At 41.4% G+C, this 72,089-nt stretch overlaps 1 pseudogene; it reads right to left on the bottom strand.

Annotated features, from left to right (window-relative positions):
* Positions 1 to 11,770: 11,770 nt before the first annotated feature.
* LOC101427961 (lysosomal acid lipase/cholesteryl ester hydrolase-like) lies at positions 11,771 to 59,272 on the bottom strand (annotated as a pseudogene).
* Between the last annotated feature and the right edge of the window lie 12,817 nt (positions 59,273 to 72,089).

Here is a 72,089-nt window from a genome sequence, read left to right as displayed (position 1 = left end):
AAAGACTCAAACATGACTGCATTTTGAAACAAGAAAAAACTTTTAAAAGCGTCGTACCTTCTGTATTTCGGATCTTTCCTGCTCTACGCAGCCTTAATTGCAGCTCCAAGCAGCTACGAGCTGCGAAACTCGCCTTCCGCAGAAGGATCGGGGTCCCCCGGCCACCCGTGGGGCAATCAGTGCAGGAAATGGAACAGGACCACCGGCTGATCCGTCTCAGCATCTCCAGTGGTCCCCGTGGCTCTCAGACTCACCATGGGTCCCGCAGCCCCAGCCGGAGAGTCCACCCTCCGCCGCGCCCCCGGGGCGCACAGGAGCAGCTGCGGGAATCCCAAGGCACAGCGGCCCGGAAAGTTAAAAAAATAAAAATAAATAAATAAATAAAATAAGTTTAAAAATTTTAATTAGATTTAACACACAGAGCCGGTGCTGGTCTGGGTAAAAAGCCACTGCATTTCAGGCTGGCGTGTAAGCAATGAAATCAGTAAACCGCCCACTTTGTTCCTCCAGAGAATGATGCGGGCGGTCCTGACGCTTCCCAGGAGGCTGGTGAAGGAGCAGATGATGTCGCGCTACCCTGACCTTCCCGTGGCAGGCTTCGCGGCGCCACCCTGCCCCGTGCCCTCCAGCCCCTTCCCCAAAACCTCGACCCAGAGAACCGGCTGCGGGACCGCCCTCATTCTCTCTCTTTTACGCCCTGGAGCTGGGGTCATCTGAACCGACACTGAGCACACCGAGGTCAGTATGGGAGACGCCCGGATCAGCATAAATGAGCCCCGCGTTTGACCCCGTGGCTGACATGGGACACAGGGGACGTTTAGAGAATAGAGGCTTGGGACAAAAACTCTGGAGCCAGCGACCACTCCTAGTCTCAGCTTTGCCTCTTCTATCTTGTGGTTGTGGCCAGCTCTTCACTCCTTCCAACCTCTGGTTTTCTTATCCCTCCAAATGGGAGTAGCAGTAGAAGCCATTTCATGAGGCTGCCGTGAGCATTAAATGGGAAAAATAATATAGCAAAGCCAGCAGGTAATGTCTGCCTATTAGGTGCCAGGCACTAGCTAAGAGCTTTACCTGAATCGATTTCATTTACTCCTCTGGAGAGCTAGATTGCCCACCCTGCCAAGGAGTAGGTATTATTCTTATCGCTGAGTTTACAAAAGTGAAATTATAGTGCCTGGCACCTGGTAAATACACAAAATAGGATACATAATTTAAATTTGTACTCCACAGTTTACATAAAAATAACTGAGGAAATTTGTAGTTAAACTCAATATTATGTAAAAAGAAATAGTCATACTTTATGAGGAAATAATAATTACAACAAAGATACATAGGCCTAGAAACATATTATAGGGTTCATAACATAAGTTATAATATGTAGGGTACATAAATATATACATATTAACACACACATAGGCCAAGTCATGAATCAGAACTTCTCAATTGGTATGTGGGCACCACTGGTAGAATACACAGATATTCCTTAGATGCCAATTCCCCACAGTCCTGAGACAGTAGTCTCTGGAACTACAGTGGCCCCATTTTTTTTCCTTAAACCCCAGGAACCAGGAATATTATCATATTCTGCTTTGCCTGATGAGAAAATGGTTCAGAAGTAACTCTGAGCTTCTTGACAGTCAATTCAAAAAAAGAAAGAGGAAGGATTTTTCTAATGCTGATAACTAGATGGTAGTAAAAAATACAGGTGCAATTCAGGCCTCTGACCTCCCAACTCTTTCTTTTCTTCCAGTTAGACAACCTGTCCTTTCTAGGCTATATTCTTCATATACTGTTTCCACTTCACTTGTAAAAGTGGTAACCCAGGAATTTATTTTTCCTGTAGAGATGGACCAGTCCTTGAGCTGTGTGTGACTCAGTCTTGTAGCAAAGAGGGACTAGGGAACTCATTTTTCAGGATTACAAAGGAATTCTGCTCATAAATTATCTAATTTGTCCTCAAAGGAAATTAGGTCAACCCACAAATTGACTTTCAGCACAGGCCATCCTTTACTTATGGTTGCAGTTTCCATGCTTGGATGCTTTTGATGTCTTACAGATTTTTTACATGGGTGGATAGAGGCATAACTTGGGCTTAGATCTTAGGTTTGCTGACAGGACTGTCTCCATGAGCCCCACCACTAACCAAACCATTCTTTACATTCTTTGGGCTTCCATCCTCTATCCCTAAGCCTGTTAGGATAATCTCTAGGAGCTAATTACATAAAGCCCTCTGTGCAGCAAGACCTAGAAGGCATGGCTTCAACTTTTTTCCAGGTTCTCACCTCCTACCTTGCAGGATGCTGAAGAACTGAACCAGCTTCTCAGCCTTCCCTGCACAGGCAGACCACCAGGAGAGAAGTTTGTGTCCCATATACAAATACTATCATTGCAGGGAAATGGATCCATTAAAATCTGTCAGTCATCCTCTCTACATCATGGAGGTTGCTGAAAAAGTAGGTAAAATATGTAGGGCGACCAAAATAAAATCAATTTCTATCTAGTATTGACTCAATTGATGTCAGTTTTTAGAATTGGCAAATTTGCATCTTTAAACAGCTTTTATTTCCACAAATTATATTTGACATCTTACTAGATGTTTAGGTCACTGGATGTGTATCTTCTTCTTTTTTCTTCTTTATTTTCTTTCAAATGTTACATTCAAAAAATATGAGGTTCCCATATATCCCCCCCCCCCACGCCACCCCTCCCACATCAACAAACTCTTCCATCATTGTGGCACATCCACTGTACCCTGTGAATACATTCTGGAGAACCCTGCCGAACATGGACAGTGGTCCACGTTGTAGTCCACACTCTCCCCAGTCCACCCAGTGGGCCACGACAGGACACACAATGTCCAACATCCATCCCTGTAGCACCACCTAGGATAACTCCAAATCCTGAAAATGCCCCCACACCATATTTCTTCGTCCCTCTCCTGACCATCAGCAGCCACCATGGCCACCCTCTCCACATTACTACTACAATTTCTTCCCTTACTAATCACAATAGTTCCCCAGCATAACACTAGTAAGTCCATTATAATTCATTCTCTATGCCTCCTTCTTGTGGACCTGGGATGGCTATGTCCAGTCCCCCTCTACATCAAGAGGGGGTTTAGATTCCACATAGATGATGGATGCAATTCTCTTGCTTATAGCTGTAGGCACTCTTGGTTCCCTGGTGTAGTGGTTGACCCTCTTCACCTCCCTGTCAGCTAGCCAGGGTAAGTCCAAGAAACCAGAGGGTAGGAGCTGCAAGTCTGCTGAGGACCAGGGCCTGGCCGTCACATGGACAGTTCAGAGATTCAGGTCTCCTGAGTATACACCAACCCAAATATCAACCACAGGTCTGGTGAAAGTGACAGAAGAGGCATGTGTAGAAAGGTTATATCTGAGTCCAACTCCATCACACTCAGGAACACAAAATCCAAAGTACAGCCAACTGACATGGCCCTGAACTCCAGAGCCATCTGCCTTGACCATAGAGCCTGTGGGTTGCTGCAACCCTCAGGAGAACCAGCACCTGGGTTTCCATCTACCTTGACTGTCTCTGGTACCCTGCTGAGGCATGCATAAGCATCACCCCTGATGACCTCCCTTTTTAGAGACTCTAAGCCATATAAACTCAATTGTCCTTTCCATTTCCCCCTTTTTACCCAAAGTCAAAATGCAGTTTTTAACACCTGATATTACATGTAGGCTGAGATATTCTGCCGGTCGGAGTTGACCTCTTTGTTCATGGTCTTTTTGTATTTACATCATCAGGTGGTGCTTGGTAGTAATCCCTTGGTGCCAGGAAGGCTCATCCCTGGAAGGCATGTCCCAATGCTGGGGGGAAGACAATGCATCTATATGCTGAGTTTGACTTAGAGAGTGGACAGATTTGAGCAATATGGAGGCTCTCAGGAGGTAACTCTTTGGTACACCACAGCTATAGGCCTAGTTCAAATTTCAGGCACACAGTCTCATAATCAGACCCATCAGTATCAAGGGCTCATCATTGGACCATCCATCTTTATTGGTCTTTGCCATTTCACTTCAGGGATTGTTTTTGTTCCATTGGGGAATGTAAGAGGGCTCCCCTGGTCAGGAATTCAGCACTCTCTCATCTGTCGTTTCCAACTGAAACCACTATGAAAATACCCAAACCTTTCTATATACCCTGTATACATGCTCTGGAGAACTCCCTCCCAACCATGTGACCTCTACCAATGACACCCTACACAAGTGCTCCTCCCCTGCCATAGTTGAATATCTCTGTAATCCAAAACTTCTTCAAAAAGGAAGCCCAATATATTGCCAGGTTCCATTAATAGAAAAATGGAATATAGTGATGGGTTTAAAGGTTAGATATAGAATACATAGAAATTTAGAAAAATTAAATAAAGGAAAAATAAATTGGGGTATCAAAGAAATGAAAAAATGAAAAAGCTTTGTTTTTGACATTTTGCCTTTCATCACTGCTACAGGTGTTGCCCTGTTTGTACAGTGGCAAGGCAATTTCTTCCATTTCTTCCTCAGGGTCTACCTCCTTTCATTTTTTTTTTCCTGATTATTAAGTTTCTCTTGACATAAGTTTTAGGTCACAGTAATTCACATATACAACATATGGTACCCCCACATATCAAATATCAAATCCTTTGTCTCTTCCCCAACAGTGATCTTTTTACATGTTCATATTATATTTGCTGCAGCTAATGTACAGATATTGAAACGATAGCTTTCAAACATGGTTCCATTTGGGTTTACATTATGGTTTATATTTTAGACTATACAATTTTCTAAATTTTTAGTTATATTATGTTTTACATTATGGTTTACATTTTAGCCTATAGACTTTTATACATTTTTTGTGTAAATTAACTGACCTATATCCATCATGGCATGATCTTGTGGAACACTTCCATTGCCCCACAGTTACCCTGATTCCATGTATCCAATACCTCTTTCCCCCTCCCCTCAGGGCCCACCATGACAATCAATCTTCATTCCTTGAGGGACCATATTCAGAGATACTTGCAAAAATTTCGAGGGCTTGACATACTTGACTGCCCTAACCCATTGGGAGCCACTGATTCTCTCAAGAGGTACAGTTCCCTCTGTTTGAGAACATCAGTCTTCCCAGGATGTGGTTATACCTTCATTCTCATTGTATGGGTCTCCACCCAATGATATAATCCACCATGACAAAATGAGCACTCACACACTCCCTAGAAGCTTGCCCTGTTTCAGATGCCCCTGCCTTAAGCATCCCAAACAGGCAACCTTCCATATTACATTCTCTAAAGAGATCTCCCATGATCAAATGTTGCCCTCACCCTCTCCCTAATTTCTTGGGCAATCTGACTCATCCTCCCATCCCAAGTGCTCCTAAAGCTCATGCAGCACCACCCAAAGTTATCCCTATGCCCCCATTTTATCCCTTCCCTGTACAAACACTTACCTCCAGCTTATCATAGATTTCACCCAAGTAGCTGTCAGCTCACAACTATCCTCTACCCTCCAAATATCTTAAAGTTTATCATCCAGTCTCTAGCTCTCTGAGATAGCGTGGTTTACTTATTTCATATCAGAGAGGTCATGTAGTATTTGTCCTTTAATGCCTGGGTTGCTTCACTGAACATAAGGTTTTCAAGATTAATCATGTTATCACACGTGTTTGTACTGTATTTATTCTTAGAGCTGAGTAGGATTCCATTGTATGTATATACCACATTTTATTTATCCATTCATCTGTTGATGGGCATTTGGGTTGATTCCAACTTTTGGCAATAGTGAATAGTGCTGCTATGAACATTGGTGTGCATATATCAGTTTTTTTCCTTGTTTTCAGATCTTCTGTGTATATACCCAGCAGTGGAATTGCTCTGTCATATGGCAAATCTATAGCTAGTTTTTTGAGAAACCACCAAACTGTCCTCCAGAATGGTTGGATCCTTCTGCATTCTCACCAGCAGTGGATGAGTGTTCCCATTCCTCCACATCCTCTCCAACAATTGTAGACTTCTGATTTTTTGATAGCTGCCAGTCTCATGGGAGTAAGATGGTATCTCATTGTTGTTTTGATTTGGATTTCCCTAATAGCTAGGGATTTTGAGCATTTTTTCATGTGTTTTTTAGCCATTTGAATATCATCTTTGGAGAAGTGTCTGTTCAAATCTTCTCCCCATTTTTTAAATGGGCTGTTTGTCCTTTTATTTTCAAGATATAGGAGTTCTTTATATATGCAAGATACGTCTCCTATCAGATATATGGTTGCCAAATATTTTCTTACATTGTGTAGGATCTCTTTTCACTTTCCTGACAAACTCCTTTGAGGTGCAAACTCCTTTAATTTTGAGGAAGTTCCATTTATCTATTTGTTCTTTTGCTGCTTGTGCTTTTAGTGTGAAGTTCATGACGCCATTTCCAATTACAAGGTCCTGTAGATGCTTCTCTACTTTGCTTTCCAAGGTTTTTATGGTCTTGGGTCTTATATTTGAGTCTTTGATCCATCTTGAGTTGATTTTTGTATAAGGTGTAAGTTGGTAATCCTTTTTCATTCTTTTACATATGGATATCCAGTTCTCCAGGCACCATATGTTGAAGAGGCCATTCTCTCCCAGTTGAGAGGATTTAGTGGCCTTGTCAAGGACCATATGGCTGTTGGATGTGTCTTCTATGCCTTTCTCATACTGTACCCAGCATTATGTCTTGCCCATGAGTCTTCAAAGATATTTATGGGCTCAATTGATATTGTGAAAAAGATTATGTTAAAAGATGCTGGCAGAAGTGAAAGTGGCTCAAGTGATTGTGCTTCCATCTAACACATGGGAGGACCCAGGTCGATCCCAGGGGCCTCCTGGTAAAAGGCATGCCATGTGGTGAGCCAGTGTCCACGTGGTGAGCCAAATGCACTCGCTGTGAGGCACACATGAATGAAAAGATAGACAAAGGGGAGAGCCAAAGGGAGAGGCAACAGAACCAGGAACTGAGGTGGTACAAATGACAGGAAACTCTCTCCACAGTGGAGGTCCCCAGGATCAAATCCCAGTGAATCCTAGAGGAGAAAACAAGAAGAGAAGAGAAAAAGAAAAAAAGACACAGACAGTCACACAGCAAATGGACACAGACAGGAAAAACAGCAGGGTGGGGGAGAGAGTGAAGGAAAAGAAAAGATGCTGGCTCTAAATCAAACCTGGAAAATACAAGGTATTTTTTTCTGGAGCACCAATTGATGCAGTTGGAGCTATTCACCTACAGGGAGGTTCCCCACAGGAGGAAGTGTTTACTCACTTCTGATCTGATAGAGTGTCAGTCACATTATTTCTTACATATTCCAGCTGATCATGACTTCTTGTATATTGTTTTTATCTTAGTACAGAATTTCTGACAGGATTGGAGGACAGGAATCCTTTCTTTACTAGCTATCTACAAGGATCAAATCACTCATGTGCAATACAGTAATTAAGACTGTGCATATTTAATACAATCTCAAATTCATAAAATACCAATTCTCAAAAGACTTTGGATGCCACGCTTCCATTTTTAAAAAAAGTATTTGGCAAAGCCCATTACCAACGATGTGAACTCTTTTTAAAAAAATGACCTCTGTGGTTTATTTATTTTTCTTTCAAAAAAAAGAGGGTGAGACCCTTTTGGCCTCTGTCAAACCTAATGATGCCCGGATATCAGAGAGTAATGTTTATTATGATATGTTACACTTAAGTCTCACAGACAGTGGGGTCATCTCAAAGATCAAAATCAAATCCCTCCTTTTGAAGATGAAGACTTAGCTCAGGAAAGTCAAGATTAACAGTCAAAGAGAGAATAGAATCAGGTCAGGTCCATGACATCTCCACAGAAATTTGGGGTTGGAAGCTGCATTTAGCTGGCACTTTACAAAGGACTTGGCAAACTTTATTCCTTTCAAAAGCAGCAGGGGATGCTGATGAAGAATACGGGGTGTTAGCTCCCCTAAGAGACTCCTTGATGCCCCTATTGCCCCTAAAGTACTGAGGTACATTTGGTTTAAACACTTTTATATTTTTGACCCATCTATGATAGGCTTCTGCTGAAATTGTTGCAACCACTACCAACCTCTTTAAAACATTTATACCATAAAAAATCATCCCCAAATAAAATGCATACCACTGCTGTCAAGCAGAGATAAGTATACTCATCTCACCTCCAAAGATAGTGTTGCAAAGATCACAGCCTTAGGAAAAGGCTTTCAAAACTCTGAAAGCACACTGTAAAAGAGTGAAGTATTATTTTAGTACTACTGAAGCCATCTGGTAGAGAAAGAGTCTCACTTGCTTAATTTGGAATGGAACATGGAATCTAGAGCTTAGCACATTACAATACATTCTCTGAATGAATGTCTGACAAGCCTTCTTTAAAAATCAGAATAATTACTCCCTGATGCTTCCTTTCAGGAGTCACAAGAGACCAGGGTTACTTTCATTTTTTAAAATCTCTCCATATATTAAAAAATACATTTCCAAAAGTTAAAAATACAGTATATTGTAAATGCTTACATTGAATAAATTAACACCTTTAATCTCCACAAACACAAAATAACCTTATTTGGAGATCATTTCAACAATCTAAATTTTAGGACTTCTTTAAGTTTGAGGTCTGAGTTAATGCCTTCTTCATTCCCCACCCACCTATCCAAGCCTGTGGTGCTGACCATTTGTTCACCTTCCAGGCAAAATTTTATTTTCAAAAGTCACATTTGGGAGAGAGCTATTCTTTGGGAAATTTTTTCAGATGTTATCCATTAGACAAGAATTAGAACCCTAGATAGACATGACCACTGTCGCAGGTGACCATATCAGTCATCAAACTACCAACTGGCTCCTAAAGCACCCAGTTCCTTCCCTGAGGAAAGCCTCCCTAAGAAATGAAGTCACAGGTGCTGGGGAAGGTTTGCGAGCTGAACCAAGCCTTCCCTCTTGTGACAACAGGAAAAATGACTTTTTCTTCTCAATTGTGACATTTGGTGTCTCTTCTTTTCCCCATGTCTTAGAGAAAAATTCCAAGTTGACAGAATAACTAGTCCTTTCCTAGCTCTGAGGATCTGTGGGGGAACATCGAGTTTTGTTCAACAGAATACACATCAAAGCGAGTTGAAGACAGAGTCAGAGCCCCTACCAACCTGTCCCAGGACTTCTTTAGGCAAAAGATCCACCCTTGCATCACACTCTCAGTCATTAAGTTCACTTAACTAGGCCAAGGAAGCCAGGGTCATAAGGATACAAATGTACTATGCAACTGTGACACAGGTAAGCAGCCTCTAGAAAAGCCAAATGTGCCACCTGGACCAACTAGTAAGAACCCATGTGCAACATCCCCACCTTTAGACTGGTCCACCTACTGAAGGAATCCCCAGAGAAAAGTATGGAAAAGAGATAAAGAGCAAAACAGGTAAGTGGACAGCAGCACCTACTCATTCTTCAGCTTATGGTCTGGTGTGTGGGAGCTTTACTGACCACAAAAGATACCCACTCACTGTCTCTTCCTCCCCAGCCCTAAGAACCTGCATGTGCCTGGCCAAACCACTTTGTCTTGGTTCAAGCAAAAAGAAGAGCGAGCTGGGGATATATGGCCAGTGGGAGAGGGGAACACCCTCCTGCAGATGCACACCCTTTGCTTCTAGTACAATTTTACTCCTTCCTCTGGGCCTAACAAAAATCACTGATACCACTTCACTCCTTACACTTTTCCAGCTGTTACTTGAGCACCTAATGTTCCTTAGCTACATGAAGAAGTCCACTCATTCTTTGTACATTTGGTCTATCTACATATACCTAGTGAGACTCACTATATTCCAGGCCCTGGGTTAGATCCTGGGTAGACAGAGATGAGTAAGATATAGCCCATTCCCTCAAACTCTCACCCTAGTGGGAGACATCTTACTGGGGCTCCAAGTCTATCTTCCAGGGGCCCTATCAGGGGACCTACCTCTCCTGACCTTGCTTGTTGTGGCAGTTTGGTATTGCTTATAAATTCCAAAAATAAATACTGGATGGTGTTTGTAAACTGTCTGTAACTCTGGGAATATCAGATTGTATTACATTCAGAGGTTTCACTTTCTGTTATTAAATCAAGATTAGGACTTTTATTTGACCACACCATCAGGGCATGTATGAACGAGTCCCCACCCCCTTGGTCGGGACAAACAGACTCTCACATGGAAGGAAATACATGGAGAAAGAGAACACAGAAGCAGATATGCAGGAAGAGAGAATGCTCCATAGACATGGCCCTGGGAAGTGAGATGAGCCTGATAGCCTACAGCTGACCTTGTGGACTAAAGAGAGCAGCTGAGCCTGGAAAGAAATGAGTCACAGGAAGAGTGATGAGCCTTAGGACAGCCTACAGCTGAGATTGGAAGAAGCTGGGACCATGGAGCTGTAAGAGGCAAGAGGAAGTCTCAACCCTAGCAGACATCATCCACCACATTACATTTACAGATGGCAACAGACTTTGGGGGAGAAAGTACCTCTTAATGGCATCTTGAGTTGGACTCTTTAGGGCCTCATAACTCTAAGTGTCTACCCCAAATAAATACCCTTTTTAAAAGCTGTCAGATTTCTGGTATTTTGCATCAGCACCCGTTTAGCTGACTACTACAGTTGCCTCATCTCTACAATGGAGGAGGAGTTGGACATACAGTCCTCAAATCCACAGTCCTGCCTGCAGCCCATGGGCTACCTGCATAGAGTTTGAGGGCTGCCAAGTCTCCACCCACAGTCTCACTAACGTGGGGCCCACAGGATAACTTACGAAGCTAGTGTTTCCAAACATCTCTAACCTTCCTTACCCTTGAGACTGCGGTCTCCTCTCCAAAAGGGAGGAACAGATGTTCATGAGCAGTAGCAGCAAGATTTATAATGAGTAAGGACTGGGGAAAGATGAGAAAGAAAGATTTAAGTCCAGCCAAAGGAAAACAGAAAAATAAAAGGTGATTAAATCATGGACAAACCACATACACACAATTCTTCAGGCCTGAGGCTCACTGAGTTTTATTGAAACCTTTAAATAAGACACTTAAATGTTATAAAGTAGTAGTATTCTGCTTCCATATATTAACCAATACTAAATACTGTTATGAAAGCTAAAGTAACTATCACAAAAACTTCTGTTCACCTGAGAGTATTGTAAGGAAAAATTGCACGAAAAGTATGTGAATATGGGCTTCCTGACATAGGGATGCAATTCAGGGGTAGAAATATGAACACACAGAAAATGACAAAAAGAAGACAAGTCCCTGAGTCTTGGTGTAAAAACATTCATGGGCACATGTTTTGTGTGTGTAAAATTAAACTTGGACGCTGTTATCAAGGGCAGGACAGGGTTTTTCTACACCATGACATCATTACTGAGACACAGCAGCTGTTTAAAAGAAAACCAGGTGATAACCAGTGATAAAGTCTCTCTATGGGATTTAGTGCAATTAGTTTTCAGAGATTTCAGCAAATTATTTTGCTTGGCCTGAGCCATTTATCCATTTACTAACTCACAGCTATAGCAGATAAGTTTGATAAATAAAATTCATCATGGGATATTTGTAACTGGCACAGCTGGGATTTCACTGGATTTAGCTCTGTACCTACTGAATAAGCATGAAAAAAGTATCACTTAGGTGCATAAATACAAATCCTTAGATGGGAAAGCAAGGAGATGAAAGCTAGATACTTTTACATTGAGAATTTCTCAAGTTACTTATTAATGAATATCAGTTTGAAAAGGCAAATATGTGTTAATTTGCCTTGGGCAGAAGTAAAAAACTAATACAGTGCATTTTATATTGGAAGGATAAACAGAATGATTATAAGTATCTTTTCACAAAGACTTAAAGAAACAACACTATAGTTGAGACATTAATTCCTTAATCAGCTGGTAATTTTAAACAAAAATAGCTAGTGAGTTTCTCATCCTCTTTGGAGAAAATTGGGCATCTTCAAAGTCTCACAATTACCTTGGATATAAAAAGAAAAAAGACCTGGGAAAGAACTCTACATCTTTTAAGTCTGGCTTTCATATTTCCTTATGATATGAATAATTTCATTATACAACCTCCAAGGGGCATCCAAGCCCCAGATAAAGTCGAGATGCTCCCATTCAGGAATAATCTTGTGGTACACCAAGCGGGTGATTAGGGTCAGTAAGACTTTGACATTATTGATGTCTGCAAGCACGTCATGTCCCCCGTTCCAGACTGCAGTCGGCACCAGCATGTCTTTCACGTTGTTAATGGGAGGGTAACTCTACAATTTAAAAAAAGAAACAGGGAACTTGTTTCTTTTTTTAATTTTCAAAATCACAAAGAATAGTCTTCATTAAACATGTAGTCACTTTGATGTGAGTAGAAGAGAATAACTTTTGAAAATCACTATCAGGTTACCTTTTCAATTACCATTACCAGAACAACCAAAAAACCAAACTCACAGTGAAGGATAAAGACTGCTAGTTATTGAGATGCTATCATATGCCACATGGGGCACCGTGACAGAGGCCATGTCCCCTGTGAGAGGCACAGCTCTCCCCACCTACCAGATGGCAGTTAGAGGAACAAAGGACTTGGGATGGTGCTTTGCAGGCATAGCCTTCCATGTTCTCCCTCAGGGATGGAAGGCGGGCTGTAAAAATTCTCTAAACATCAGGTTCCTCATCTGTACATCAGAGATAATCACACCAATTGTCCAGGAGGCAGGGGAAATGCGCCATACACTCAGCACTCAAAAATGGTGCTTTTACCTGTGTGTGGAAAAGGAGGCCTTGGCAATGTAATGTGACCAAGGCCCCAGAGCCAGCAGGTCAGAACCCTAGGATGGTCTGACTGCTAAGTCCGTGTCTGTAGTATGATGAAATGACATGTCACAGTGGAGATTATTTAGTGCCCATGACAGGGCAAGAAGGAGAGGCCCATCCCACAACACCCACCACAGGGCTTGTGTTAGTTTAGAATTGAATGAGGAAACACAAACGCATTCCTGTCTAACTCTCCCAAATACTTCCCATAGTAATGACCCCCATCAGAATCCTAGTACCCTGGCTGGCTTCCTTGATGAGTTTTCAGGGTCCATTTTATTCTTTAGACTTTGAAGACTTTACCTTTTTTAATGGAAATAATTCTTGGCACTGCTTCCCCAGCCAAGTTTTGAAACTTTTGGGATTTAATAGCCTGAAAAGAAGGCAGTTTGGGGAAAAGTTATCTGATACAGAAGTTTGAGATAAACTCATAGGTTGCTGGATTTAGTCACAGACTCAGAAATTACTTTATATAGACTACTCTTTATTTCCAAACTGTAATTTAAAATTAAATAACTTTTTTTCACTTTCCTTTACCACATGACTCAATTTTTCATAGTATAATTGTACAGTAGCTATAAGAGGGCACAGAAAAGCTACAAACATATGTTTGAATTATACTAGACCAATACTTGCTTCCATTGGATGACCTTTAGATGATGTTTTCTGCTTAAATTTGAATCAAACTTTTTCTGAGAATAACTCTTTTACTTGGGAAAGAAAATATTTATTGAAACAAAACCACCATGTGTTCTATATCCCCATCCAACTTGTCTAGTAATGCTCTTTCTTTATTTGTCAATAATTAACACTTTTTCTTTTTTGTGTACCAGAGCCGGTGTAATCACCAAATTGTACTGCAGGTCAGTACAACTTGCACCTGGTTAGGGAGATGAAAGTCATGGGTTAATATCTTATTTACAATTTTAACGTATGCATATTTACAAGAGTCCAATATAAAACTATTAACAGTCACTTTTTTATTTTTTAATTTCTTTCTCTCCCCTTCCCCCGCCCCACCTCCAGTTGTCTGCTCTCTGTGTCCATTCACTGTGTGTTCTTCTGTGACTGATCCTATCCTTATCAGTGGCACCAGGAAAGTGTGTTTCTTTTCATTGCATCATCTTGTTGTGTCAGCTCTCTGTGTGCACGGTGCCATTCCTGGACAGGCTGCACTTGCCTTCACACTGGGCGGCTCTCCTTACGGGGCACACTCCTTGCACGTGGGGCTCCCCTATGCAGCGGACACACCTGTGTGGCACCACACTCCTTGCACGCATCAGCACTGCACATGGGCCAGCTCCACACGGGTCAAGGAGGCCTGGGGTTTGACGCACAGACCTCCCATGTAGTAGGCAGACACCCTATCCATTGGGCCAAGTCTGCTTCCCAAAGTCACTTATTTTTAAAATTTGGAATAATGCAAAGCCATACTTCCCCTAGACCCCAAAGTTAAAAATATGTCTAGAATTAAATCCATAACTGGCATTCCTAATGAACTGGAAACTATGTGTAAGTTTTGACCACATGATGGTGCCACATTAACTGGTACAAAGAGATAGCCAACCATGCTTTTGATGTGTGTGAAGTTTCAGTCCTTATTGATTGCATGCAAATCTACTGTTTGATATAATAAAAGGTAGTGTCATTAGATACCACAGAGGATTGCTATAGGAAAAATTTTAGCATCTGCTTTTGTCATTTCAAATGACAGATATTAAATATATGTGGCACATTTAACAATCAGAACAAAATATGGATTTACAGCACCTCTTAGGACACCTGTTCCCTGTCCACTCATCAGTGAAAATATCTCAATGTGAGCTGCTCTGCTGCTGTACTCAGATGTGAATTTGCCACTTGGTCAAATCTGTATTACAGCATTTATATAAAGTTGAGTATGAATATAATGGCAAGACTTGCCTATCACTCAGGCTAAATTTCTAAGCTTGAAATTTGTACTGAGTCACCTTAGTACTTCAAAAACTATTCACTGGAAAAGGCACCTCAGAAGGAGGGAAGTATGGAAAAGTTTGTTTATAGTAACAAAAACACGAAAATAAGCTAAAGTTTTTAATAGATATTTGGTTATTTGCATTATGTTACAACAATATACCCAAAGAGTATGCTATGCCACAATAATAAATATAAATATAAGACAGAAACAGAAAACTGTTTCTAAAGAATATTTATTAATAATATTAAGTGGGAAATAGAAATTGAAACACAATAGGTACTATGGTTACACTTATGTAACAACATATGGCTGAAGACCAGGTGGAAATAATTGTAATATTAGGTTACACAGTTTTAAAGTGACATTTATAATGTTATTAACTCTCAATTGCTAATAAAAATGTAAATAGTTCTTCTTTATAATACAATATGTATTGAAGTCTTAAAAACAGTTCAACAGTCTGACTAAGTCTCCTTCTTCAACTGTATCCTAAGAAAAACAAACTGTGTGATGTATAAAGACATATCTATAAATCAATATAACACAATATATTCCCAGGATAGTTCGATATTGCAAAGAGACTATAATGAGGAAGAGATGGTGGGAGTAGTGAGGAGCAGAAGGGGGTGAGGGAGAAAGAAGAGGAAGACAGGGAGAAAAAAATGCATGCAATGGAAAACTTCCTCTGCATTAGGAATACTTTTGAAATTTAGTTTGACCTGGACATTCTCACCCCCAGTGTCCATTCTTGCCTTCCTGCTTTCAGTACTAGAACCACTCAGGCGTTCACTGAATACCTGGCCACCCAGGTAGAAAGCACACCTCCCAGCCCCCCTCACAACTAGGCATGGCCATCTGGCTCACTTCTGAGCTACCTCCTAAACATCAAGCCCCTAGCCCTTCCTCACTCCCCACTTCCTGTGGGCTGGAACAGACATGGAGATGACCCAGCTTCACCCAGGCAGAGGAGGACAGCACCCAGGGGTGGCAGAGCTACAGGGTGGAGTACACTAGTCCCTGCATGACTTCGCAGCACACACCCACACCCCTCCACCAGCAGCCTAGACCACGGATCTCTGTATTATGAGAAAGAAAGAAATTGCTTCAGTGGCTGTATTTTTGGGTCTCTGATACAGCAACTCAGCCTGTATCTAACGAATACAATGCTATTTTATTAAATAAGAAGGAATGTTACAGAAAGTGCATGTCCTATGATCCTACTTTAGTAATGGGAATGATTATACCAAACAATTGTAAGATTATACCAAAATACTACTAGTGCCTACCCTTGGGTGGTACACACACATGTGGTTTTTCTTCTTTGCACTCACAAACTTTCTAAAATGTGTGCAAACTTTATATTAAATTCCTTTTTACAATGTTTTAAGGAATATCTTACCAAGAATTTTTTTTAAAAGTTAGGTTGCAAACAAGGGAGTACATTGTCAGCTGGGGCACTTATTAAAAATGCAGATCCCAAGGATACACTCCCTAGGAATTCTGATTTTGAACAGATCTTGAGGAGGGCCCAAGAATCCATATTTTTACTAGCACCCTAATATTTCTGAACAACAATAAGATGTACTAGAACCAACCTTCACACAGGAATGAGCACCTGGGCTTCAGACAGGGCTTGCAAGTGGGCCAGAGAGAGAAACAAGAGTCTCAGCTCTGGGGCTCTTTGGAATTTGTCAGGCTCTAACGAGAATAATATTTGTAAGCTAAATTTAACAGACAAGTAAAGATCTAGGTTTTGGAAATGAAAAATGGAATTTTAATTAATTAAGCAAAAAGCAAACTTCTGAATGTACTGTGAATAAAATGGCCTTTGAGGGTACCTCCCAACTCATACCACCGGAACCTCCAAAATCCACACCTGACTTGGGGCTTTCAGCTGCCAACACCCAGGCCCCACCCACCTTCAGCAGCCGATCCCAGCAGGCACTGGGGCTGCCTCCTGGAGCAGCCTGACCAAGGAGTCCCAGACATGCGGGGTGGCAGCCTCTGGCCAACAGCCCAGAGGAGGCGGGATCAAGGAAAGGGTCCTGTGAAGTCACTCTGTCAAGCAGCTATTTTCCTGACAAAGTGATGACACAGAAGGCACAAGGGTCAAGGGCAAGACTGCCTTCTGCAGGGAGTCTGGGCTTTGGAAATGGTTATGAAAAACTCCAAAATAAGTAGAGCCTAAAGTCACAAGGTCATGACTGGGCAAGAGAGCTGTGCTTGGGAACTCAGCCTGCAACCTGACTCCAGTCAGCTGCCACAGAAAAGGGGCTGGAAAAAGAGCAGGGCTCATGATAGGCTAGTGGGTGGTCATGGGTACTTTGCCAAGGACCTGAGAATTGGGCACTTGCCAAGGCCACTGAGCTAGAGCATAGCCCAGGCTGTGCCTTCAGTCAGTTGAGTCACTCTCCATGCATCCTTAGGAGTGCACTAACTGCTGAGGTGACAGAATTTCACCCTTTCTGGCAAAATGTCCTCTATGGTAGAGAGGGAAAAAGACTCAGAAAAGGTAGAGGGAAAAAGATAAGGATAAAAAAGAAGAAAGAAAATATCGCAACTACCAAAAGAAAAAAAAAAAGGTGGTAGGCCTAGAAAGAAAACAAGTGACAAAAATTGTCTTAACAAAATTACTGTTTTTTCATTAATAAAATAGTTCTTGCCTAAATTAAAATAGTTTATTTTTCCTCACAGAATAAAATGAAGGATGTAAAACTTAAATGACTATTAAGAAAAGTTAAATGTTTCTGGGAATGCTAACTAAAATTTAATAAATTTTTTCAAAAAAGTGTGTTTTGTCCTAATATAGGATGGCTAATTTTCATAAACTCTTGGGAATTAAATGCATGTAGCAAGTTGTAGAAAGTATTGTGGTGACTTTAAGAGAATGTGTTCTGTGAAGGTAAAATTTGTCTTAAAGTAATATAATTATAGGCTACATGGTTATAAATAATTATAAAAAGTTGAATGAAGCATTATTTAAATTAAGGCATTTAAATGGCTAATTCCACAAAGTCACTATTAAACAAAAACTGGATTGATAATAATAATAAAAGGTAATTTTATAACAGGAGGGCTTGTCGGCAGCCAGCCTCCCCTGCCAACTTGCTTCTGGGAAACTGTTTTCGGTATTGCATGCTACTAAGTTTAAAGTGAAGAAAAGTTTAATGTTGATGGTAATTATATGTTATAAGAAGTTTGCCTGGTAACTTATGTATGTGGGAGGTATGGAATGTGTTCTTAGTTTTAAGGAAATGGAAGAGGATTTTGTGCTGAGATAAAATGATTGATTACTGGGAACAGTAGAGTGTGGGACAAAACTTGAATGAATACTGAAAGTGTAGAAGGTTTGTGGAAAAGAAATTTTTATGATTAAAGTTAAATAAAATTTGATGGGCCTATCTATACAGTTTTAAAAGCTTTAGTATCAAATATTATGTATCAAAGTTAAAAATTTTGTTCTTTCTCAAAATCTCTCAAGTCATTCGTCTGTTTTGGTAAAAGTTTCCTGAATAATCAGTATACAAAGAAAGTCCGTTTCATCAAAATAGCTTCTTGTGCTTTAACCTCATCATTTCCTCAATGTTTGAAGAAGAAAAGGTCTTATCTCTTTTAAAGGAACATAATGTTCAAACCTGCTTTCTCAAAATTAAATCCTGAAAAGTAGCTTTTTATTTCAAAGTAATTGCAAGAGATTTGTTGTTTGACCTTGAAAGAAAAATTAAATAGTTGAGTTCATTTAATATGTTATAAGTTGAGTGGAATGTGTTTAAAAGCATTATAAAATTAACAGCTTTTTTTCTTTAATCCTCTGTTAGTTAAAGTTGAATGAGTAAAAGGTTCAAATGAATACTTAAGAGTGTATAAATTTACCAATATTTCAGCATAATATTAAACAGAAGTACAGTGTGGTTAATTATGGTTTTAATTATTATAAAAAAGCATGCATCACAGAAACAACCTCTTATCATAAATTAAAATAACAACACTGTTATATGCAGCAGTCCAAATATTGCTAGTTTGTTGCAAAAAGTTAATGTCCAGCTGTGTCACTATCACTTTGTTTTAAAACTTGCTAAGACTTTCTTTAGTGTCTTCTTAGACAAGTCAAGCCAGCCTGCACTCCTCTATCTGTGAAAAACCCAACAATGGACTTTTGCAGTGCTTTTTGGGGCTATGTGCTAGCCCAACCATCTCTCCTGGCATGGTAATAAAAATCTGGCTGTGTAGAAAAATTCTGTGGCTAAAACCCTACTGATAACATTACTAACCAGTAATCATTTTTTCAAAATTAAAAAAAAAAAAAAATCAGAGAGAGTAGTATCTTAAGAGCCTGAACTAAGCACACAATTAGAACAGGCTGCAAAGTCCCTGCTGCTCTATCAAATTCTTAAGTGTTGTTTGGTTGGGTAAAAGAAAACTATACTTTCTGCTGTAATTGATAAAGTATAATATTTTCTCATGTTAATAGAATTTATAATATTATTAAAATACTAAAAATCTTTCATCCCTCATTTAGCTCAAATATTAAAACCACTGTATGTATTAATTGGGAAAAAAATCCTTCATGGAAGTAGGAAAACCTCCAGCAACTGCTTTAAATAATAAAAGGAAAATAAATTGTGGACATTAACTTAGCCTATGAATTAGATGTAGCAACCACCAATATTTGCTCTGGGTGGAGTTTGTGGCAAAGGCAAAATTCTAAACAAATACCCCTTGGGTTTTAATCACAATTCTGGAAAGAGGCCAAAAGTACAATATAAAAAAGCAATTGTGTGCGGCATAGGAGGTCCTGCTAAAAGTGAAAGATTTAACCCAATAGTGTCTGGTCACTCTGAAGACTGCCATCCCTATCCAGGGGTGAATTGCAAATACTAAAAGCAAGACAGAAATGATGGACTGTTGTAAATCACCCTGAGATCTATGAAAAAACATCCAGGATACCTGCTAGTAGTAATAGGTGACTGTCTGTCATGTCCCTGCCCACCCCACTAACATCCCTTTTAGGACTGTTGACACAGATGCCTTTGTGAAGATCCAGGGCCCTACCACTAAAACCTGAGAAAAAGCAAAGTGGTTCCACTGAAAAAACAAACATCGTAAGTACCAAACCTTGTGGTGCCTAGCCCAGCAGTTCTGGCTGCCTGTTACTTGCCAACAGCTCACAAACATCCCCCATAACTTCCTTCATGCTTACTCCAATGACTGTAACATCAGATCCCTTCTGATCTTGAGAGGAATGAGCCCCAGATGCACAATTCAAATCCTCTGGGGAGTAATACAACAAAATCCACCCAAACTGTATTCATTACTTTACAAAAACAAAAAGGGGGAAAAGTGGAAATATGGCTGGAAGTTAAAATACTTCATTGAAACCTCTACCAATTGCTGTCATGCATCACATTAACTTTACAAATCCCGGAACTGTGAACTTGCAGCTTGTGTCTGCCTATGGACTTTGGACCTTCATGACCTCTCTTTATGCTATTGTGGCAGAAATTGTTAACATTACAAAGGAAAATGGATACTGTCCCCTTGGGCTAATGTTACTCATAGTCATAAACTGCAAAAGAATTTGGGGAAGATATTTCTTGGAAATGCCCCACTTACAAATGGTTGGGAAATATAAGTAAAATAACACAGTATTTAACCCTTAATCAAACATATCATTTTAAAGCCTGTGTTAGAGATCCATTTGTTTTCAAAACTGGTAAGGTAACTATTAAGAATGACTCATTGTTTTATAAAAATGGTGCCTTGTATACATGTCTACCAGAAAGTATGTTGCAGGATGGAGAAACAATAGTGATGGCCAGAAGAAGAAAAGGCATCTGGATACCTGTGAGAATGATGCAGATTTGATAGTCATCTCCTGAAAGTCAGTTATTGCTACATATGGTACAAGAATTCTTGAAACGGACTAAACACTTTATTGGACTGTTTATTATAAGCATTTTCAGAATAATTGGAATCATTATAGCTGCTGCTACCACTATGGTAGCTTTACATGAAAGTATAAACAACAATAAGTGCATGATTGGCCTAAAAATGCTAGTGATTTGTGGCATAGCCAAGAGCACATTAATGAACAGTTAAATAATTGGGTTAATGATTTAGAATCACCTGTTTTGCATACTGGAAATCAATTGTATAATTTAAACTTGTTAAGGGAATTGAAATGTGATTGGAATGAAAGCAACTTTTATATTACTCTTCTTGCCTATAATTCATCCGATATAGAATAGAAAAAAACTAAGAATCATTTGCTAGGCCTTAAAAGTAATATCTCTCTGGAAATAATTGAATTACAAAGAAAAATATTAGAAATGTGTCAAAATCAAATTCAGTTAGCCAATAATAATAATATTTTTCTCAGATATGATTTCATATATTACAAAATTTAACCCAGTCAATTGGTGGAAATCACAGCATTTCCTGCCAGCTTTAGGAATAGGGCTAATCATATTTGTTCTGTTGCTCATGATTTTCACCTGTGCTGGACAGAGTTTTCAAAGAAAATTGCAAAGCTTAACAGCCGTGGGACATGCAAATAATCTGGTGCTAGCAAAAGCACTTCATTAACATCCCCAAGTCGAAGAGCTTGGCCAGTAGTCAATGATGGGTAAGACTCTCAGAGGAGGGCAACCTAAAACAGGCATGGTCACCTCAACTAAAACAAAAAGGGGAAAATGTTGGAAACTGAGGCATACTTTCATTACTTCTCTGGAGAAACTGGGAGAGAGTATCTTGAAACATCGAGTATTGAGCACCACCTGTACAAGAGGGCCCAAATCCTAGTTCCTCTTCTATTGGGCTGAGAATTGTTGGGTCAACCATGGTAAGATCAGCAGCTCTCATGAAAAGTCACTCTAATGTCAGCCAATTGTCAGCCCTAGTTACTCAGGACTTCAAGAACCTTGAATATCAAATTTCACATTTAGAAAAAGCACTTGATTCCTTAGCCAAGTTAGTCCTCCAGAACCGGCGGGGACTGGACTTATTCCTCAAACAAGGAGGCCTCTGTTTAGCTTTAAGAGAAACTTGTTGCTTTTATGCTAATGACTCTGGCATCATTTAAAAAACCTTAAACTTAGTCCAGAAATGATTAGAAGAACGAGAAAAGGCTCAGTCAGCCACCAAAAATTGGTATAAAAGTTTATTTAATTAGTCCCCATGGCTTACAACTGTTATCACTGTCCTTTTGGGTCCCTTAATCCTCCTATTATTGCTGTTAACCAGCAGCCCACTCATAATCAATTGCTGAGTTTGATTTATGTGAGAGAGAGTGCAAACCATTGAGTTCTTAATCCTGAACACCCCATACTAATTACTTATGCAGGACAATGGAGAGCACTCAAATTCAAGGGTTTAAGTCTTCCCAAAAGAGATATAGGGAATGTGGAGAAGAGACCGTGACCACCCCCACCCAAGAGGAAAATTCCACAGCCCTCTAACTGCATATATCTTGCTACTGTAACAAGCTTGACCACTATAAAATCTTATCTCAGAGCCTCCTCCTGTAGAAAATCTTGTCAGCCCCTGCCAAAAGACCAACCTGACCCAGACCCTTGCAAATAACAAGAACTCTCCAACCACTTGTGACCCGATAGAATCCCCAGATAGAATACCCAGCACTTAATTAACCGCAAACATCTGCTTCTGTACGTGCTTGCTTGCTGAGATATTGCCCCCTGCCCTGAACCTAAAGGCCTATATAAGCAAACTTCCCCCAAGATGCGGGGCTGCTCTCTCCTCTGCGTAGGATGAGGCAGGCACCACACAGCTAATAAAGCTCTCAATTGGAACTTTATACAGAGTCTGAGTCTGGTCAATATTGTTGGTCTATATAACACAGCGTGTCTGGGCTTTGGAAACAGTTATGAAAGAAATTCCAAAGTAAGTACAGCTTAAAGTCACATGGTCAAAGGTGGGCCAGAAAGCTGTCCTGGGGAAATCAGCTTGCCACATAAAAGGGGCTGGAACAAGAGCAGGGCTCCAGATAGGCTAGCGGGTGGTCATGGGTACTTTTCCAAGGACATGACTACCCGGCACTTGCAAAGGCCACAGAGCTAGAGCATAGCCCAAGCTGCACCTTCAGTCTGCTGAGTCACTCTCCATGCATCCTTAGGAGTGCACTAACTGCTCAGGCGAGAGAATTTCACCCTTTCTGGTAAAATGTCCTCTCGGGGAGAGAGGGGAAAAGGCTCAGAAAACGTAGAGGGAAAAAGATAAGGGAAAAAAAAGAAGAATGAAAATACCCCAACTACAAAAAAAAAAAAAAAAAAGATAGGGGAATTTTGGTGGTAGGTCTAGAAAGAAAATAAGTGACTATATACAGACATGTGACTAGGGAAAGCAGGAGCTGGAATGAATGTGTGAATATGAGGATTTTCGAAGGGAACAAGACACCTTAAAAGGCTTAAAAGGTGAAAGTGTGCTGTGCAGCATGTACTACACTACTTTCCATTGCAGGTGCCCCTGAGCTAAACCTCAGCAATCTGTCACTGAGTTACTGACATCTGAAGTGTGGCCGACCTTCATTATAAGGAGCTGAAGCCTCAAATGGCCCTTTCTGGTTCCTAAGTCCCAGGGAGATGGTAAGAACACAGTTCCCAGGGGCGGATATTTCTGAGGCCACTGAGTTCACTAATGTGCTATCACATGGCAAATGTTCCCCAATCTGATGAAGCAGAAGAAGCTATTGGGCAGCTGATAATACATTTCTTAAATCACAGATTCTCACTGCTCAGCAAACAAAGGGAGTGACAAGTGATAGGTTGATAATAATAGGCTTAAGTTGTCTATCTACTGATCTTCCAGGCATATTATGCTTACAAGGTAAATACTGAAATAGAAGCTTCTATCTCCAGAGCTACTCTAAAATCATGTTTTATCAAGCAACATGGAAATATAATAAATTTAAGACTCAGTGAATAGCAGAAGATTGAAGAGAAGGGAAGAGAAAGGAAAAGAAATGAGTCGACATAATTACTGCTTGGTGAGCCCACGGCATGGCGAAGTATGCTCCAGAGAGGACAGCAAAAGCCAGACTAACTCAATGAGGAATCCAGGACTTTGGGGAAGGAAATCAGCTCATACTTGTAAGCAGATTGTCCTTCTATTTGGAAAACATTTGCAGAGAGGTACTGCATGGAATGCACAGACCATTCTAGCAACGATGCTACACAAACCCCCAACTTTGCTCCTTGAATACCTACCTGAGCCCAGTGTAACATGTTTTGCACAGAAGTTCCAGCAGGACAGTGTGCTGCATACACAGCCACTCTAGACTGCAAAATAAATACATTGAAATATGAATGAAAACAGCATAAAGGAGACATCAATAATACATAAATATTATCCTTTAAAACATTAAAAACTACAGAGTAGTAACCTCAAAGATATGAGAGATTATGCGCAGAAAAAATTTCTTGACTATAAATAAGTCATACAAAATATGTACAACACACACACAGACGATATAGGAAGGAAATGAAAAGCAACAACATGATAATCATGCAGCCTAATGTGTTGTGATTATAGGTAGTTTTATTTTTCTTCTTAATGCTTCTTTGGATTTCCAAATTTTATATACAGATTTCATATTACTTTTATCAGCAGAAAAAAGAAAAATGAATAACATTTTTAAAAATCCCTGCAGCCTTCACTCCAGAATTTTAAAACCTGTTTTCAAAAATACAACATTACAAAAATATATATATATTTAGGAACACCTGTATATTGCTGGCCAAAGGATTACATATTATAAAACAAATACACATGCACATACACACATATGTGCATATATATGGAAACAGTCATTCAAATTTAAACACACAGTAATTTTTTAAAAGAAACAAATCACTAGAATATCAGAAATTTTGGCAAAACTTCTCATTCAATATTTCTGTTTAGATACAACATAGGAAGGTGATAACTGCCTGCCTGATGACCACAGCAAAGAGCATTCTAGGCACCTCCTGAAATTACTCTCCCGTCTCTTTAATGAAAACCCCTTTGAAGCTCTAATGAGGTCGTACCTGCCTCACCTACATCATCTAATCCAAATACATTCACAGACAAAACAAAGGTACTGAAAGCTTAAAGGAGTCTTACTATAAACACACATACCATATTTAAATTTTTCTCATTAAATCCACACAGAACTAAAGGGAGATTTCCACAAAGCTCCTTCAGAATGACATGGGGACAAATATATGTACTAAACCACTTCAAAAATGCACTCTGAGGAAGAAATTCTTTGACTCCAAATAAATCCTATAAAAGAGAAACAAACCCAAGAATATATTCGGTATCTCTTTCCAGTACAAAGGTTTCCATGACCCACCTTAGAAGCAGAGACCAGAGGCAAGGATATCCATGGATGAACTCAGGAGTAAAATGACAACCATGGAGATTCAAATAGGATACTGATGCCATAAGTTTACTAAGACAAAATCTGCTAATCTACCTCAATGTTACAGACATGTGCCTAAATTCTCAAAATGAAGGAAAGGAGACAGAAAATCTACTCATTTTACAGCTGCCTTGTATAGTGTGAAAGGGTCTTAAGACTCACTCATCCTAGAGCCACCCCCAGATAGTTTTCGCCTGACTGTGATGGACTGATACTGACTTCTGAGAAAGACTTGAGGCTGCGATTGATTAGCAATTTCTGCTGAAGGTACATCCACCTAGTCCAATCAGGGGTCATGAGCCAAATCGGGCACCCTACCTGTTTTTGAAATTAAAGTTTAATTGGGACACAGACACACTTATTTATCTATGTATTGGCCATGCTGCTTTTAAACTACAACAGCAGAATTGAGTCATGGAAACAACATACATGGCCCATGAAGCTGAAAATATTTACCATATTTACTATCTGTCTTGTACAAAAAAAATTTGTCAACACCTGGTCTACCTCCTTCCTGACTAATTGTCACTGGCACTGTGCTCAAGTAGATCCAGGGTAATTATTACGCCCACAAGGTAAACCTTCCCACACCTGTACAACAGGAAACAAATCTTCCTTATATTGAACCCAAACCCTTTTATAATTTACACTCTTGCTCATTCCTACCCTCTGGACGGTCAAGCAGGAATGAAAAACTCAAATGCCTAAAAGGCAGCATATAAACATAAATTAGTAAAACTGTGAAAGGAAGATGCCACCTGCCTCAGTGTTTATGACTAGTGACTGTTCACAATTGCAGAGAACTAGAAAGCTTGTGCTCAGTCTACAGGGTACAACTGTAGCAGGCTCTGTCCTGTCTGGGGATAGGACTATGTGCCCAGTGGTGCACAGCTTCTTACTCTCCTCCCCCCAAAAATAATCAGCAATCAAGATTTTAATATTAAATACTCCGCTTTTTAAATGGTGGAATTTAAATATAAAACATGTTCCAACCATATTCAGCCCTTCTTCAGGAAAATCTAACCCATGAATATACAAGTTTGTGATTTCTATGAAATCTGTCTTATACAAGATATCCAATCAAGATCTAAAGACCAACACCATGTCTTCTTTCATTTTCCTTTTTTACAGGCTTATGAGACTAGCATTAGCTGGGGAGATGGAGGAAGCAAATTTGGCATGCAGAGGTCAAGTGACATGAAAAAGCATTTTTATAAATTCTTGCTTTGAGACTACATAATGGTCACATGTGACAAAAGCATGTTTGTGAGGTTCTCTGTTAAAACAAATAGAAAGAAAAAAGAACAAGCATGGGAAGTGGATGTGACTTAACGGATAGGGCATATGCCTACTACATGGGAGGTCCAAGATCCAACCCATGGCCTCCTTGACCAATATGGAGCTGGGCCATGCACAGTGCTAATGCGTGCAAGGAGTGTCATGCCACACAGGGGTGTACCCCATGTGGGGGAGTTCCACACACAAGGACTGCACCCCATAAGGAGAGCTGCCCAGTGTGAAAAAAGTACAGCCTGCTCAGGAATGGTGCCACACACACGGAGAGCTGATGAAGCAAGATGGCGTAGCATAACAAGATACAGATTCTGGGTGCTCCTGACAAGAATATAACCAGACACAGAAGAAAACACAGTGAATGGACACAGAGAGCAGACAACTTGGGCGGGGGGACAGGAAGGGGAGATAAATTAATAATGATAAAAAAAAGAACATCAAGCCATCAAGTTAATAGGATGAACCATCAATGACCTGAATCACAATAACTCATTTTCCTTTGACTGACATGGGATGTGAGGTTGACTTTGTACTTCAGAACTGCTATCCAGCACTAATGTGACAAACTCCACAAAATTACCCTGAAGGACAGAATATAAGGACAATGCAAAAATCACCTTACGTATACACAGATCTACACATATCAATTTTGATTTCTTTATAATTTGTGTTTTGAGAAAAAATTAGAAGGAAAATTTAACATTCACAGAAGGAACATGCACTTGTCAGAGCAGATAATTCAAAGGTTTTATGAATATTTGACCACTCACTTTGTCAATTTTCTGTAATACTACAAACACAATCATCTGGAAGAGAAGATTCCAAATCCAGGCTACATCACCTACATCGAAATCTAGAGGGTGATTTGTGAAGGACACACATCCCAAGGCCCCACTGCACATATAAGAAAACACTTTCTCCAATGCAGAGGGAGAAAGAAGGGGGAGAACAAGTCTGTATTTTTACACACTACTTATTCACAATCTCCAGGAACTGAGGTAGTCGGGAATTTTTATTGTTATCAAGACCACCCAGAATGGGGAAATGATTGCTCATAACCTGCTGATCAGGCATGAAACTGGTAGAGCCACTCTGAAAGGCATATGTCTTTAAGAAAAACCACTGTATTAATCAGCCAAAGGGGTGGTGACACAAAATACCAAAAATCTGTTGGCCTTGATAAAGAGTATTTATTTGGGGTAGGAGCTTACAGATACCAGGCCATAAAGCGTAAGTTACTTCCTTCATGAAAGTCTATGTTTACATGTTGGAGTAAGATGGTTGCTGAAGACTGCCCAGGTTTAGGCTCCCTGGGCTCCTCTCTGCCTGCGTCTTGCTTCTCTCTGGGTTCAGGGTTCTTCTCTTCCTGGGACTTGCATCTCTTTTCTGTGTGCTTACCTCCTGGGGCTCCACCTTAAGACTTAAGCATCAAACTCCAACATCAAAAACTTCTAGCAACAAAAAGCTTCAACTCTGCCCTTTGTCATGCCCCTTTTATCTGTGAGTCCCCACCCACAAGGTTCTGAGACTCAACACCCTACTGACTTCACCCAATCAGAGCCATAATCATAATTTAATCATTCCCAGGTACAAAAGAGTTTACAAACATAATCCAATTTTTTTTTTGGAATTCATAACTATATCAACCTGCTACAATCATGAAGCGAAAAAACCTTCTGTTTTATTGAAAAAAAAGTTGAAGAGGAGGAAGGCCTACATTTCCCACCACTGGCCAATTCTTCAAACCTGAAAAGGAAATTTCTGGGCAGGGGAAGGGGTGATCAAAGTACCTTGAGGAGAAGATCTGGAAGTTTTCCTAATACGACTATAGGGCTGGTGGTGAATTTGGCTAAAGTCGCAGGAGCCAGGACAAAAAACGTTTTAATCCTTTTGGCCAGGCAAGGGATCCGTGAAAATGCTATAAAACCTATGCAAACAAAAGTAAGAAAATAGGAACTCCACGTTGAGAATTTGTTGTTAAGGGCAAGGGCTGCCCTTTTGTGTCATGCTCTAGAGAAAGCTGAGAACCATGCCAGCAATGCTGCAGTCAGGGAGCAAAACACTTCAAATCCAGATTGCCTGAAGTAGAAGACATTCACTGTTCCTTGAACAATTTGAACCTTGCCATGTAAAGACTATTTCCAGCTGCTCCATCTGACCATCTTCCTCCCCCACTCCCCCTTCCTTCATCCCTAAGGACTAGCAGGCCCTTCAGTTATGTCATCACTTAAAAAGGAACTCATACAAATTTAGAATCTGTTGCTTTAAAGTATTTCTTAGTTTCCTTTCAGGCCACTTCCAGCCTTAAACTAGACCCTAGAATGTCACCTGACAAAGAATTAGGACAAAGGACATAAGTAGATAGGTCAATGAAGAGAGCCTAACCCCATTCCTAAGATATGCAAATATATTCAAGTTGCTTTTTTGGCTTTAGCCTCCCAAATTAGCAAAGAGTGCTTGGTGGTAGTGAGAGTGAAGCAATTTAACTGTACATACCAAGACACTGAAAAGCATTTGTTCTTCTAGAACTTATTCTAAGGAGATCATGCAACATGAGCACAAAGGTGTTACACACAGTAAACACTCCAAATATGCAACAGAATTAAATATGGGGCAGGTTCTTAACCAAGTTAAAAATTTTGGATTCTGATGCTTTCATATTAGAATTTGTTGATAGAATGATGGGTAATTTTTATTTTCTTTGAACACTGCTTTCTTTAAATCAACACATTAATTTATAATCACCACATATTAAAATGCATATAATTTTAAAAACTAGAAGCAGCTGTGGCTCCATCAGTTTGGCTCCCATCCACTATTTGGGAGGTCTGGGTTTGCATCCCAGGGTCTCCTTGTGAAGGCAAGCTGGTCAGCACACAGCGGAGAGCTGACAACCTGAGAGCCATGGAGGGCTGGCAAGGAGATACAGAAAAAAAACGTGCAGCAAATGGACACAGAGAAGAGACAGCAAAAGAAAGGAACAAGCCATGGGGGTGGGTGGGGGGAAATAAATAAATAAATAAATCTTTTAAAAAAAAGCTCACTACTCTGAAAACATCATGCTAAAAAAACATCAGTTGGAAAAAAAATTTGTTTAACCATTTTGAAATAATATCAGTGTAACATAGCAATCTTGGATCTAGTTTTGTTCCATTTAACTTTAAAAGTCAATGTATTATCTTGTATATATTTTTTAAGTCTCCCAACTTATAAAACCTCTTGTTTTAACATTCCTATAAATTGCTTAACTAGTAAAATATATAATAGGCTCATCCAAGTTCCAAGGAGTCATACACCATGTTTATCCATTTTTATTAAAATCTGAATTTCTAGAGAAAAGCAAATATTACAAAAGTTCCTTGCCCTGTTTGTTATTTCTGCTTGGCATTAAAAAAATAATAATAAAACTTGCATGTGAACTAACATTATTTCTTTATAGTTGCCTTTTTTTAAAAAACATGTACTTCACTTTTAAAAACAAATGCAGGAAAGCAACTAATAGAACATCTGACTACCACATAGGAGGTACAGGGTTCAAACCCAGCGCCCCTGGCCCATGTGGTGAACTGGCCCATACACAGTGCTGCTGCATACAAGGAGCACCATGGACCCAGGGGTGTCCCACGCACAACAAGTGCACACCACAAGGAGAGCCACCCCGTGAGAAAAAAGTGCAGCCTGCCCAGGAGTTGAACCATACACACAGAGAGCTGATGCAGCAAGATGACATGACAAAAAGAGAATCACAAATTCCCAGTGCCACTAAGAATGCAATTGGACACAGAAGACACAGCAAATGGACACAAGAGAGCAAACAGTGTGTGGGTGGAAGGGTGGGGAAGGGAGGGGAGAGAAATAAATATTTTTTTAAAAAAAGAACAAAAGCAAACTATGCAAAACAACAAAAAAAAGACATTATATAAACTTTCTACCTTTATTACATACCAATTGTGGTGCCTTGAGAATGAGCCACATAATACAATTGTTCTTGGCCAGTTTTATTCAGAATGTAGTTAACTGAAGCTGGTAAGTCATAATTTGCTGTCTCATCATAACTGTAATCCAAAAAGGAACTGATCCACTGAAATATTACTTACAAATAGAGCAGTCTACAAAGAATACCAGCATATACATAAAGAATAATCACAAACTGAACACATCTGGGTAAACCAGCACTGAGAGGAGGAAGCAGAACATTACCAGAAGCACAGAGGTTCGCTTGAGACCCCTTCCTGTCATGCTTCCCAAAAGTAACTCCTATCCTAATTTTCACACCAAATATAGTTTTATCATTATTGGAAATTTTATATGAATGGAATTACATAGGAATTATTCTTCTGTATCTGACTTCAACCATGTCATATAGTTATGGGCTGTTAGTTCTCATTCCAGTGTGAGATTATACCACATTTTATTTTTCCAGTCCATTGTTGATGGGCATTTGGGTAGTTTCCAGCTTTTCACTATTGTGAACAGTGTTACAAGAAACATATTCTGTTGTGTCTTTAGGTAAAAGCTCATGTGCTTGCGTTTCAAGTCCTCAGCAAGCACAGTTTGGCAGATGGGAAGCAAGCCTGGAGGAGACCATAGAGCTTCCTTCTCTAATGTCTGGTCCTGGGCACAGGACTCGGAAGCCCTGCATGTGAGTAGTGCACACATGAGTGTGTGTCACCCATGATGGAAAAGCCAGCTGTTCATGAGCACTTATGATGGGCCCGACTCTGGGCCAGATGCTTCTCGTGTACCTTCTTTAACCTGGCAATTACCTTGTTGAGAAATAAAAGGCATAACATTGCAGAAAAGATATCTAATGAGCTACTCCTGCCCCAGCTTCTGTAAATCAGCCCGTGAGAGCATGGTCTTGCAGGAGAATATCACACATCGACTCTTGCCCCCACCCCCCACTTCTGTAATCTAACAAACCACTCTAGGCCCCACTTCTGTAAATCAGTTGGCGACCTTGCAACTGCATTCTGCTTCTGTAACCCCACTTGCAAAATATCACCTAGCAACACGTTACCAATGAGCAATAGTCATGCTGATCCCACATAAAATCCTATATGAACCTATGAAAACTGAAAAATGGGGCTCAGATTTTGGAGATTGACTCTCCTCTGGGCACTCACATAATAAATCTGCTCCTCACATCTCTGCGTATCATTCTGGGTTTCTCTGTCATTCAGAACTCCTGGCTTTGCTCCAACAACCTTATGAGGTAGGCATTTATTATCCCCATTTTACACATAAGGAAACCGAAGCACAGAGGACCTAGATAATGTGTCCAATGTCATACTGCTATTAATTGCTAGAGCCAGAAGTAAGAGAAAGAAGAAAATTTCAGAGGTGAGAATTTCTGGAAAGAAGAAAAATGAACATTTGAAATGCATGTCTATGGAGGAAGGTGAAGAGGAAGGGATAAAATTCACCCAGCAGCCTCCAAACCAGCAGGAATGACAAAATGACTCAAGAATTCCTAACTCCTGAACACGTTGAATGCCTATGATGTAATTATTTATCTACAATGTCCTGTACTGCTTTTTATTCAATTAAAGAGGTGTAAAACCTTTCACAAGACATCAGTTTCCCCTCTCCTATTACTTCAGAGTCATACTCTCTATGCCTTCACTGCTGAAATCCCCATGCATCTGAACTAAGGGCACTAAGGAAAGAGGCCCATGTGGTAATCAACTCAAATATACCTGAAAGCCCAAAATTCATCCTTAGAAACTGAAAGAGTCCTGTGTTTCTGAGACCAGGTGTTTCCTCAGCTGTTCCCCATCCACACGTCAAAACCAGCATCCGCGAGAATTAAGCCCATGCTGCTGTTGGCAAGGTTAGAGACCCAGACACTGGAATCTGCAAGGAGGCCATGCTGCAGAAACACAACTGGCCTGGGACCTGAAAGACACTTACACTTAAGAGTTAGCAGTCCTGAATGATACTGCAGGGACAGATGCTAGACATTAGATAACCTGCCATAACCCAGTGAATGTACTGGGGGAGAGTGTAAATTACAATGTAAACTATAATCCATGTGGAGCAGCAGTGCTCCAAAATGTATTCACCAAATGCAATGAACGTGCCACAATGATGGAAGAGGTTGTTGATGTGGGAGGAGTAGGGGGGGGTGGAGCGTGATGTATATGGGAACCTCTTATATTTTTAATGTAAAATTTTTTGTGATCTATGTATCTTCAAAAACATCCCAAAAAAATAAATAAATGCTAAAAAAAAAAGAGCAGCACCAAGTTTCAAAGCAAACATTATATATTGCTAAATGGATCATTCATGAAAGATTCCACAAATAATGAAATAGAAACAAATTAAAATGTTGAGATAGCAATGTACTTCTATATAACATTAGTAAGAATGTTTTTAAACAGTCCTGGCAGGGTGGCAGTGAAACTAGACTATTTTTTTTTTATTATTTTTTAATTGATTTTGTAAAAATATTACATTAAAAAAATATATATGAGGACACCTTCAACCCCACCCCCCCCCACCCCACCACTCCCCCCCCCCCCCCAGCAACACTCATTCCCATCATCATGACACATCCATTGCACCCGGTAAGTACATCTCTGGGCACCTCTGCACCTCATGGTCAATGGTCCACATCATGGCCTATACTCTCCCCCATTCCATCCAGTGAGCCCTGTAAGGATTTACAATGTCCGGTGATTGCCCCTGAAGCACCATCCAGGGCAGCTCCAAGTCCCTAAGACGCCTCCACATCTTGTCTCTTCCTGCCATTCCCCATACCCATCAGCCACCATGTCCACTTTTCCCAATCCAATGCCACCTTTTCTCTGTGGACATTGGATTGGTTGTGTCCATTGCACCTCTATGTCAAGAGGAGGCTCAGATTCCTCATGGATACTGGATGCAATCCTCTCGCTTTCAGTTGTAGGCACTCTAGGCTCCATGTTGTGGTGGTTGTTCTTCTTCAATTCCAACTTAGCTGAGTGAGGTGAGTCCAATAAATCAGATTTTAGGTGCTGGAGTCTGTTGAGGCTCAGGGCCTGGCTATCACATTGTCAGTCCAGAGATTCAGATCCCCTAAATATATCTTAAACCCCGACACCAACTACAACTCCAGCACAGTAGCATGAAAGTCTTAAGAAGAGAGATCCCATCTGAGTCCAGATTCATCACGCATAAACACCAGCTCCAAAGAAGGGCCATCTGACATGGCAGTTAACCCCATCTGCCATGACCATAGCACCCATGGGCCTCTTTAGCCCTCAAAGGAACCAATACCTGGGGGTTGTATCTACTTTATCTGTCTCTTAGACTCTGCTCAGTTGTGCATAAGGGCAATCCTTCTGACAGCCTCCAGACTCTTTTTTAGAGACTCGTAGCCATATAAACTCATTTCTCCTTTCCATTTCCCCCTTACATTAGGTCAAACAGCATTTTAAAGTCATGTTATTTTATGTAGACAGGGATATTCTGCTGATCCACATTGAACCTTCCATTCAAGGTTGAGGGACGAAACGGGGTCCCTGTTATGGGACGAGCGGGGTCCCTGTTGCAGGACGAGTGGGGTCCCGTTGTGGGATGAGAGGGGTCCCTGGCGTGGGGAAGAAAGCCTCGTACAGCCGCTGAGGCTTCCCTCGGGGGCTCCGAAGGCGTGGAGGGCGCATGACACAGGAAGGAGTCGCGGAGACAGGCTGATGGCATGAGTCTGGTTTATTGCAGAAGGGGATGCAGATTTATAGGATTGGGGAGTGGTGTGGCGGGTTCTGATTGGCTAGGGCAAATGCTGTTTCCATATAAGGCAATGTTCTGGCATTGGGCTAGTGATTGGCCAGTAGAGTATGTGCTAACTCTTGGTAGGCTGACACTGTTACTAAGCTGACAGGTGGTTGTAAGCTGTTGCTGGGCAAACAGCGTACTAAGAGATTAGGTTTAAGGGAGGGGGGAGGGGAAGTGAGAGCTGGGCTAGGCGGGAGATAGGAAGGGGGAGGGTGGTGCCGGCTAGCCGTTAGCAGCAAAGGCCTAGTCAGGCGTGGTCACCTTGTCTAGGCCCAGTGGGCAGAGGCGGTGTCACCTCTTGCCGCACTGTTTGCCACTGAGGCAAGCCGGGTGCCCCTCCTCCCACACAAGGTCATTCTCCAGTTGCATCATCAGTTGGTAGTTGATAGTGATCCCTCGGTGCCAGGGAGGCTCATCCCCGGGTGTCATGTCCCATGCTGGGGGGAAGGCATTGCATTTACATGCTGAGTTTGACTTCGAGACTGGCCACATTTGAGTAACATGAAGGCTGTCAGGAGGAAATTCCCACGCACAATGCTGCTCTAGGCCTTGTTCTTATTTCAGGCATATCAGCTCACAAGCATAGTCATTAGCATCAGGGGCTCACTGTTGGACCCTCGTTCCTTCCCGGTCCTTGTCGCTGCACCTGGGAGACTGTTGCTGCTCCCCTAGGGACCACGACAGAGCACTACAGGCCAGGAACACAGTACACCCCCAGCTGTAGTTTTTAATTGTTGCCACTATGAGTATATCCAAACATTACCATGCACCCTGTACATATGTCCTGTATAGCTCCCTGTCAGCCATATATCACCTGTCAATAGTATCCTATACCAGTATTCCTCCGTTGCCATTGTTGAACCACTCTGTGATGCACAACTTCCTGAAAATTGAAGCCCAATATAATGTCAGGATCCCTTACTAGCAAAATGGCATATAGCGATGGGTTTAGAGGTTAGATATAGAATACGTGTTGACTTGGAAAAAAATCTACATCCTATCTTTTTCTTTTTTTTTTCCCCCCTAATTATTGAACTTCTCTTAACAAGAGCCCTAGACCACAGCAATTCATATATATAATATACAGCACTCCCACACATCCACCACAAAACCTTTTCCCTTCCACAGTGATACTCTTACACCCTATTCACATCATATTTACTTAAAGTGATGTACAGAGTCTGAGACAATAGTTTTCAAACAAGGTGACATCTGTGCTTACATTGTGGTGCTTACTTTAGGATACACAGTTTTCTAATTTTTTAGTTATCCTATGTTTTACATTATGGTTTACATTATCAGTCTGTTGTCTCCTATATGTTATGGTGTAATATTACATGTTTTATATCCATCCTTGTGTACTCTCACGAAACTCCTCTCTTACCCCACATTTACCTTGGTTCCACACATTTAATATCCATTTTCCCATCCACCTTGGTGCCCACAGTGACAGCCAACCTCCGTTTCCCGAGAAGCCACATCCAGAGATAGTTGGAATAGTGTTCAGGGCCTAACTTGCTCAACTGCCCCAATGCCCTGGGAGCCACCCTTTCTCTCGAGAGATACATTTCCCTCTATTTGATGGCATTAGTTCTCCCCAGGATGTGGGTCCACCCCCACTCTCACTACTTGGGTCTCTACCCAATGGTGCCACCCACTCTGGCAAAATGAGCATTCAGACATTCCTCAGGAGCCCATCCCGCATCGGACCATCCCCTCCGAGCATTCTAAACAGGTAACCCTCTTAATTATATTTTGATACGATTTTCTCGGCATTTTACTCTCCACCAACACCTGACACTCTCCTATGTTCGTATGCTACCCCTCCCTCCCCCCACTTTTGGGCAATATTACCCATCCGCCCATCCCCAGCCACCCTCAAACCTGCAAAGCCCCTCCCAAAGGCAACCCCTTGCCCCCATTTTATCTCTTCTTTGTGTTCATACTTACCACCAGCTCGTCATAAATTCCACCCCTGCAGAAGTCAGCTCACATCCTTCCTCCACCCCCCGATTTACTGTAAGCCTATCGTTCAGCCTCTTGCTCTCTGAGGCAGCTTGCTTATTTCATCATTGAGGTCATGTAGTATTTGTCCTTCAATGCCTGGGTTGCTTCACTCAACATAAGGTTCTCAAGATTCATCCATGTTATCACGTGTGTTTGTAGTGTATTTGTTCTTACAGCCGAGTAGTATTCCATTTATACTATTTTTAATGCCTAGAAAAAAGACACTGGTTAATTTTTTAATATATTTTTAGGAACTTATAAATGATGTCTATAATTTGATCCAGTAATTGGATTTCTCACAATGCATCCTAGCAGAATAAACCAAAAGAAATAAAGCACAAGTTCATAAATATTAATTCACTTGAATATTCATATACATATATGTATATGTGGATTTATTTTCTTCTCACCTATCCCTGGGACACTGTGACATAGTGGAAGTAACAGACTTGGGAGCTGAGAAACCCTGTTTTATCCAGAACAAAAGGGCCCTCAGCATGAGGGAGATGCAGTGGATATAACCCACTGCACATCAGAAGGTATTTCTATTAAGCATCACAGGTCATCCACAAAGAAAATAATAAATCCCGGGGTAGAAAATCAGTGAAAACTGTGCACTAATTGCTTGATTGTGTGAAGGCAAGAAAGTGATGAAGAGATGAGGGCATGGGAAACAGCCCTCCCTCCAGTCTGCCAGTTCTCTCACTGCTCCCAGCAGGGACAAGAACCAAGGTAAAATACAGCTCTTGCACATCCCAAAACCCATCAAGGATTTAAGGATTTGCTGGCAAAAGAAGTTTCTCTGTGGGTGGGTTAAGCCCACTATATTCACACCTTCTAGTGCTCGATTCTTAAACGTTTTGTTCCACAGACCCCTTTGCCAGTCAGGTGAAATGAACTCTGTTGTAATTTATTCACTGTATACATTCATAAGTGAAGGAAATGCTAAATTTCAGTTAGGGGTCAGAAAATTAAAGGCAATAAGTCGATTGATTTTTTCAGTTCAAGCACATGGACCCCTAGTTAAGAATGCCTGTTCTGGTGAATTGGTTTAATTAAATATTTTCTCATCTTGCTAAGACAAGCTGATTGAAATGATAATCAGTTATTATTGAGTGCTTATGTGCTGTTGGTAATGGGGCTGAAAATGCTGTGAGATTGGTCCTATTCCCATTAACAGGATGGGGAATTGTGGTTAAGAGATGTCAAGCAATTAGCCTAAGGAAGAATTACAGCTAGTAAGAGGGGAGTTGGGATTTGAACCCAAGTATGTCCTATGCCAGGGTCTGTGCTTTTAACTACTTTGCTATAGGAAAGAAGGTTTAACAAGAGAGAAGTCATCCTAGAACATACAGAGGGACCCCAGGGAATGATGGGCCAACAGAGGAAAGCTATTTTAGAGGGATGTACATCAAGGACTTGGAAGAAAATTATCTCTTGTAGGTGGAGGAGATAGAGAATGGAGCCAAGGACACCAACCTCAACCCTGCCCGCCTGACTCTGCCCACCCAGGCAGTTCCTCTGAGGACCAGCCTACTGCATGCACCCCAGCTCCACAAGGCCTAGCTTTGTCTGAGCAACAAACTGACAGGCTGCCCCCCTCAGATATGCTCTAGGAAGAATGGCAGCTGACAGCAAGGCCTGGAAGGATCACCTCTTGGTCCAGAGATGGCAAGGGACCTTATCCAGGTCAAGTAAGTCATTAGCACAAAGCTGATAAAGAGAAGCATCATGATAGTGACCACCTGACTAGGCCCAAATGTGGGTGAAGGTGAAGAGGGCATTATGCAAGCTTCAAAACTGAATCTGCTGTAGCCACAAGCCACAGGAGGAGGTTGATGGGGTGAGTGGGGAAGTTCCTCCTGCCTCCCAAGCTCCTGCCCTTCTCCACTGCAACACTTGTCTCAACAAGCCTTCACAATGGTCTGAAAAGGTTGCAAAAACTACATTGTGCTCCAGGGAAGAACGAAAAGGAAAAGTAAGCTGTAGGTCAAGAGTAGGGGGAAAAAGATGGCTGTTGGCATGAGCCAGGCCTTGGCTTTTACTAGTTGTTAAACTTTGTAGGAGTTATTCAACCTCACTGAAATACAGGTGTTCTTTCCTAAAGAGGGATGATAGAGTGCCTGATAATTATCAAAGATTTAAAACAAAAATAGTCATTGATGATCATAATATATATATTAAAATAGTATGAACAGTATAAAGAAAGGTAAAATGAAGTGACATTCTTCAGCTCAGAAAATAACAGTATGGTCTTATTCAGAGTAACAGTAAGAGCATACCAAGTGTTGACTATGTGTTAGGCTCCCTGTAAGGACTTTCATGCATTATCTCCATAAGCCACATGACAAGCTTCTGAGTTGGCACAGTACGCTGAATCCTGGACTCCCAAAGATGTCCACTTCCAAATCCCAGGAATTAGTTACATGGTAAAAGGGACGTTGTGGATATTGTTGACTAAAGGATCCTGACAAGAGAGCATCCTGGGATCTCCAGAAGGACTCATTGTAATCACAAGGGTCCTTATGAGATAGAGGCAAGAGGATCAAAGTCAAAAAAATGAGCTGCGACAATGGAACCAGGGCTTGGAATGATGACCTACAAGCCAGGGAAGGTGTGCAGTCTCTACAAGCAGGAAAAGACCGGGGAACAGGGTCTCCTCTAGAGCCTTGAATTAGGGCATGTGACCACCAAATGTTAGGTGATAAATCTGTGTTTAAAGCCACTAAGTTTCCGGTATTTTCCCCAGCAGTGCTAGGAAAACTAATACAACTGGAGACCAGTTTTTACCCATATTTTGCAGATAAGGACTCTGAGGAACAGAGGGGATAAATAAGCTGTCCACGATCAAGAAACCTGCAACAGTGGAACCTAGATTCTGATGCAGGCGGCATGACTCTTGGACCTGGTTTTAACTACGCACTGCATGGCCTCCCCAAAGAAGAGAGAGGCTGGGGAGTGTCTTCAGGGGGTGTAAGATCCCCACAAGTCCCTCTCAGCCTCCTTGCCTCGATCTACCCTCAGGGTTCTTAAATCCTGACATCCCCTGTGTGGGCATGAGGGGACAAAGCCCTTTATGAAACTGTGTGCTGTATCTTGGGTGTACAAGCATTTTTTTCAGAGTCTACCCAGTATCTCCTATCCTGGCTACTCACCAGACCCACCTGGGCAGCTTGTTAAGTACTCAGCTTCCTGAGCCCATGTCCAGAGGCTCATAGATGAGGTTCAAATCTGTAGTTTCAAAATAGTTCCCCAGGGGATTCTGATGCAGCCGAGGTCTTTATCTTGCCTGGAAGCACAGCTTCCTGCCCAGCCTGACAGCCCAGGTTCACGTGCTCTCAGATAGCATAGGAAAAGGCTTGCACCTTGCTAATTTAGGAGGAACCTTACAACTGACAGCCTTCTAGAACAGCTTGGAAGATATGCTGTAAATTACTTAAGGGGCCCCTTAACCCCTTCAATGGCAGGATCTAAACAAAATGGCAACAAGGACGTTACTTATGGTTCACACATGTTCCTATTACTTTGTATTGAGAAATGCAGTGATTTGTCCCACAGCACACCTCTCTGCAATGGTGTGTGAGTCTGAACAGTTCAGGAAGACTTTATATCTATCAAAGCAGACACTCAGCTCTGCCTGTACCCATGACCCGACCCGTGGGTCAATGGAACCAAGACCTGAGGGAGTGGGAATGAAAAGGGACAAGAGACATAAAGAATGGAGACAAGACAGGATTCTGATCAAGTCTCATTTATTGAGGGTCAATCAGGGGTATTTATAGCCAGGAATGAATGAGGTTTCACGCCACAGATCTGATTGGTTCATGTCAAGAAGTCTTTTCACGGACGATTCAAAACAACCATCTGCAGATGCACAAGGCGGGAAAGACTTTTGCGCTCTTTAGGGAGTATCCAATCGGAGCCCGGAGGAGTGGTGTGAGAATGGAAAGTTAATTACTACAGCGAGGGTGGGGAAACAGAAACTTAACTGGGTTAGTATCTAAAAATAGCGCTTAGCAACAAGATGGCCAGATATAATACCAGTGCCAGAGGCAGCTTCCCACAGGCCCCCCTTTTCTTTAATATTTTTAGCAGAAAAGGAAGACTGACAAGACGGCCCATTCTGGGGGGACTGTGCCTGTCTTAGGTCAGGGCTGGCAAACAGACGATCGCATTAGACCTTACCCGTCATTGAGAATCGTGGCAGCGAAAGGCCATGTCTCTGTCTTAGGTGGTTATCGAGAATGCCTTGCCCAGCTGCCCGTCATTGACTAACCAGTCCAGCGCCTCAGAAGATACTGATGAGATATTCATGGTCTGGGATCAGGCCTATCGGCTGGATCCATTTGCAAGTAGTGGTTAGACCCCTCGTTGTAGTCAGCCATGTCCAGTCTATGATAATGGACCTGGATGGGCTGCATTTTTATGGCATCCAGTTGTTGCTTTACAAAGGCCATAATCTTGTTAAAGAGAATAGGTCCTAGTGACAGAAGCATTAGTAAGCCAAGCAGAGGTCCCAAGAAAGGGAGTAGATAGGGCAATAGTCCATTCATCCCACTCCACAGGGGGTTGTCAGCCAGCTCCTTTCTTCTTTTCTCCAGGTCTTCTTGAAGCTCCTTAACTTTATCTTGAACAATGCCAGACTTGTTGGCATAAAAGCAGCACTGTTCTTTATGAAGAAAGTAAGTAGAAGGGATCTGTCCAGCATGGTCCAGTCACTCGGAGTGCCGGCATATAACAGAAGGGCTCCAACGATGGTGACGAAGCTGCATAGAAGGATTCCAGGGGGGCTGCACAGCTGCATTGGCTTTAGCATTGGTTACTCTCCTGCAAGAAAACAGTATTCATCTCAGGGAGAGTCCTCTACCCTGGATAGATTGTTATTATCCATTTGTTTAACCAATCGTTCCGGCAGCCACGTGGCTGCATCTAGTTCTTTTGAATAGACGCAAACTGATCCTCTGCCCCATATTAGGACGGGATCGGGTCCATGCCAAGTATTATCCATAGGATCTTTCCACAGAACTGTGGCATGGTTAGTGCTGGGGTTAGAGTGCCAGAAGCGCTCAGCTGCAGAGCGTCCCTTTTGGTCTAAGCTTAAAAAATTTAAAATGAAAAGAGAGTGGGATAATAGATTTTTGGGTGGTCCTCTGACAGGATACCACTCCCCCTTTTTTATTTTTTCAATAGTATTTTTTAGAGACAGATGCGCTCTTTCGACTATACCTTGCCCTTGGGGGTTATATGGAATGCCCGTAATGTGTCTGATGGCAAAAGGAAGCAAATGCATGGCCAGTATATCCGGGACCATTGTCCATTTTTATTTGTTGTGGAGTTCCCAGTAGTGCCATGGTTGCCAATACATGCGCTATGACATTCTTTCCTGCTTCTCCCGTTTGTGGGATAGCAAATATAAGTCCGCTAAAGTATCAACTGTAATGTGCACATATTTCAGATTACCAAATTCAGGAATATAAGTTACGTCCATTTGACTGAGGGCATTAGGTATTAGACCACGGGGGTTTACTCCTAAATGAGGCGTGGGCAAAAAGGTTACACAGGAGGGACATCTTTAACAACTTGGTGGGCTTGTTCTCGGGTAATTTTGAACATGAGCCTTAAAGTATGTGCATTAATATGATGTAGGTGATGGGCTTTAATTGCCTTGTTAACGTTTTCTTGATTACCTGAATTGGGTGAATCTTGGTCAACATAGCACATTAGCTGTGTGGCCTGATCAGCTAAATGATTCCCTTGGGTGAGGGGACCCGGAAGATTGGAATGAGCTCTGAGGTGACCAATAAAAAAGGGGTGATTCCTTGTATGAATAAGAGATTGCAGTTGAGTGAACAAAATAGCCGCCTCTGAGACGTTTTTTATTTGAGCGGCCATTTCAAGTAAAGGGACTGACTGAGCTATATAAGTGCTATCCGTGAGGAGGTTAAAAGAGGCACTTTGGAATGCAGAGAACACAGTTATGATAGCTTGTAGTTCTGTAAGCTGTGCAGATTTTGAATGAGTTTGAAACCGGACAGTTTTGTCATTAAAGACGTAAGCAGCCATTTCCAAGGAGGACCCATCAGTGAATACTGATAGGGCTCCAGTGATGGGTTGAAGAGAGGTGGTCAAGGGAAAATGAAGTCATGTGTACTAAAAAATTGTAGGAGCTTATCAATAGGGTAATGGTTGTCTACTTGTCCGGCATAAGATGCACAAGCAATAGGCCAGCTGTCAGTTGTCTGCAACAGCCAGCTGATTTGTTCCTTAGTATATGGTTGAATAATGGTATCGGGTTCCTTACCAAAATAATGTTTGCCTTGTTCTCTCCCCAGGCAGACAATACCTGCGACAGCTTGGTAGTAAGGATAAATTACCTTAGCGGGTGACGTGGGTAAATGCACCCACATTATTGGGGCAGTCTGCCAAAATACCACAGTAGGAGTAAGAAAAGTTTTACATATGACAAACAGTAAAGGCTGGCTGTAGTCAATAGTAGTGACAAACTGAGACTGTATGGCTTGTTCTACTGTTTTAAGGGCTTGGCTTCCCTCCAGAGACAGATTTTGTGGAGAGTTGGGATTAGAATCTCCCTGCAAGATGTCAAATAAAGGTTTCAAATCTCCTGTGGTTAATTTTATATAGGGGCGAAGCCAATTTATGTCTCCCAGGAGCTTTTGAAAATCATTTAATGTTTTTCGCTTATCCATCCTGAGGTTTGTTTTTTGAATAGTTATTTTATTCCCCATCATCTGGAATCCTAAATAAGTATACAGATCTTGTAGCTGCACCTTATCAGGGGCAATTTGAAGTCCATGTGCTTTCAAAGTTACCTCCATATCATGGTAGCACTTCAGGATGTCCTGCCCATTTTTATCAGCCATCAAAATGACATCTATATAATGTATGATATAAAGATTTTTCCATTTAGTCCTAACATTTCGTATGGCTATGTCTACAAATTTTTGGCATAAGGTGTGGCTATTGGCCATGCCCTGAGGTAAAACTCTCCACTGGAATCTTTTCATAGGCTCCTTAAAATTGATAGAGGGAAGGCTAAATGTGAAGCACTTTTGATCAGCCGGGTGTAATGGGATAGTAAAGAAGCAATCTTTTAGATCTATGATAATTTTATAATGTCCAAGGGGGATGGCTACAGGGGTTGGAAGACCAGGCTGCAAAGCTCCCATAGGTATCATTGTTTTGTTCACTGCTCTTAAGTCCTGCAATAATTGCCATTTCCCAGATTTCTTTTTAATGACAAAAATAGGAGTGTTCCAGGGAGAGTCACTCTCTGTGATATGTCCTGCCACTAGCTGTTCCTGTACTAACCGTTGGGCAGCCTGTAGCTTGTCTGAGGATAAAGGCCATTGATCGCCCCATACAGGTTCATCTGAAAGCCAGGTAATTTGGTCTGCATGGGGTACAGGAAGATCAATGACCCCTAGGCTAAATTTTCCAGGCTGCTTTTGCTATTTTGTCCCTTTATAGATAGGGGTTGAGCAATGACTGATTCGGATTTTCATAAATCTTTTCCTGGTTTAAACCCTTGCGAGAGCATTTGAGCTGTGACTATGTCGTTGGGACTACACATGAGAAGCCCTATTTGAGAAAGCAAATCCCTTCCCCAAAGGTTAATGGGGAGCCCTGGTATTATACAGGGTTGTATAGTTCCTTGATTCCCTTCTTTATCCTTCCAGGTTAGTAGTTTTGAGCTTTTTTTGGAATTTTGACTCTGACCTATGCCCCTTAAATTAGTTAAGGTAGGAGAGAGAGGCCAATTGGGCGGCCAATCTTCTCTTTTCAGGATAGTAACATCTGCTCCGGTGTCCACTAATCCACTAAACTGTCTCCTGTCAAGCCACAGGGTCATCATGGGTTTATTGACTGAAATAGCCTGTGCCCAGTATGCATCGGAGGAACCGAATACTCCTGAGCCGTGCTTAGAGCTCTTCACCTGATTGTCGGTGTTAATTAATGGGAGCAGTATTAGTTGAGCAATCCTTTCTCCTGAGGGAATGGTGGAAACATTTTGTGGGGAGGATGCCATAATTTTTATTTCTCCAGTATAATCATTATCGATAACGCCAGGAGAAATTTGAAGCCCATTAATAATGGAGCTACTTCATCCAATTAGTAGACCAGAAGTATTATGTGGCAGGGGACCATACACGCCCGTTGGTAAGGCTTGTACCCCCATCTGGGGTGTTAATACTGTGTGGGTGGTGGCACGGAGGTCCAGTCCTGCGCTCCCTGGGGTGGCTCTACAGAGGTCTGAAATGGATTTCTCTTGGCGGGAACAAAGTTGATTGCCCCATAAACTTGTTTGGGTTTGGGGGCCTGGGGCTGGCTCGGATTCCCGTTTCCCTGGAGGGAAGGTAAAGGCTGGCCTTGAGCGTCCGTTTTTGACTTACATTTGTTAGCCCAATGCTTTCCCCGTTGGCATCTAGGACATAACCTAGGGGTAGTGCCCTTTCCTTTTGTAACCGTTTGGCCCTTGCAGTTCCTGGCAAAGTGGCCTTCTTCCCCACAGGTGAAGCATTTCCCCTTATTCTGTTGGGCTAGGTATTGTTTAAGTGTAAACCCTTGTAGGGCAGCCGCCATGGCTAAACCTTGTTGATATGCAGCTTCTATGTCTGAACATAATCTAATGTAGTCAGACAAATCTGTCTTTTTTCTCTATGGATGGATTGCAGCTTGGCAAGCGGTGTTTGCATGTTCATATGCTATTTGTTTTACAAATTCAGTGCCTGTCTCTGCATTTCCAAATATCCTCCCCAGGGCGGTTATGAGCTGATGTACGAAGTCTGCAAAAGGCTCATCCGGTCCTTGTTTTATGCTAGTGAGGGAGGAACTAAGATCTCCTTTGGTGGGTAATCTTCTCCAGGCTCTAGTGCCTGTAGCTTGCATTTGAGCAAATAAGCCTGTATCATATTGCATTTGGGTTTCATTGGAGGCATAGTTTCCTTCTCCTATTAGCATATCTAGGTTCCACCCATTGCCCGCTTGCCCATTGTGCCTGGCAGTATCTTTGCAAAGCTCAACATACTCTGATTTCCATAACAAATAATCCCCTCCAGACAAAGTAGCGTGGGCAACAGTGTGCCAATCAATGGGGGTGAGCCAATTTTCAGCAATGAATTCTACAATAGCTAGGGTGTAGGGAGCGGTAGCTCCATATTAGGCAACTGCGGTTTTAATTTCCTTGATAATTTTAAATTCAAAGCCATTATGGTGCCTCCAGGTTTGATCCTGGTCATCCTTAGTTTCAGTTACAGAAAAAACCTCAGGTTCACTTAAGGTAGTTAAAGGATTAGAAGCCTGGGGGTTCCTTAACGCCGCTCCTTGTGCAGGTGGCTTGGCACGGGATTCTGCAGTTTTACTTTCATTTTCAGTTTTTCCCATTTTCAACCTTTCTAACTGAGATATGAATTCCTGATGTTCTTCTTCTAATCGAATCTGTTCTTTTAGTTTCTCTATTTTTTTCTAATAACTCCTTCCTTGGGTCAACTACCAGCATAACTATAGGTGGGGCTGTGGAATAGGGAACGAATGGCAGAGGTTGAGACTTTACTGTCTCCTCCTCAGATTCACCTGATTCTATATTAGAAGATTCATCATCAGTTTCCACTTTTAATTTTCTGAGGTCAGGGTACGGGTTCCTACTAGATATGGCTTTAGTTTTTCCTTTATTTTTATCCTCCTTACAGGATCTTTTGTTTGCATGGGTTAATGGCTGCTTTGACCTGGTGGTAGGCTTCCTGTTTTCCTCGCTATCTAGTGAGATCAAGTCCTCCTCCAGACCGGACACTCCGGATGCATCAGGCGGGTTGGACTTTGGGCAGTCTGCTGATTTCTTAGGGTTGGTGGCTAGAGCCTCCAGCCCCTGCCCTTCTTGCAAAATTTCCTCACCCTTCTTAATAACATTTGCCACCACCGTGTCCCTATGGCGAATACTTAAATTATCATTAATGAGATTCCAATATGAGAATGTGGTTACTGTGATTCTTTCAGGGCCGGAAGTTTTGTAAAAGTCCTGTAAAGCATCCCCTACTCTTTTTCATCTTCTCTCATCAATAGTTCCTTCTTGAGGAAACCATGGACATACTTCCTTCAAAAACTCAAAAAACCTCAATAACTGTTTTACTTTCACCTTTACTCCTCATGTCTTTAATGCCTCTTGGAGACCCTCTACAAATGTCTCATGCTGGCTCATTTCTTGCCCCATGATCGCCGATCACTTACCGAGGCTTCAACCGAGAGGCAGGTTCCCTTGCGGTGTCCTCTGATTCTCGCGTCCTGGCCGGTTCCTCGATGGCCGTTCCTCACTTCATCCATCGAACTCTGGTCACTGTTTGGGCACCACTTGACCTGACCCACGGGTCAATGGAACCAAGACCTGAGGGAGGGAGTGGGAATGAAAAGGGACAAGACACACAAAGAATGGAGACAAGACAGGATTCTGATCAAGTCTCATTTATTGAGGGTCAATCGGGTATTTATAGCCAGGAATGAATGAGGTTTCGCGCCACAGATCTGATTGGTCCACATCACGAAGTCTTTTCATGGATGATTCAAAACAACCATCTGCGGATGCGCAAGGTGGGAAAGACTTTCACGCTCTTTAGGGAGTGTCCAATTGGAGACCAGGGGAGTGGCGTGAGAATGGAAACTTAATTACTACAGTGAGGGTGGGGAAACGGAAACTTAACTGGGTTAGTATCTAAAAATAGCACTTAGCAACAAGATGGCCAGATACAATACTAGTGCCAGAGGCAGCTTCCCACATACCTGAAGTTCAAGGACCGGTTCAACTATCCCTAAGACAGGCTAAGAAAGAGGCTACTGAATTCATTTTTACAGGCTAATTCTAATTTTGAAGTCCTGGCCCCCAAAACCAGCTAAAAACACTAAACAAGTAACTGTGGTAAGAAGCCTCAGACATGAGCTCAGGGACCTAAGGGACTGCTCAGCCTGCCCCACCTACTCAAGATGAAATTCTGACAACTGGTGAATTGTCCTTATTACTAGTATTTACCCTAAACATCACCAATTTTGTGCAGGCACTGTATTTTATATGGATTATCTTAGAAGGAAGATGGTAAAATCAACTGGATATGAGGATGAGGCTACTCAGGCCTGGAGACAGTAAGTAGCCTGCCCTGGAGCCCTGTGCTAGGAGTGAGCCAGAGTTGAAATGCCAGCCTCTTCTTTTCAAAGCCCTTGCTTTAACCACTGGAGTAAATGAGAAGGAAAAGCTTATCTCTAAATCTCTATTTTTTTTTTAAGATGTAGTTTCATTTATTTCTCTCCCCTTCCTCCCCCTTTCCACCTGCCCTGTGGTCTGCTCTCTATGCCCATTCACTGTGTGTTCTTCTGTGTCTGCTTCTATTCTTGTCAGAGGCCCCAGGAATCTGCATCTCTTTTTGTTGCATCATCTTGCTGCATCACCTCTCCGTGTGCCTAAGCAATCCTGGGCAGGCTGAACTTTCTTTTGCACTGGGTGGCTCTCCTTACAGGGCACATTCCTTGTGGGTGGGGCTTCCCTATGTGGGGGACACCCCTGCACAGCAGGGCACTGCTTGCACACATCAGCACTGAGCATGCGCCAGCTCACCGCATGGTCAGGAGGTCCTGGGTTTGGACCATGGACCTCCCATGAGGTAGGCGGATGCTCTATTCTTTGACCCAAGTCCATTTCCCATCTAGAAACTTAAGCAATAGCAGCCTGTCCACTAGGCTATGGTGTGGCTCTACCAGGGCAAAAAGCAAGAAAATTTGAGAGGCTAGGAACTTAGTCCATAGCCTGTGTGAATTTCATCTTCACTACCAACCAAGTTAGATAAGTTATTTAGCCCCTGGAAAGCTTGGTTTTCTCATCTATGAAATAAGGACAGTAAGATAATTATGTCAAGCTAAGAACTTATTTAACATCCACTGACTCCAGAGTCCAGCACTTTGCACTTACAAAGCAGCTTTCAGGAGTCTGCACTCTCTGCTGCTTCTTGCAGCCTCATCTTACACAGTCATCCTGCTGCAAAGGAACGGACCTCTGCAGGAGTGAAAACAATGACACCTGCACCACAGAGCAGGGAAGGAACCATCCCTTTTCGGAATGCTTTTCTCTCCACCACCAGCCAGAGTCAGCATGATCATTAAGTTCCATGGAGGCAGTGATCTGATCTGTCCTCTTTTCTGCTGTGCCCATAGCATTTAACTCAGAGTATGGCACATGGTGTGAAAGGAAGGAAGGAATAAATGATGACAGAAAAAAAAATTACATTACTTAATGTCCACTGCCTTCATTAGGTTTCTGAAGAGTGCCCTGATATGACTCATGGTTAGGCTTGCCACACACAGGGGCTACAGTTGCTAGGAAGGCTACAAAAATCTCCCAGTCTTCCTTCAAAAATTGCTATAGGGAGAATTTTTTGGGAGGCAAAAGTACACAAACAAGTCAACCCCAAAGCAGAAAAACAGAAGCATCTCAAGAGGCATTCATTAGATCAGAGGAAGGGGTTTTCTCTTCACTTGAGCAATCAGGGAGACCTGGAATTCAAGAGGAGTCTGGAAGGATGGAAAGAATTATTATTTTTAAAAAGACAAAGTCTTTCTGCTACCTTTCCAATCCACCACAATGGTGTACATGAACATCCTGGGTGATGTGAGAGAACTGCCAGATTATTATCATGCTGTGCTTCCAAATCATCAGCTGGTTTCTAAGTGTGATGATGAAGCACAGCTACACTGGCAAATTTGAAATCATTTATGATCGGTAGGCTGGGAAAATTGTTGTGAAACTCACAGGCAGGTTAAAAAAGTACAGAGTGATTAGTCCCAGGTTTGATGTGCAACTCAAAGATCTGGAAAAATGGCAGAATAATCTGCTCCCATCTGTCATTTTTTTTTCTTTGTACTGATGACAGCAACCGGTATCATGGACCAAAAAGGAAGCAAGGTGAAAACACACAAGAAAGAAAATACTGGGATTTTTTTTTCCCCAGGATGTAATACATACACACAAATAAAATGTCTCAGCTGGGGGAAAAAATGATAGGACCAAGAATGGTAGGCATCGTTCCAGTGGTGTGTGACCAGCTCCAGTCCAGCGGGGAGTTTAGCAAAGAAGAAATAATTCATTTGGATTTGAGAGTTCCAGGGAACCATTTTTTTTTTATATTTATTAATATAACAGATCCAACTTCAATTACACTATTTATAATTTTGCTCTGGCACCAATTAAAACCTATGCAACTAATAAATAATGTTTCTTAGATAATGAGTAAACATGATTGACAAAGGTTTTCAAGCACTCCTCAAAAAACCTTGAGAGGGAAGCGGACTTGGCCCAGTAGTTAGGGCATCCATCTATCATATGGGAGGTCCGTGATTCAAACCCCAGGCCTCCTTGACCAGTGTGGAGCTGGCCCATGCACAGTGCTGAAGTGCACAAGGAGTGCCCTGCAAGGCAGGGGTGTCCCCGCGTAGGGGAGCCCCACGCACAAGGAGTACACCCCGTAAGGAGAGCTTCCCAACATGAAAGAAAGTGCAGCCTGCTTAAGAATGTCGCCGCCCACACGGAGAGCTGAAACAAGATGATGCAACAAAAAGAAACACAGATTCCCATGCCACTGACAACAACAGAAGCAGACAAAGAAGACGACCCAGCAAATAGACACAGAAAACAGACAACTGGGATTGAAGGGGAGCAAGGGGAGAGAGAAATAAAAAAATAAATCTTAAAAAAAAAAAACCTTGAGAGAGAGAGATTCTTACCTCTACAGAGTAGGTCACCATAGACATTACAGCCTATTACATTACTCACTGTCATCATGAACATGGTGAACTTCAAAGTTCTACTACTACATAGAAAGAATGAATGGTACAGACAACAGATAGAGGGAAAGAATGTAAGAAAAGGTGGGTATATTCATTCATTAGGGCCCTGAAGATTGTTGAATGGCCGAATCACATAATTATAGTTGGGCTTTGAGAAGCTTAACAGGCACAAAGAAAACAAAGAAACAAACAGGAAGTCTGTCAGAGAGGAGAGTAGAGCTGCTAAGAGGACACAGAGCTGAGCCACGGACCAGCCCTCTGCTCATGAGAATTCTCTAATGATCTCCCAGTGAGGTTACAGATAATCAGAGAGGCCCACTGAGGCAGGACTGAAAGACCATCACTACTGCTGTCAAATCAAGTTCCATGCTGAATGAGGTACAGGTAAATGAATAATGCTTTAGTACAAATTCTAATTCTCTTGTAAATTGTACAGATGTATAGCATTATAATTGTGTGCGTTAAAAGCATTGTTTTTCTAAATTATAAGCAGACTGAATTTCTATATTCCTATTTGGAAATTTGTTTTTATTTCTTAATGTATGTGGAGCCTCACAAATGGAAATGGTTCAAGTCTCTTGGTTTCTGAAATTCTTTTTGGTGCCCTAGAACAAAAGCCTAAGCTAGGGTGCTGGGCAGGGAAAGCAAAGGGTGGGGTGAACTGAAGCATATAACACGGACAAATTAGAGAGGAACCTGACAGCTACTTAAAGATGGGAGTCAAGAAATATTCTGTAGTTTCCAGTCCAGGTCATTAGAGGGACGGCAGTGCTATTAATAGCCGGCCAAGTCAGGAGTGGCCTGGATGAGGAGATGAGTTCCATGAGTCCCAGAGTTTCAGATGCCACTCTAGGACTGAAGGACCTTCGGGATCCTTTTTGTCTCTTTGGTCTTAAAAGAGCCAAAGTAACACCACCACTCCCAAACAGGAGTGAAGGACAATTCAGATGGGAGCTGAAGGACAATTAAAACCCTCAATCTCGTGTACTGCCTGGAGTCAGGGAATTGCAAACCCTCAGAGAAGTACCTATCCAGGTCTAAGGAAAATCACTCATTCCTTCAGATTACTCAACCCTTTCTCACAGATTCCCTTTAAAACTTCCCTCTGAGTTGAGCTCACAGCAGGAGTTATATACATGTCACTGATCACCCAACTAGAGAGGCCTCTTCAGAACAGAGTAGGCATTTGGGGGCACTAATATATGAGCAGATTTAGCTTAGGCTACTCTCGGTTTATGCTCCCCATTCTGGAGACCAATGTGTCAACCTCGCTCTCCCCAAAACACACATACCCACCCAGAAAGAAAGAGAGAGGGGCAGGTGGAGGGAGGAAGGGAAGGGAAGGAAGGGAGGAAGGGAGGAGAGGGGAGAAAACCCATGATACCTGAGAGTGAAGATGACTAAAAAGGAACTTGGAGATTGTCCTGGCCAAGTAACTGTTTTTACAGTTGAAGAATCTGAGGTTCACAGAGGTGAAAGCATATAAGCAGTTGGGTGCAGACCAATATCTAGAACTGAGGTCTCCTAACTTTTCTTCCCACCATCTGGGAGCAAATCAAGAATTTTCTTTCTTAGTATTCCATGGCAAGGCACCTGCACATGTGGCACGAGCAATAAACACATCTGTAAGGCAGGTAGCACCATTTGCTTTAATTACTGTATGGAGAGAAAAGCCTGGAGGAGGATAGGAAAAGAGGAGCCACATTCCCTTAGCATTTTTTACTGAGGTCCTGGCCTCTCAACAATAACTCACATTACTGATTATAAACATCAATCAATGATTATAATAAAATATCATTAAAATTATCAATATATATTTTTCTAAATGTGGGATCAGAAATCAGTATACACCATGTACTAGGGTTAAAAAAAAAAGCAAAGGAAGGAAACAAAGATAATATGCTCACTCTGGCATAAAATATATGCTTGTGTGTGGGATTAGTTCTATCACCTCACCAAGGACATGATTAAATGATTTATTAAAGCTCATCTCTTTTTGCTTTAGAGCAAATAGAGCTCTGTGTTGGTTATCGCTGCACAAGCTATCTCTTTGTGCTTGAAGTTTGAAAACAGCCACCTCTTGCCCTTTCTGCTACTAGAAAGGATGTGAGTCTAGAGACAAGGTTTCTTGTTCCAAGACAAAACATCCTTGGGAAATTTATCTTTAACCACAGCCCTTGGCTAAATCAAAAAATACATGATATACAAGCAAGAGAAATAAACCATGAGTTTTGGTGTGTGAGACTTTCATTCCCACAGCAACTGGTGCCCAACGTAGGGCAGCTGATTTTCCCCCAGCTGAGGGGAATTTTTTGGGACACCCCCTGGGAACAGCCCAGTCGAACTACAGTCCCGACCGACATTCACTGCTGCCAGTGATCACAGCCGCCCTTGAGGTAAACTGCTCCCTGGATTCAGTCACAAGAACATGTCTGCATAGAGATTGGTCCAAACCATGCATCCTGCACAGACAGGACATCAGCTGCCCTGAGAGAGGTATGCTGACTGCAGACATTAGTATAACATGGGAAATACATTATCAAAGCAACCAGGAGATCTATCTCCACACTTCACAACAACTATTGAAAGCAGCTAATTGTAGAGTGAAAGAACAACAAATTACTACATTGCCTCAAACAGTACAGACCTTTTGTTCATACTTCCGCCACAAGAGAACCTTAAGCTTTGAATTGTGGGAACTCTAGATCTAGAATTATGAGTCAAATTGTAAAGTTTCTGTTTCTGTTAGTGTGTTATTGTTTTTGTATTTGTCTCTTTGTTCAATGTCAGAATATATTTTAATAACTCCAGATGGGAATATAAATAAATAAAAAATCCTAAAAGAGCTCTATTCAAATGCCCTAAAAATAAATAAAGCTTATATTAATAGATAAGTATAAATGCTAATAAGAGCTCTACAATGATAAAAACTGTAAGTCCTGATTAATGGAATTACAACAAGTTTCTTCATAAGAAATAGTTCTTGCCTCAATTGAAATGAATAGTTTATTTTTCTTCACAGGATAAAGTGAAGCATGTAAAACTTAAATGAATATTAAAACAGGTAAAAAGTTTGTGGGAATGCTAACTGAAATTTGATGTTTGTTCAAAAAGGTGTGTTTTGTCCTAAAATAAGAAGGCTAGTTTTCATACAATCAAAATGGAAATACGCAGGACAAAACATGAATGCATACGGCAAGCTGTAAAAAGTATTTTGGTAGCATTCAGGGAAAAAATGTGTTGTGTGAAGGTAAAATTTGTCTTAAGATAACGTAATTACAGTCCATGTGGTTATGAATAATTACAAGAAGTTTGTGGAAGCATTGTTTGAATTAAAGTGTTTAAATACCTAATTCAAAAAATCCATTATTAAACAAAAATTGAATTGATAATAACAAAAAGTAACTTCATAAAAAGAAAACTTATCAGCAGCCAACCTCCCCTGCCAATTCGCCTCTAAAAAACTATTTCTGATATTGCGTGATACTAGGTATTTGAAATAACATTGTATTTGCATATAACCAAATTGAATCATCATTTTAACATTTCTTTAGTGTTGATGGTAATTTTATGTTGTAAGAAGTTTGCTTAGAGACAGTTTCCAAAATCATTTTGTAACTTATATATGTAGGGTGTATAGAACATGTTTTTATTATTAAGGAAACAGAAAATAATTTTGTCCTAATATAAAATGACTAGTTATTAAAAAAAGAGTAAAATTTAGGAGAAAACCTGAATGAATACAGAAAGTACAGAAGGTGTGCGGAAAAGGAATTTTTGTGGATGAAGTTAAGTTTTGATGGATCTATCAAGTTTTAAAAGCTTTAGTATCAAATAGTCTACTAACACAAAGTTAAATTTTGTACTTTCCCAAAGTTTCTTAAAACATTAATCTGTTTTAGCAAAAGTTTACAAAGAGTTTTTTCTCTTGATTAATCAGTGTACAAAAGTCTCTTTTATCAAAATAGCTTCTTGTACTTTAACCATATCATGTCTTTGGCTGTTTTAAAAAAACAAGTCATCATGTTTAACAGAACATAATGTTCAAACATGCTTTCTCAAAGTCAGATCCTGAAAATACCTTTTATTTCAGACATTTGCAGAGGATTTGTTCTTTTCCCTTAAAAAAATTAAAGTAATTAAATAGTTAAGTTCATTTAATATAAGTTAAATGAACAATATTTAAAAGTATTATAAAATTAAAAGGATTCTTTAACCCTCTGTTGAAGTTGTATGAGTAAAAAGTTCATATGAATACTTAAAAAGTATATAAATGTCCTGAAAATTTAATAATGTTCCAATATAATATTAAAAATATATAATGCTGATAATCATAATTTTAATTATTAAAAATTATATATATCATAAAACCCTCTCTACTTAAAAATCAACACGTGAACACTTTAACACATACTCATCTGATTTACACTAAAAGCTGCCATAAGGCAGACACTTTAACTCATACTTGTCCAATTCACATTAAAAACTGCCTCAGGGTGACATATAACAGTAAGCTATCATAAATTATAATAACACCACTGCTGTGTGCAGCAACCCTAAATAGTCTTAAATTATTACAAATTTAATAGCCAATTATGTCACTATCACTTTACTTTAAAATTTCCTGATGCATTATCTGATATCTCCTTAGGCAAGTCCCGCCAGCCTGCATTCATATGTGAACAAGCCAACAGGAAATTTAAAAGCTCTTTCCCAAAGCTGTGTGTATAAATCAGTTATCTATCCTAGCCTAATAACAAAAACCTAACTGTATAAAAAACCTGTAGTTTTAACCCTATTTATTATATTAATATTATGTTAACAAATAATTTTATTTACAAAATCATCTCACTCCACCTTAAAATTATGCTTACAAAACAAAAAAGGGGGAATAGGGTGTTAGGTTTAACCAGTCCAAAGGATGTCATACAAATAGCCTTACATAGTTTAATTTTTTTAAATTGCAGTAAGGATGGATATACAGCAGCAGAATGACATTTTCAAATACCAATTGTAAAAATGTATCCTAAAGTGTTACACAAACCCATGGATGGACAAGTAATGGTAATTGGCATACTCCACTAAATTTATCCAACATGGGAAGGACGGTATGCATGTGTTCTCTCCCTAGGAGGACCTCTTTGGCTTCTAGCAAAGCATGTAAAACCATACCATGGCTGATGGAATCTGCAGCACACCCCAATACCAAGCCTGGAAGTGCTCAACTGCAATCAACCAACATTGCCCTGAGGACTACCCAAGGAGCTGAACTGATTACATGGGGAGTCTTAAATAATTGGGCAACCAAGCACAAGCTCTTATGGCACGAGTTGGGTGCCCTAAGATGTCTAAAAATAGTTTTGTAGCTTATTTCACAGTAGTCACTACTGCTTCTGCTAAGGTGGGAACATGGAAAATGTACATATTGCTCATCCTTATGTCTTTTAACCCCCACACTGTTAATCACAGCTTTTGGGCCCATATAACAGATCCACCGGTATTTGCCCTCACCTCCTGATGGGATCTTGAGCCCCCGTTATCCCTAAAGGATTCAACATGTATAGGAGAATACTGGGTTCCTCCAGGAGGGCCACTAATAAATGAAATTGACTGGAGGCATTCTAACATTTGTGTCACTCCTTTAAAATGGAATGGCACTCAACATAATTGGAACCAAATAAAAAAGCACCTTCAGAGTGCCTTCTCCATTCATATATCAGATCAAGTGGAAACTTCCCATCTCCAATTAAGTTGGCCATTATGAAACCTAAAAAATCAAACTCAACAAATCACACTAAAAATCTTAGCCAAACAGTTACAGTGGCAGAACCTTTTAACACGGTTTTCCAATGTAAATTTTAAATGGTGGGCCACAATAGGAAGATTAATTTGTCTCTGTCTTGTTATAGTTATAGGATACCAATGCTTCTTCCAACTATGGGAACATATCAAACAATGCTATGAATACCTGGCCGCTGTATATGCGGCTACTCAGGTAGAACAACCTGCTCAAAAAGAAAGGGGGGAGATGTGAGGATTAGTTCCAACACCTTGTCAAGGACATGGTTAAATGATTTATGAAAGCTCATCTGTTCTTGCTTTAGAGAAAAATAGCTCTGTCCTTGCTTATCTCTGCACAAGCTATCTCTTTGTGCTTGAAGTTTGAAAATGACTTCCTCTTGCCCTTTCTGCCACTAGATAGGATGTGAGTCTAGAGACAAGGTTTCTTGTTCTAAGACAAAACATCCTTGGGAAATTTTAATTTTAAACACGGCCCTTGGCCGAATCCAAAAATACATGATACATAAGCAAGAGAAATAAACCAGACAGGGCCCTCCCTGCATATGAATTTTGGTGTACAAGTCTTTCATTCCCACAGCACTTGTGTGTTTTAGTGAGAAGAAAAACTACAAGTCCTCAGTGCAAATTCACCACTTATTTGGTAACATGTTTGTAAGAAGGAATCTTAGAATATGTACGTATGAAAGAGTTAGAAATTAAATTTCAAGAAGCCATTGGTTGTCTTGTGAACTTAAGAATTATCAAAGCCCTATTACAGCTAGGATTTATTGGTGGGGGTAGGGGGAGAGGAAACAGGTAAATCAGATTAAGAAAAAAAAATAGAGAATGATACAAAGCTCACATTAACACGGAGCCTTTTAAATCTGCTTTGAATAATAATTAGGGAAGGAATTGAGGCAAAAGAAGGCCTTAGATGGCCCTTCTGATCATATAAAATTTTAAATGAAGAGATACTTAACTTACTCTCAAACTCAATTACCCTGGGAAAGTTTGTAGAAACAGAAAGTGTTAAAGAATAAGCTACTTCTGGGAAGGTGAATGAATAAGGATCAGATCCCAACGGTTTCAAATAAACTGACTAGAAATTCCTGAATCTGCATTGGAAATGGCAGTTTTGCTTGAGTTATAAAATGAGAAACACTCACACACACACACAAGAACTTTCATACATTACCAGCGAGAATAAATACCAGTACAATCTCATATGGAAATAATTTAACAATAACAATGAAAACCACTAATGTTTACCTCCTCTATCCCCAAAAAATGTCTCTTTCTGGAAATGCATATTATAATTTTGCACATATACAAGGTTATTTACTTCAGCAATTTCGGGAGCAGAAAACTGGAAATGGCCAAAATGTCCATTAATTGGACACTTGCTAAATAAACCTTGATATGGATGCCCGCAAAATACTACGTATCTGTAGAAATGAATGATGAAGCACTCTACATAGTGTACGGAAAGATCACCGATACATCGAGGAAAAAATCAGTGTGTATTACCTGACATCTTTCATATAAAGGAAGGTAGGGAAAATGAGAATCTATGTTTGTATTCATTTTCACATACAAGAAGAGATTTTGAAAGAATACACAAGAAATGGAGGAGATGGGGAATGAGATGGGAAAGAGTTCTTTTACCTTATTCTCCTTGATTTTTGAACTCGGCAAATGTATTACCCAAGCTATTTAATGCCAAAGGATTTCACTCAAGAAGATGCTTCCTGCTTCCCTATAACAAGGAAGGAGATTCTGGTCAAGACTCAAACAAATTTGCTTGGAAGCCTCAAGCAAATTATGAAACCAGATGACTCTTGTCCTTACTTCTTTAAAAGACCAAGTATTTTGTATGCCTTGCATGAATGTAACAAAAATATAACACTTTCAGTACATTAGTCTAAAAATAATCTCATTTTAAGTTAGTTCCTGCCATAAAAGCCAGCCAAATTCCAGCAGCACAATTACTTTTAAGAGCTTTTCTTTCTCTCCCAGGAAAACTCCTTACCTCTGTCAGAGGGGTTCTGCCTCCCATGAGGGATTTGGTGAAGGCAAAGAATAGATCCATCTTCTGTCTCAACTAGATGTTCCTCACTAGGGAATCCCCAGTAAGAGATCATTTCACTCTGTGGAGAAAAAGAACAATGGCAATGCTATGGATAGAATCAGATAAGGTCTCCCATAATAAAAGGCAAAGGAGAAGACAAAGGCCAATGATATTCTCCAGATTTCATTTTAAAAAATCAATTGTTTTTGAATTTTTATTGTACTGAAACTGTAGCCAACATCCTATCCCAGTGAGGAACCCCCTTAATGTCCTCCAACTACTTTCCCACTGGCTCTCTCAGCCCTTAAAAACCCTGCTGTCCTTCTGATGACATTAGGTTCTAGGATCCCATTCCTACAGTCACCTTTGAATAAAGTCGTCCTTGTCTACTCAACAATATTAAGCACAATTTTTTCTTTTACATTCATCAGGATCTTAGTGGAATAGGGATAACTCAATAATGCAGAAAACTTTATGTAAACAAGTAAGTGATCATAATCAATTGAAAGGTTTTAATTTTATCATTCTTACAAGGAGGAATAATAAAAGGAAGGTAGGGTGGAATGATTTATGAAATATTTGGATGCAAAAAGACTTAACTTTAAGATCCTGATGTCCAGTCAAACTCTCTTCACTCCGTATGAATTGCTCTCAAAGTCGCTAATCATGTTTTCAAGTTGTTTTCTTTAATAACAGTATTTTCCCATATTTTACACCAAAATGAGGCATGCCTAGATCTTACTGTTTAGTTAAAATTACTAACTTTGAGATGTTTTAAATAATCGTGGAACTATTTTTGCATATTTGTTCTAATAAAAATTTTTTTCAGATACCTAAGATTTTGAAACAGAACTGTGTTCCCTGGACATTCTTAATCACAACCCTACTCAATGTATTCTAAAACTAGCACTCAATATTAACATTCTTGCAAACCTTTGATCTTTTTAGTTGTTTTTTAAAACAAGTATAGTGTAACTTGAACAGGAAATTAATGAATGAAAATGATTTTTCCTTATGAAGAAGTATCTAGTCTTAACCATTAAATGAGGTTTGTGAATACATATTACCTGGTTAAAATAAAAATTTATCAAACTGAATCTAGGATTCAGAGATAGTAAAAAGCATACGAGATAGATGGAGATTAGAGTTGGTGGCAAAACTTAGGCCACACAATTGGATTTAAGGAAATAACGCTTGTCACAAAGGCATTTTAAAAGCAGGTAACTTTGAATATTTACCACATTCATATATGCTTCAGGATGCACAGTTGTCAGCTTCCCTCTGGGCTGCTGGCAATGCACAGTCCTGAGGATCAACGAGACCACCCACCCAAAGAACCACATTTTCATTCTGTATAAAACAGTCAGTGCATTATTAATTGCCAAAACTTTACTACATGATATTACAAGGGCAGATTTGTGCTCCCATAACAAGTTCTGAAAAGGCACCCTCAGGTACCCTAGGCAAATATGAAACACATTTCTATGGCCATATAATGAAGCCAAAAATACATATACACTGTACTAGGAACAACGCCACCTTTACCTCCACCATCCCCCTCTACACCCTTGCACCCTTTAATATGTGACCACAATATCAATCTCATTCCTGAAAAAATAACAGACAGGAAGGCTCAGAAGTAGACAGAAAAGGGGAGATCTGCAAAATTCCAGTCTATTAACCTCCCACCTCTTCCCTTCCACTTAAGTTGGGACAATACTAGCTCTTGCCTCCCACTGTCTTACCGGAGTGATGGGGCAGGATTCGAATGTGTCAACTCCAGAAGAAAGTGAAATGAAAGGAGAGAGACTCCACAAGAGAAACAGAGGGGGAAGGACAGTCCTGTCTCCTCCTGAGTCCCTCCAACCACCAACAAAAACATAGTCTCTGGCTATGACTCAAAACCACAGTGTAGCAAGACCTTGGGGATGTTAAAGGCGAAGTAAAGACTCTCCCAAGCATGCTCAGGTGGTTGGTGGCAAAACTGGGACTACAGTCCAGTCCTTTTTTATCTTAATAAATTTACTCACTTTAAAAAATGCATGAATATACGTCCAAGGACTTGTATAAAAATGTTCATAGCAGCCTTTTTATGTTATAACCAAAAACTGGTAAAATCCAAATGCCCATCAATAGTGAATTGACACACAAATGTGGTATATTAATATATTGCAATACTATTTATCGATAAAAAAGACATGGATGAATATCAATATAATTATGGTGAGTGAAATAAGTGAGGCAAAAAAGAAAACATACTGTATAATCTCACTTTGACAGAAAGTATGGCAAAAGTTATCTCATAAGAGGAGGGTTGGCAGGGGAGGAAAACCAATGAGCATGAGAAAATATGAGAGGGTGAGGGATAGATGTTCATCATCTTGATTGTACTGCTGATTTCACAAGTTCTGTGTATGTGAGAATTATTAAAATTGTACACTTCCATTATGCATTATGTTCTATTATATATCATTTATGCTTCAGTAGAGCTGTTCAAAATTAATATGGCTCTCATTTAAATCCTGCTATGCAGACCCACCACCGCAGGCAGCGCTCCCAACGCATTATATCAATTATTCCACCAACTCTATGCAGTACATCAAACCTATTTTTCAGCAAACTGTGGTTTATCCACTTAAGAGCCGGGAGTAAAGTGCCACCTGATGAAACAGCAGTATCGCCAGGATAGTAACCAGGACTAAGGCTAAAGTCTGCTCTGAATCACGCCTTGCCTAACAGGTGGAGAGGTCAGCAGCGTATCTGCGGGACCTAATAGCAAGAAGGGAGGAGGAGAACGAAGAGCAGCTGGAAATCAGGGATCCTGGCGCGCCCCATTCTAGGGACTCGGGCTGCACAGGGAAACCAAGACAGCGCGAAGAAAGGCGGGCAACTGCAGAGCCTCGCCTTCTGGGTGCTCGGGACGCCAGGCAGGACGCTCGGGGTCCTACAGCGGAGGGTCCCGCGGCCAGCGGAGGCTCAGGTGCGCGGAGCGTGAGCACCCTGGGACCACACGCGCCCCCAGGAGGTCCCCCGGCTGCCGGGCGCGGCCTCCCACGCCGCCTCCGCGCCTGCAGGCGAGGCCGGGGCGCACTCACCTCGGAGCCGTCCTACCCGGCCGCTGTCCAAAGCTGCAGTGACCGCGGCGGGCCCGAGAGCGGGGACAAGCCTTGGAGGGGATGACGAGACCCCACGCCTTTAGGACCCGCCCAGGCTACTGCAGCCGCCAATCAGAGCTGAGGGCGGCGGGAAGAGTCAAGAGACTCCGCCCCCTACCGAGCGCGGCGTTTCAGCGCTTCCAGCGGCCTGGATGGAGCATGCGCCATGAGCTTTGCCTCAGGCTCCCTACTGGACCCGAGCAGAACTTTAGCGCCCCCAGGTGGGGCGGGCAGGGAGCACAGTCGCGGGAGAGTGGCGAGCCTGGCTGCCCCACGCCACACCGGCCTGTCACATAGGGGGCTGCCTCCTCTCTGCGCCAGGTTCTCCTGTACTTCTGGCGCCCTCTGTGCCTAGCGCCGAGAGTTCGGGCTCTAGAAATGAATATAAATTGTTTACTCCATCTAAATCGCCTGACACAAAGCATGGGTGTAATACATAGTATGTTACCTTATTATTAATGTTTTGATGAAAATAGAAAGGAAGAAATAGAATACTTTTAGTATATGCTTGTTATTTATTGAACATTTCATTCAACAAAAACTACACTGAGCACTACTAAGTGCCGGTAATTATTAAGACACTGGGGGTATAGCAGTCAACCGAACAAGGCCACTTTTCCTCTGGCTCTTTCATTCTAATGGGAGGAGACACATTATCAACAAATAACTATATAACATAGGAGATGGCTAAGAATTCGGGTGTAAACTCTCTGAGGGGGCACTTGAGGAACATTAGTAAAGAGAAAGAGGGAAAACAGCTGGAACCCAGCAGAGAACAAGTCTGTGAGACACTGCCTGCAAATCCCCTGCTACTGAAAACAAAGCCAGGAAAACCAGGTAGACACCCTGACCACAAGGTCCCATTTGGAACTCTTTCCAGCCATGAATTCCTCCAAACAGCAGGCCTCCCCATTGCCCCCCTGAGTGCTAAAGGGGGACAACTAATCAGAACAGCAAGCAGCCGGGGGCCCTCCCCAACATTAGGAAAGGGGAGAAGGAAAGGCTCAAAAAAGGTCTAACTTGTAGCTGGTAGCATGTCCATAAGCCATGTTTCAGGTTGTGTCCATATTTCCAGTTTTCTTGTTTCTTAATAAACTCTTTACTTCCTTAGCTACCCAATGGCACGTCCTTAAATTCTTTTATGCAACACAGCCAAGAACCTAGAAGCCTACAACTCAGAGCATTCCACTACCAGTAAGTGCTATGAAGAACAATAAAACAGAGGATAAGTGAAGGAGACTGCCGTGTTATATATACTGTGCTCAGAGAAGGACTTCTGGTTAAGTGACATGTGCTCACAGACAGGAAAGAGGTTATTGAGAGTCAAGTTGATAATGGGGAGAGACTATTCTGGGGCGAGAGTTTAGCAAGTGCTAAGGTCCTGAGGCAGAAATATTCCTGGTAGGTTTTAGCAAGATCAATGACACCGTTGTGGCTGGAACAGAACACATAAGACAGAGATTGGTAGAAGATCAGGTCCTGGCAGTAGTTTGTTGATTGGAGGTCAAATGTAGGTCATGATAAAAATTTTGCCTTTTCCTTCAACCAAGATGAGAAGTCAGGGTTTCAGTAGAAAGGCAATATGATCTGACTTACAGTTTAGAAGGGTCACTGGGGTCAAATATCAAAGCAGGGAGACTAGATAGAAGGTTACTGCAATTATCCAAGCAAGAATTAATGATGACTTGGATCAGGGTGGTGGTGGCCGTGGAAGCGGAGCCAGTAGTAAATCCCCGGTATGTTAAAAAAATCAAGCTGACAGGGCTTGCTGGTGGATTGGAGACATTGTCAAGACACCACCGTGGGCAAAGAGAAGGAAGCTAGAAATACCATGGCTTCCCCTGCCTTCTGCTCTCCAACTTCCCACCAGTCTCTCCCATGACTCCACCTCAGCCAGAAGCCAGCTGACACAGGAGCATATGAAACACACTCTGCAGGGACCACATCTCCATCTCCAGTCTCTGTAGTACAGAGTAGAATAGGAGAAGGACAGGAAATGGATCTGGAGACAAAGGCAAACATCAGCAAAACCTTCTTGTGAAGAGGTTGAGTATATAAATATAGATGTAGATACAGATACAGGTACAGATATTTCAAAGTCAAGGTCCAGGCTAGAAATACAATTTGGAAACAATACGTTTAGTGACAATATTTAAAGTCATGAAACTGGATGAGATTGAAGAATGTTGTGTTCCAAAGACTTCTCAGTGAGAAGACAGTGAGGTTAGAGGAGAACTAACAGTTTTGAAATTAAACCAAGTGAAGAAATATTTCAAGAAGGAGGAAATGATCAATGAGGACAACCACCAGAGATACCTTGAGGGAGGTGATCACTCACTGAGAAATGAGCATCAGAATTAGCAGAATTTCTGTGTGCCAGACATTGCGATAAGCCTTTATGTAGAGTGTTTCATTCAAACCTCACAACTACCTCCATATCTCCATTTTACAGGTGAGGAAACTGAGGATGAAAAAATTAATCACTTGAAGTCATTGTATTAGTCAGCTTAAGGGGTGCTGATGCAAAATACCAGAAATTGGTTGGTGTTTATAAAGGGTATTTATTTGGGGTAGGAGCTTACAGATACCAGGACATAAAGCAAAATTACTTCTCTTACCAACATCGATTTCCAAGTGTTGGAGCAAGATGGATGCCAATAGCTGTGAGGGTTCAGGCTTCCTGAGTTCCTCCCTTCCTCAGGCTTCTTTTACTTGGGCTCAGGGTTTCTCTCTTTTCTGGGGCTTGCCTCTGTTTCCTCCGTGATCTTAATTCCCGGGCCTCCAGCTTAAGTCTTTAGCATCAAACTCCAACCTCACAATTCCAACATTGGAAACCCTCAACTCTGTCCTTTGCCATGTCTTTTATCTGTGAGTCCTCACCCACCAAAGGGTGGGGATTCAATTCCCTAATGGCACAAGAGGTTTACTTAACTACTTAATCAAGTAAACCTATGAATGCAATATAATCTAATATGTCCACAGTAGAAGATCAGTTTATATACATAATCCAATATTTCTTTTTGGAATTCATCAATAATATCAAACTGTTACAGTCATAAAGCAAAGCGCCCAAAATGCAACCCAGGGAAATTAGCTACAGGTTGTCATCTAAGAATGATGGGTGGATGGGAGGAAGGGAATACAACCAAGAAGTTCCTTCATCCAGGTAAGGGAGGATTTCCACCACCACCTGCTTTTGTTTTTGCAAATTGTAACCCACATGACTGATGAATGACCTAAACTCTTAGTATAAAAAAGCAAGCTTACAGAAGATGGGGGGTGACAGGTATTGTGTGTGTGTGTGTGTGTGTGTGTGTGTGTGTGTGATGGGCACAAGCCAGCCTAGTGGATCAAAGACTGGAGCAATATACCCATCTCCACGTCGACATGTAGTATGAAAGAATCCTCATGCTTTGTGGTAAGTGTGGCTTGAGCCTTGGAAGCACCATGAGCTCTGCCTGCCGCCACGGACAGGGTTGAGGCCGTGACCAGAATTGGATCCACCATGATGTGAAGAGCTTCCCCACATAAATCCCCAATAAATGCTCTTTTGCTGACCACCCAAAAAAAGACTAGAGCAATAATACTAACAGTAATTCTGCCTCATGCCAAGATTCTGGAGCAATCATGACTGATTTACTCTCCTACCTTAAACAAACAAAGTAAAAAGTGTGAAGCAATGGTTTCAGACATTGGACAACAGAACAACAGCGCAGAACAGTGCTTGCTCCCTGAGAGAAGGAAAACACATGAAGGAGGCTCTTCAATTGCCCAGATTTACACCTGGAGAGAATTCCAGTACAGGAAGCAGGGAGCCCAGGCCAAGACCAGCAGCCTCTGAATGGAGGAGCGATGAGGATTCAGGGAGGTTGAGGCAGAACACTGCCATGGAGAGAGCTGTAACGTACAGGTCGATTTTACACCTAAGTGCCAAGAAAATTCAGTGGGGAAAGAATAATCTTTTCAACAAATGGTGCTAGTACAACTGGAGAGCTATAGGCAAAACAATGAACCTCAACACTTACCTCACTGAATCTTACACAAAAATTAACTCAAAGTGGATCAGAGTTATAAATTTGAGAGCTATAGTTATATAACTTTCAGGGAAAATATATGCGTGCATTTTAGGGAACTTGGATTTGTCAAAGCTTTCTTAAATATACCACAAAAACACATTCAATGAAAAAAATCAATAAATTGGACTTCTTCAAAGTTAAAAAAAAAGATTGTTCCACTAAAGACCTTTATTAACCACAGTGAGATAGTGCCTCATACTCACTAGAATGGCTACAATCAAAAAGATAGATGTAGCAGTTTGATATTGTAGATGAATTCCAAAACAAAATATTGGATTATGTTTGTAAACTCATCTTTTCCTCTGGCATATTAGATTATATAGGATTCATAGGTTTACTTGATTAAGTAATTAGGTAAATCTCTTGTACCAGTAACCCTTTGGTGGGTGGGGACTCATAGATAAAAGGCATGGCAAAGGGCAGAGTTGAAGGTTTTTAATGCTGGAATTGCGATGTTGGAGTTTGATGCTGAAGCCTTAAGCTGGAGCCCCAGGAAGTGGGAAAATGAAGCCAGCCCCAGGAAGAAAGGAACTTTTTTTTTTTAAGATTTATATATTTATTTTTCTCCCCTTCTCCCCCCACCCCCAGTTTTCTGCTCTCTGTGTCCATTTGCTGTGTGTTCGTCTGTGACCACTTCCATCCTTATCGGCGGCATCACGAATTTGTGTTTCTTTTTGTTGCATCATTTTGTTCTGTCAGCTCTCCGTGTGTGCAGTGCCATTCTTGGGCAGGCTGCACTTTCTTTCACACTGGGTGGCTCTCCTTAGAGGGTGCATGCACCATGCGCATGGGGCTCCCCTGCGTGGCAGGGCACTCCTTTTGTGTATCAGTGCTACGCATGGGCCAACTTCACCAGTGTCGAGGCCTAGGGTTTGAACCACTGACCTCCCTTGTAGTATGTGGATGCCCTATCCATTGGGCCATGTCTGCTTCTGGGAACCTTCACCCCAGAGAAAAGCAAGTCCCAGGAATATAGGAACCCAGGAAGCCTGAACCCTCACAGACGTTGGCAGCCATCTTGCTCCAAATAGATTTTGGTCAGAGAAGTATGTTATGCTTTATGGCCTGGTATCTGTAAGCTCCTATCCCAAATAAATACCCTTTAGAAACATCAACCAATCTCTGGTATTTTGCATCAGCACCCTTTTAGCTGACAAATACAATAGATAATAACAAGTATTGATGGAGTTGAGACTTTAGAACCCTTCATGCACTGCTGGTGGGAAGGTGAAATAGTGCAGCCACTTCATAAAGCAGTCTGACAGTTCCTCAAAAGGCCCAACACGGAGTAGCTCTATGACCCAGCAATTCCACACTTAGGTATATACCCAAGAGAAATGAAAATGTTTATTCACAAAAAAACACTCGTACATGAATATTCACAGAATAATTATTCAAAATAGTCAAAAAAGGGAAACAACCCAATTGTCCATCAACTAATGAATGGATAAATTAAATGTGATACATGCATACAATGGAATATTATTCAGCAGGAAACGGCATGAAGAAATGACCTATTCTACAACATGGATGAACATTGAAAGTGTTATGCTAAGTGAAAGCCAGATATAAAAGATCATCCCATTTCTGTGAAATCTGAACAATAAGCAAATCTATAGAAACCGAAAGCAAAATAGTGGCTGCCTAGGGGTAGGGTTGTGGTGGACTGTGGGGTTATATCTAAGTGGTACAGATTCCTTTTTGGGGTGATGAAAATGGTCTAAAATTAATTATAGTTACACAACACTTGGAAAACACTAAAAGATATGGAGTTGTATACTTATATGGGTGAAATTCCTGGTATGTGAATTTTATCTGGAAAAAGGTATATTTAAAACTTATAAAAATGACAGGGCATGCTCTTTACAACTTAAAAACCAGTAATGGCTTGAATTATATCCCCCAAATTATGTTCAAGTCCTAACCCCAGGATCTGTGAACCTGACCTTATTTGGAAATTGGGTATTTGCAGATATGATTAAGATGCAATTAAGATGAGATTAAACCAGATTAGAGTGGGTCCTGAATCCTATCGCTGGGATCCTGTATTAGTCAGGGTTCTTTAGGGAAACAAAATCAGCAAGAGATATCTGTCAATAGTATGCAATTCTGTAAGAGTCTCTCATGCAGTGTGGGGATGCACAAGTCCAGGTTGCACAAGCAGGCTGCAACCAGGGGCTGCAGTGAAAGACGAGTGAAGGTTCTTGAGTTCTGGAAGATTTTAGCTGTCCAAAGATGACCTGGGAAATTCTCTCTCAATGCTGGAATCACTTCCCCTTTTAAGGCATTCAGCAGATTGGGTTAAGTGTCACTCATTGCTGATGGCAATCTCCCTGATTGATGTAATTAGAACCAGCTATTTATGATTTACCACTGTAGGAAGTCAATGGTGACCAAAGTCCATAAATGCCTTTGTATTACAGTTATCCCAGTGCTTTCTTGACCAAACAACTGAGCAAAATTACCTGACTGACTTGACACAATAGCCTAAACATCACAGTCCACCCCCTGTCAATTTGGCAACCATTTACATTATCTTAAACCATACTTAGTCTCTAAGTGAAAACAATAACAGATGTGCATATATATATATATATATATATATATCCACTTAACTATGCTCAACTCTCTTGCATACAAGCAGAAACACATTAATTCCATACAGAATATGATGCAAGTTCTTGGGTAATATTCATTCTCAAACTTGATATAGTCAAATATTATGACATGAAAGAGATACAATTTGTTATATGATAAAGGAAAAGTTTGGGGAAGAAGACTAAGAAGTTAGTTTTGTGTACATATACAATCATCATCATAATGAAACAAGGAAGAAAGATTCATGACCATTATACTCCTCATTTCTGTAACTGGTCACCTGATTGAAGTTCATATTTATCATTACTTTCTTCCACTACACATCCCATGTTTTCATTACCCTCAGCAAGCATTTCAGCTGGCCGTGGTTTTTTGCCTGGTGGGGTGACCCAAACTTTCATTCCTGAAGATTCTGGGCCATCATTATTCCTGTTTGGATTGGGTTGTTGCAATTTTCCATTGACTTTAATCATAGGACATGGCAGTACTAGGAGATGCCCCAGAGGATGTCCTTTATTCCAGGCAAACTCTTCTTTAACTCCATTATGTAGATGTAGTCCTACTTCCCCTTGATAGTCAGGATCAGTCATCCCAGCCAGTACAGTGATTCCCTTCTTTGTTGATTCAGAGGTAAGAGGAGCCCAAAGTGGCCAGGTGGCAGTTTTAACTTCCAGCTCAATGGACTCATTGTTGTGTTCCCTGCTGACAGCACTCCTCCTTTCGGGGCTAAAACCTGTAGACCAGCAGAGTTTGAGGTTGCAGGGAAAGGAAGCAAAATTTTTCCTAGTGGGTCACTAGGGGTAATAGTGAGTGGTGCCAGTCCCATTTCCACCCCTTGATTCCTGGTCCCATGGGTCCTGGTTATGGGAGAAACAGCACCATAGAGTGGATGCTGATTTAGAGCATACACAGCCTCCTGGAGAACACTGCCCCAGCCCAGTAATGTATTATCTCCTAGTAGGCACCATAATTGAGTCTTCAAAAGGCACTTCCACCATTCTATCAATCCAGCTGCTTCAGGATGATGGGGAACATAGTGAGACCAGTGAATTCCATGGGCATGTGCCCATTCCTGCACATCATTTGCTGTGAGATGGGTTCCTTGATCGGAAGCCATGATGTGGGGAATGCCATGGCTGTAGATAAGACATTCAGTAAGTCCAAGGATGGTAGTTATGGAAGAAGCATTGCATGCAGGAAATGCAAACCCATATCCAGAGTATGTGTCTATTCCAGTTAAAACAAATCACTGCCCCTTGTAGGGTGGAAGTGGTCCAATGACCACCAGGTAGCAGGCTGGTCACCTCGAGGAATGCTGCCATATTGGGAGCTGAATGGAGGTCTGTGCTGCTGGCAGATTGGGCATTCAGCAGTGGTTTAGCCAAGTAACCTTGGTAAGGGGAAGTCCATGTTGCTGAGTCCATGCATAAGCTCCATTCCTACCTCCATGGCCAAATTTTTCATGAACTCTCTGTGCAATGACAGGAATGGCTGGGGAAAGAGACTGAGCATTAGCCAAAGAGCGGGTCATTTTGCCCACTTGATTACTAAAATCTTCCTCTGCTGCAATTATCTTCTGGTGAGCATTCACATGGGACACAAAAATTTTCATATTTTTTGCCCACTCGAAAACATCAGCCCACATACCTCTTCCCCAGACCTCTGTCACCAATTTTCCAATCATGTTCCTTCCAAGTCCCTGACCATCCATCCAAACCATTGGCAACAGCCCATCAATCAGTGTACAAATGCACCTCTGGCCATTTCTTCTTCCAAATAAAATGAACAACCAGTTGCACTGCTTGAAGTCCTGCACACAGGGAGGATTTGCCCTCACCACTGTCCTTCAGGGATGTCCCAGAAAGGGACTGCAATGTTGCAGCTGCCCACTTTTGAGTGGTAGCTGCATATCATGCAGAACCACTTGTAATCAGGCCTGAGTTTTCTCTTCCTCATTCAACTGATTGTAAGGGACTCCCTAAGATGTCAAAGCTGTGGGCTGGGAAAGAGAAGGTAACAGGCAGGGGTGGTGACCATGACATTTGGGCTACTACCTCATGTAACTTACTCATGCCTTCAGGACCCATTTGAGCCCTATCTCATATAGACCACTTCCACTTTATTACGGAGTGCTGCTGTGCACGCCCAACTTTATGGTGACACACCACTGGGATGATACCTACCATCGTCAATCCTATCATTTTTCCCACAGCTGAGGCATTTTACTTGTATGTCTGTATTACATCCCAGGGAAAAAATATCCCAGGATTTTCCTTCCTGTGCATTTTCATTTTGGTTCCTTTTTGGCCCATGATACCAGGCAATGTCATCAGTACAATAAAACCAAACTGACAGACAGGAGCAGATTATTCTGCCATTTTTCCAGATCTTTGAGTTGCACATAAAATCTGGGGCTAATCACTCTGCACTTGTTTAACCTGCCTGTGAGTTTCACAACAATTTTCCCAGCCTTCTGATAATAAATGATTTCAAATTTGCCAGTATAGTCTTGCTTCATCTTCACAGTAAGAAATCAGCTGGTGATTTGCAAGCACAGCATGATAATAATCTGGCAGTTCTCTCTCACATCACCCAGGATGTTCATGTGCACCATTGTGGTGGATTGGAAAGGTGGCAGAAAGACTCTTTTTAAAAATAATAATTCTTTCCATCCTTCCAGACTCCTCTTGAATTCCAGCTCTCCCTGATTGCTCAAGTGAAGAGGAAACCCCTTCCTCTGATTAAACGAATGCCTCTTGAGATGTTTCTCTTTTTCTGCTTCGGGGTTGACTTGTTTGTGTACTTCTACCTCCCCAAAAATTCTCCCTATAGCAATTTTTGAAGGAAGACTGGGAGATTTTTGTAGCCCTCCTAGCAACTAGCAGCCCCTGTGCATGGCAAGCCTAAACACGAGTCATATCAGGGCATTCTTTGGAAACCTAATGAAGGCAATGGACATTAAGTAATGTAATTTTTTTTCTGTCATCATTTATTCCTTCCTTCTTTCACACCATATGCCATACTCTGAGTTAAATGCTATGGGCACAGCAGGAAAGAAGACAGACCAAATCACTGCCTCCATGTAGCTTAATGATCACGCTGACTCTGGCTGGTGGTGGGGGGAAAAGCATTCTGAAGAGGGATGCTTCCTCCCCTGCTCTGTGGTGCAGGTGCCATTTTGTTCACTCCTGCAGAGGGTAGTCCCTTTGCAGCAGGACCACTGTGTAAGATGAGGCTGCAAGAAGCAGCAGAGAGTGCTGACTCCTGAAAGCTCCTTTGTAAGTGCAAACTGCTAGACTCTGGATTCAGTGGAGAGTGTTAAATGAGTTCTCAGACAACTTGACATAATTATCTTACTATCCTTATTTCGTAGATGAGAAAACCATGCTTTCCAGGGGCTAAATAACTTGCCTAATTTGGTTATTAGTGAAGACGGGATTCACACGAGTGCTGGACTAAATCCCCAGCCTCTAGAACTTGTCTTGCTCTTTGTCCTGGTAGAGCCACCCCATACCCTGGTGGACAGGCTTCTATTAAGTTTCTAGCCAGAAGAGATTTAGAGATACACTTTTCCTTCTCATTTACTCCAGTGGTAAAAAGACCAGTGGTTAAAGCAAGGGCCTTGAAAAGAGGAGGCTCAAGGTTCAACTCTGGATCACTCCTAGCCCAGGGCTCCAGGGCAGGTTACTTTCTGTCTCCAGGCCTAAGCAGCCTCATCCTCAAAGCCAGTTGCTTATACCATCTTCCTTCTAACATAAACCACACAGTGCCTGCACATGCTTGGCAAGTTAGGCTAAACACTAGTAATAAGGACAATTCACCAGTTGTCAGAATTTCATGTTGAGTAGGTGGGGCAGGCTGAGGAATCCCCTTAGATACCAGAGCTCATGTCTGAGGCTTCTCACCACAGTTACTTGTTTATAGTGTTTTAGGTGGTTTTGGGGGCCACCTCTTCAAAATTAGAATTAGTCTGTAAAAGTGAATTCACTAGCCTCCTTCTTAGCCTGTCTCAAGAATGGTTGAACCAGCCCTTGAACTTCAGGTTTGTACAGAGCTGAGCATCTACATTGATAGATATGGAGCCTTCCTGAACTGTTCAGATTGACAGACCATTGGAGAGAGTTCTGTCTTGGGGCAAATCATTGAATTTCTCCACACAAAGTTATAAGAATGTGTGTGAACCATAAACAATGTCCTTGTCACTTTGTGAAAATCCTGCCATTGCTGTGTTAAGGGGCCCCTTAAGCAACTTACAGCATATCTTACAAGCTCTTCTAGAAGGATGTGGGTTATAAGGCTCCTCGTAAATTAGCAAGGTGCAAGCCTTTTCCAGTGCT

This window comes from Dasypus novemcinctus, chromosome 6 (assembly GCF_030445035.2).
Source record: "Dasypus novemcinctus isolate mDasNov1 chromosome 6, mDasNov1.1.hap2, whole genome shotgun sequence".
Classification (NCBI taxonomy): Eukaryota; Metazoa; Chordata; class Mammalia; order Cingulata; family Dasypodidae; genus Dasypus; species Dasypus novemcinctus.
This window is presented reverse-complemented; position numbering and strand designations above follow the sequence as displayed.